Below are 72089 nucleotides of genomic sequence, written 5' to 3' on the forward strand. Positions count from 1 at the left end.
GCGTGCACATGATCAAATCAAACAAGCATTAAGGAACTTGTGAAGAAAAGTAAGAGAAGCAAACAGGAATACAATAGCCTACCAAAATTACAACATCGTATCAAAATTACAACATACAATCACATTTGTAAGAACAGAGTACAATAAAAAATGCATACATCTCTGACTTACACTAAAATGTCAGGATTTTGATCTGAATCCATACTATTACACCACTATTCTTAATAAATAAACTTGTATCACATACATCGGGTTTCAGCTGAAGAAAAAGGGTTTAGTGCGCAGTTATTCTTTAACTAAACCAATAAAACTATTGTGCCTATGGCTATTTGAGCAGCCCTGACTCAGAAATGTTTGTGTAACTAGTACAACTGCTGCAACCCCCCCCCCCCCCCCCCCCCCCCCCACGCACCTCTTCCAGTTCTGCGGGTGATGAAGCACTTGACGGAGCCATCCTGGAAGTCAGTTGTACAGACGGGCCTTCTGTCCGTACTCCATGGTGTGTTTGGACATCTCCAGGTTCTTCTCCAGCTGAGGCAAATAATTGATACTCTTTTTACATACTGTAGCTAGTTATGTCAATGAAACAGGATAGGTAGTTTGTTTATTTAGTATTAGTTTGTTTGTAGGGGTGTGACAATACATCGAGCTATTATCGATGTATCGCTACATCATCAATATCGTATCGTGTATTGATGCAAAGTGAGATATCTATCGTCATCTTGAAGATACGCCTTGTAAATCCAAGCATGGCATTGATTATGTTCATAATTGAAAGGTCATCAAGGGCTCTTTATGGCAGTGGTTCTCAAATGGGGGTCCGGGGACCCCCAGGGGTCCTTGACGGGGTTCCAGGGGGTCCCCAGCCAAACGGGGGGTAATTTATTTTCGCTAGGATTCCATTCATAAGTAACACAATGACTATTTTGGTCATGGGTTTTATACACTTTCTGTAACAAAACATCTAAAAGCATCAATCTTATTATCATATGGGGGACCATGGGACAACATCCTATTAAATGGGGGTCTGTGGTCTAATTTCTGGCAGTTTAGGGGTCCTTCACGTGAAAACATTTGAGAACCACTGCTTTATGTTAACAGATTAAAAAAATAATTTACACTTAAACTTTAGATTGAACAGATTGTTTTTCATATAAATGTCTGGAAGAGCTCAGAAATAAAATACATTTGTCAAATATTTTAGTTGCTTTTTGTGAGTTGATGGAAATGTAACCGATTGTGTTAAATGGGCATATGATATAATCTCATATCGATCGCAGGCCCCTGAATTGAATCGAAATCGTATCGTGGCAGACTGTGATATCAGCAAATATCGTATCGTTGTCCAACGAATCAATATAATATTGTATCGTATATAGATATTCATTCATTCATTGACTCAGTGACTTGCTGGTTCATTGATGCATTTATTGATTCATTTACTAAATCAGCTATGAGGTAAATACCACATTCACATTTGACAAGACAGAGTGCAGGCTGAGGGCTGAACAGTGTTAGTGGATGTGGGTGGAGTCTGCAGGCTGAGGGCTGAACAGTGTATTCTTATCTGGGCAGACAGGGATAGGGACTGGTCAGATGAGGTGTATTCTTATCTGGGCAGACAGGGATAGGGACTGGTCAGATGAGGTGTATTCTTATCTGGGCAGACAGGGATAGGGACTGGTCAGATGAGGTGTATTCTTATCTGGGCAGACAAGGAGAGGGACTGGTCAGATGAGGTGTATTCTTATCTGGGCAGACAAGGAGAGGGACTGGTCAGATGAGGTGTATTCTTATCTGGGCAGACAAGGAGAGGGACTGGTCAGATGAGGTGTATTCTTATCTGGGCAGACAAGGAGAGGGACTGGTCAGATGAGGTGTATTCTTATCTGGGCAGACAAGGAGAGGGACTGGTCAGATGAGGTGCGGATGCGTTCATAGTCAATGCGTTAATAAATAGCGATGTGGTTAAAGGAGCATTCTGTATTTTTACAACCTGGACCTTATTTCCAGCTTTATTTATCCTTTACAACTTACCCAGAACATAACTTTCTTAAAACGACTCGGTATAAAGATAACGCTCCGCGTAACGGCCTGGGATAGAGGCCATAGGCCTGGGGCAAGTGCAAAGCATGTATTTATGTCCTGTGAAAAGCTTATTTTCTGCCACGCAGCAGCTCATATCCTTATTATATCATAGAGACAATGAGAACATGAACGCTGTATTTAGCGTGTTTGTTCACACTGTCTCTGTCTGCTGTCCATCACATTGGTAGAGATAGAAGCCCCTCCCCCCCGCTCCTCACTTTGTAATCCATATGACGTTATTCTGGCTCAAATACATACGGGCGGCCATCCAATTCAAATGCATCGTCCATATTCTCGAAATCAGATAAATATCCAGGCATCTTATGGTGTTTCCTGTCATGGTGGCTTGCTCCACTGCAGCTGAACTCTCAACTCTCACCTGATGTGAGACTCTCGCGGGACTTGGTTACACAGTCCCCGGATGTGTCAGCTGGCTCAGAGAGGTAAATAGACTGGCTCACATTTATGCTAGTTATCATATAATAAGGATATGAGCCGCTGCGTGGCAGAAAATACGTAAGCTATTTGTAAATGCACGCATTGCACATGCCCCGATTTCCTTTCGAAGGCCATTGCTCGTTGCATTATAGCTTTACAGTGGACTGTGTGGCCTACAGTGGACCCAATGTTTTAGATACCAAGAATGGTACAAAGTAGGGATAAGGACTAAATACATGCAAAAATCAAAAAAGACATGTATTTTGGTGCTATTGTGATTTTAATCTACATTCCTACAAGTGAGTTTAATGTGTGTTGTTTTCCTTTAGTCACCTTCTACCTACCTTTGACATACTGCATACTCTGGATTTTTGTCTACTCAGTATTAGCCTGTCCAACCGAATCTTACCAATATCCTGAGGGGTAGCCCTCAGGGATGGGCGGAGCTTACAAATATCCTGAGTGGTAGCCCTCAGGGATGGGCGGAGCTTACAAATATCCTGAGGGGTAGCCCTCAGGGATGGGCGGAGCTTACAAATATCCTGAGTGGTAGCCCTCAGGGATGGGCGGAGCTTACAAATATCCTGAGTGGTAGCCCTCAGGGATGGGCGGAGCTTACCAATATCCTGAGTGGTAGCCCTCAGGGATGGGCGGAGCTTACAAATATCCTGAGTGGTAGCCCTCAGGGATGGGCGGAGCTTACAAATATCCTGAGTGGTAGCCCTCAGGGATGGGCGGAGCTTACAAATATCCTGAGTGGTAGCCCTCAGGGATGGGCGGAGCTTACAAATATCCTGAGTGGTAGCCCTCAGGGATGGGCGGAGCTTACAAATATCCTGAGTGGTAGCCCTCAGGGATGGGCGGAGCTTACAAATATCCTGAGTGGTAGCCCTCAGGGATGGGCGGAGCTTACAAATATCCTGAGTGGTAGCCCTCAGGGATGGGCGGGAGCCAGTTGAGGTCTGGCCAGCCCAGGGTCTCGTTCACATTCTGCTTTTCTAGCCATTTAATAATGGCTTCAAAGTATCTCATTAGTGCACCGGCGTCCATCTTGTTGGTGCCCAGGGCCTCCTGGAGCACTTCAGGCCAAGGTTTGGAAGAGCCAGCCCGAAGAATCTTCCTGGAAGAAGAAGATTGAAATGGTTGCATCCATAAACTGCATCCTTAAACATGACTTGCTCATATCTGTAAATGTGGTCAGCTCTGGAGGCCCTATGAGTACACATACTCCAAGATGGCCCCCGCCTCCTTGGAGCGGTAGATGTCACACGTGTGCAGAGGGCCTGTGTGCTTTGCTGCCTGACACAGTTTCTCGTGGAACTGGAACTGCAGGATGTAGCTGACAAAATACCTGCAATAATAATAATCACCACCATCACGTCATCATCTGTATTTACCATCATCTGACACTCTAGTCTCTTAGGTCTATCCAAATCGAGCCATTGCACACAAGCACACACACATGCAGACAGAGGGAGAGAGAGACAGGAAAATCCTGCATTTCTACACCACCTACTGTATCTAACCATCATTTTTCATCTTGGGGCCCGGAAGAAGAAGAAGAAGAAGAAGAAGAAGAAGAAGAAGGAGGAGGAGGAGGAGGAGGAGGAGGAGGAGGAGGAGGAGGAAGGAGGAGGAGGAGGAGGAGGAGGAGGAGGAGGAGGAAGGAGGAGGAGGAGGAGGAGGAGGAGGAGGAGGAGGAGGAAGAAGAAGAAGAAGAAGAAGAAGAAGAAGAAGAAGAAGAAGAAGACCTTTGGTGTGCCTTGTGTTAGTCAGTGGTGGCAGTTGGAGATGTTTGGACAAGATGCTACCTGATGTATGGTGTGTTTCCAGGAACGTGAAATTTTGCCCCCGGATCAAAGTGCTCCTCTGTGCGCTTGGTGGGCGGGCAGACGCCTTGGTATTTTGTCCTTTAAAGAGCAATGGCAGAAGGAATATATGGATTCAGTTTCCAGTGTGTTTGGGTCATTGAAAGGCACTACACAAATTGAATGAATTATTATTATTATTATTACGGTATTATTATTACTAGAAATATTGCACGCTTCGCACGCGCATCTCACATATTTGCATCTCTGGGAGCTGCCCACTAAAACCACAGTCATGTACTGCTGGCCACTGAGCAGCTCCACTAGAGCTGTCGGGGGTTGTGCCTTGCTCAAGAGCACCTCAGTAGGTGTTGAGGGACGGTACACACACACACACACACACCCCTTGTTCAATGTGTTATTATTAGTATTGTAATTTGCTACTGTTGTGTCAGCTAGAATTAGCTAGACAAATTTTCTGTGAAGCCCTCTGAGACATGCTTGTGAATTATACAAATAAATTGTCTAGAACCTTGGCGTGAGAGGTGTTTGTCTATGGCAGGGGCACTCAATTAAAATTCAAAGAGGTCCAGTTAGAGAAAATGTCCTCAAGCAAAGGTCCGGACCATTGTAACGTAGCTTACGCTATGATTTCAGTGCCATTGAACTCAATGATTGAAGTAGCCTAATGGTACAATGTCTGTATGTAGTCAACAACTGACTGTTAAATCTAAATAAACATCAATAATGCTTATTTACAGTTTTCATATTTAACTGGATTAATTATACATAACTACCCTACTATAATAAATAAATGATCTTTTCTCATTTCAAGTAAAATTATGCATTTAAAAATAACATACAACAGAGTGCTTTGGAAAAATGTGCATCTTAAAATGAAGTGCTTTAATTTAAGAGAAATAAGTTTCCCCTTTTCTTCACTCCATTTCACATTTAACACTCTGAGCCAACAAACAACCTTTTCTCTTGAGAGAAGTGAGCTCCCTATCTATCTATCTATCTATCTATCTATCTATCTATCTATCTTTCTATCTATCTATCTATCTATCTGTCTGTCTGTCTGTCTGTCTGTCTGTCTGTCTGTCTGTCTGTCGATCAACCTCGCATGCTGTTGCGTTGGGCAGTGAGTGTGCCCTGGTGTGTGTGTGTGTGTGTGTGTGTGTGTGTGTGTGTGTTTGCTGATGTGTGGCGCTTCCATACTACCGGTCAGGATCGCACCGCACTTCACACGAGACATACTGGTTTTGATCTGCCCGTAAGAACAATGAATGGACATGTTTAAGAGTGGTTTCTTTTGAGCACACCGTGTGAAATTACTATCTCTCGCCTCGCGTCACCTCCCCTCCGTCCGTGTGCTCTCGCAGCACCACTCGAAGCAACAGAGAGAAACGATTTGCTTATTTGATTGGCCGAGTAGCATCATGTGTGATGATTTACAGCGCGTGCATTGGTCTGTGAGCTTCCTGGCAGATAAACCAGTAGTACCGTAAATACTATAAAAGCATGTGCCGGTTAAAATAGAAACGCTCCGTGAAAATGTAAGTTATCAATGATTTGTAGGTTATAGGGCTCGGTCCGGATAGGACGGCGTCTCGGTCCGGATGCGGACCGGAGTCCGGACTTTGAGGATCGCCGGTCTATGGGATTCTTCTATGGCATTACTCCAATCATTTTTGCATCAATCATTCACTTTCCCAAACCACGTTTTCTCAGCTGGTCCAAAGATTCAAATGAGTAGGGGGGCACGGTGGCGCAGTGGTAGCGTTGTCGCCTCACAGCTAGAAGGTCCTGGGTTCGATTCCCACCCGGGATGCTATGAGCGCTGAAGGAGTGTGTGCCCGTCCGCATGTCCTCAAATGCCCACTGCCTGTGTCGGGTTGTCAAAAAGGGCCTTTCTGTGTGGAGTTTGCATGTTCTCCCCGTGCCCCCTGGGGGTTTCTTTCATATTCATAGCTTTCAAGGGGCGTTACGTGCTGCCGAGAACGCCCACCTGGCGGTCAAAAAAAAAACTTGCCAGCCGTGTCGACTAGTTTCTCACGCTGTGTTTGTTCAGCCAAAGTGCCGGATAGCCTACCTGTTGTGCTATCGGTCGGCACTAAACCGACGAGGAGACACGCCTGGCTTGTGTTTTTACAGAATCCCGTGGGAGAAAGAAAGGAGGAGGTTGTGGATTTGTGCGACGTGGTTCAGTTGCTGGGGAGGGCAAAAAAAATTGCTTTTTTTTCTACCATCAAAGTACACACGTCTTTGCTCTTTGCGGCCAACATTTCATCAAAGGTAAGCTCAAGTAACGTTAACGGGGTATTAATCATTATTGTAACGTTACTTGAGCTTACCTTTGATGAAATGTTGGCCGCAAAGAGCAAAGACATGTGTACTTTGATGGTAGAAAAAAAAGCAATTTTTTTTGCCCTCCCCAGCGACTGAACCACATCGCACAAATCCACAACCTCCTCCTTTCTTTCTCCGACGGGATTCTGTAAAAGCACAAGCCAGGCGTGTCTCCTCGTCGGTTAGTGCAACCGATAGCACAACAGGTATCCGGCATTTTGGCTGAACAAACACAGCGTGAGAAACTAGTCGACTTGGTTGGCAGCCTACCTAAGTTTTTTTTTGACCGCCAGGTGGGCGTTCCCGGCAGCACGTAACGCCCCTTGAAAGCTATGAATAGGAACCCCTCACCAAAAACATGCAATATCCTGGTTGCTGAAGTGGTGCCTCCTCTGATCGTTCGGGGCGCCTGTTCGGAGGGAGGGGAACTTGTTGGAATAGCGTGATCCTCCCACGTGCTATGTCCTACCGGTGAAGCTTCCCCTGTCAGGTGAAAAGAAGCGGCTGGCTATGTCTCGGGGGAAGCTGATCTCCCCAGATCAGCAGAGGGTGGAGCAGCAACCAGGATAAATACATTAGAATTAGCACTAATGGGGGATAAAAATGGGATGGGATGGGATGGGAGGGGGAGGGGGGTTTGTAAACAAATTAAAAAATCAAAATCAAATGAGTAATCTTAACTGCCAACCTGAGGTACCACCAGTCAGAGTTTAGGCGCTCTGGGGGCGTGCCTCCGCTGAACACGCCCCATCTCCATTGGTCGATTAGGTAGCCAAAGGGGAGGAACGCGATCTTGCTTAGAGCCGTCTTCAACAGGAAGTTAATGTCAGTCTCTGCAGGAAGTGATTACAAATAAAGCACTTAATAACTCGTGAATTTTATTGATTGTTTTTCGAAAAGGTTGTCACTATATTCTGAAAGGTGCTTTTTAAGTGAAGTTTATTATTATAATTACCATGGTCAGCGGTCAGAGTCTCCAGTAGGCCGTTTGGGTGTGGAGGCGGAGAGACCCAGGACATCGCCGATAGCCTCGTGGAAACCGGGGTTGGCTCCTCTCCGGAAGCCTACGGGCTGGTCCTTGTACTGCAGGTAGTACTCCACATGTCCCATCTCATGGTGCACGGTGGAGAGAGCCTCCATAGTCACTGTGGTGCACATCCTAATCCTGAAGAGGAGGAACTATCAATTCATTCCTTATCAGTTAGTATAATCAACGACAGTATTGTAGCCATCTCGATGGATAAAGTGAGCACGTTGGTCCTTGGCCAACCGGATTGTCCCTTTGGTCTGATGGTTAACATGTTGTGCTTGTGAATGACAGACCCGGGTTCGAAATCAGCCCTGCCTGTGTCGTTATATTGGTGTCAGAAGTGGGATCTGTCGGTAGTAGGGGTGCACCGATCACGTTTTTTGCCACGATCACCGATTGCCTATGGCAGTGGTTCCCAACCTACGGTACGCGTACCGTAGGTGGTACTTGCGCCCCCTGCTGGTGGTACTTGGAAGGCTATGTGAAAAAAAAAAAAAAGAAAAAAAAGTTTTTTTTTTTTTGCAAAATCCATGGTGGTCATTAGTAGTAGTTTTCAAACATGTGAAAGTGAAATAATAATAATAATTATTAATATTATTGGCAGTGTTTCTCAAGGTAGGTGGTACATGTACTTGCGCCCCCCCCTGCTGGTGGTACTTGATCCCTGGAATCCCAATGTTTAAATTATGAAATAAACCCAACTTTAAAATCAATTGTAAAACATGTTTATCTATCAAAATAATACTACGAATGAAAATAAACTTGTGATCATTGAAATTGAGGTTTATTTTGTTGTCTTGAGATTTAGAAACAAATATTTGTTTCTGACGGACACTATACCTGTTGCGCATGCACAATTACCTGCCCGCCCCGCATGGTTACACAAGTGGTGAACAAAGACGAGGAGGGATGCTAAAGTGGATCAAAACTGGAGGGAATCGTAAAAGAGCTGTAGTAGAGGAGAGCAGCAATGATGAAGCACAAGGAGGTGAAGACAGCAGTCAACCCAGCACAAGTGCAGCTGCTGCAGGTTGCACATAGGCTGCAGGTTGGAATAAATTTGCCTCCTGCGTGAACTGTGCATAGCTGAATAGACTGTATTTTAACATCGGTCATATGGTGGTACTTGGAGAGCCAACTACTTTCTCAGGTGGTACTTGGTGTAAAAAGGTTGGGAACCACTGGCCTATGGGAAATATCTGCCCAACCGATCATCGACTGATCACCGATTACCTTGTAGGATTAAAAAAGTTTGGAAACGTTAATTCGGTCGATTATTTCTCCCCTTTAATAATACCAATTGGTATTGTATTTTATATTGTTGGAAAGCCTGATTAGTGATAGGGCTTTTTTTATAAAAAAAATAAAAAAATAAAAGCTACATTCCTTACTTGTTTTATGTGTTTAACTGCTGTAATTGTTTAAATTGTATTAGTTCTGCAGAGAGGTTTTGCAGGGTTTACTCAGCTCAACAACTATCTTCAAACAGCAAAATCCAAGTGACAGAATTTAAATTGGCTGCAACTACTCTAATAACATACGGTACTTATTATTTATTTATTTTCAAGTTGAGCTCAGTTTGGTGTGAAAAGTATGTATATTGATATTGTTCTAGCAACTAAACCAGCGTATATGCTTTGATTTTCAATGGGCAGCATTTCAAGCAATTTTATATTGTATATTGTTTTTAAACTATTTTGGAACAGAAAATAACCTTTTTTTTGTAAATTTTTGTATGACAGCAGTTTTAATACAGTAACTTAATATAAAGAAATATCGGCAATCAGCCGATCGCATATATGAGGTCAAAATCGGCCGATACAGATTGCGTGCCGATCGATCTGTGCACCCCTAGTCGGTAGGGATCACGGTGCGGTCACCGGAGGCGCAGGGCGCCCCAGTTGCGTGAGGGAGCGGAAGGACGCCATAAACGGGATGATTGGCGGCAGAGTACGCGGAAGCGCAGGGGAGGGGAGGCAGTGTAGCGATCTGGTCTCTATGCATAAAGTGAGCATGTTGGTCCCTTTAATGGTTAATGTGTTGCGCTTACGAATGACAAACCCGGGTTCGATACCAGCCTCGCCTGTGCCGTTACAGTATTATCAACGGTAATGGCAGATCAATACAGTAGTACTAGTCAAAAGTTTTGACACCTGATTGAATGTATACATTTCTCATGAACTTGAAGCCATTCTGATCTAAAGGCTTTTGCTTAAATTTCTTTCCAAAGTTTTTGACTTTCCATCCAGGCAAAATGTTCTAAGCTGACTCCGCAGGACCTTGTCTGTTGTCTACCTGAAGTCTCTGCGGTTTAAGAAGTCCGAGGCACCCCCGTGGCACACCACCTCCCGATCAACAGGCTTCACCAGCATGGATTTGTCCCAGAACTCCTGGGGCATCTCCAACAAGCCCAGAGAGGTGAAGAAGTCCTCAGCAACATGGAACATGCGTGTGGCATTGTAACCCTGGAGAAAGAGAGGTAACAATGAAATGCTTCACCTCAGTGGGTTCTAGCAAAGCAACCTTCAACAGAAAAACAGAAAGGGTTTGATTTCATTGTCTGCAAGACCTAACAACTGAATTTCACTTTTTCCATAGTCATGTCAGCTTTCCCCTGACTTACTTGTTTGACCATTTCATCAGTCACGTCCACGTTGGGTTTGTCAGGGAAGGGGACCATCATGTCATAGATATTGTGCCAGGTCTGAGCCCACATGTTTCCTGAAGGAGAGGGAGAACAGACACTCGAGCATCAGCATCAACTTGCTGATCAAATTCCTTACGATAACCGCACCGTTTCAAATTTTCATTATCATTAAAACCGTGTTACCGTGATTACCGTGTTACCATGGTTACAGTGCTTTGAAAAACATGGTAAATACTGTCGATCATCAACCAAAGTTGGCAACCGTCTCCCAGACGCAGACGCGCAGCCTTGGAGAAATGATTTCAGTGAGTGTATCAATCCTTTTTGGGTCTGAGTTTTCAATATAAAACGTAACATGATTTCAGTGAGTCTCTCACTACTCTTTGAACATTTTCAGCAATTTTTTACGAATACCGTGATAATACGATAACCGTGATAATTTTGGTCACGATAATCGTGATGTGAAATTTTCATACCATTACATCTCTACTCACAAGCACCGTTTCTTTAAAGCAGTGAGACAAAATGACTGGCAGGCAATGGCGTGCCTCCCTCGATACTGTGGACTGTCACCAGGAGTTGGTGTGATTACATTTCACTTCCTCCTATGCATCTATAATAACTGTTGATGTATAGGCTAGTCTAGTGTGTAACACATTCATCCCTCCAGCCAGGTACTGGCAACATCAAAAGGTGCATCTGCCCTACCTAGCAGGTGAGCTGGGATGGGTCCTTGGAGGTTGATGTACTTGGGGCCGTACTGCTTGTAGAGCTTGCGGCGGACAAAAGCATGCAGTTGCTGGTAGAGGGGCTCGACGGTCTTGTAGATTTTCTCCAAATCCTCCTCAAACGTTGGAGTGTCATACCAGGAGCGCCAGTAATCTCCAGTGTCCTTAAAACCTAGACAGGACATAATGTTCATCTTGTCAGATGTTTGCCTGATGTATATATATTTTGAATGTACTGTACACACTACCAGTCAAAAGTTTGAACGCCCCTGATTGAATGTTTTTCATGATCTTAAGGTCATGTCAATCTAAAAGCTTATGCTTAAATGCTTGTTTCTTGCACAAGTATAAATAGTGAAGTTGATCCTATGTATGAAGTTCTTTCGATGCGCTACGCTCGCTCGATGCCTAGGCTCGGCCGCTACGCGCCCTCGCCCGTAGCTCGGCTGCTGCGTGGCCTCGCCTGCCCAATTGGCGAGTGCGGGTGTGTGTGTGTGTGTGTGTTGCTCACTAAATGTTATTGCATCAGTGATGTCAACAATGCCTCCGTGTGTGTGTGTGTGTGTGTGTGTGTATGTATGTGTCCCGTTATGATATCACTGATGACATCATCAGTGTGTGTGTTAGGATGACGTCATCATTCCTACTTTGACGTCGTCATTCCTACTATGATGTCATCGATCACTGATGATGTCATGATTCATAAGTGTCTTTCATGCCTTTCGCTGGTGATGTCATAACACAGGTGATGTCATATTCGGGTCTATAAGGGCCTGCTCCTGCAGGTCCTGGCCAGTGATTCATAAACTCACATCAAGGATCACCTCGGCAACCTGCAACTTCTGCAACCTGCAACTTCTGCAATCTCTGCAACCGTTCCCAAACCTCGAACAGTGCAGCCCCAGCCATCAAGTTCCACAACACCCCAGCTTCTCAAGACTTACCAAGTTTCCCGTGGCCCTCAACTACCCGCGAATAGATCCACATGTCTGACTCTGATCCTGACAGTGTGTGTGTATACCCCCCTATGATATCACTGATCAGTCTTGTCACAATGCCTCCTTGTGTGTGTGTGTGTGTGTGTGTGTGTGTGTGTGTGTGTGTGTGTGTGTGTGTGTGTGTGTGTGTGTGTGTGTGTGTGTGTGTGTGTGCGCGCGCCCTTATGACATCATCACTGATGATATCATTGCTGATGTCATCACATCATTAGCTAATTAACCTTAATTAAAAAATTTGGCTCAGTCAGGTCACCCGCAGGGGTGCCCTTTACACACCCGAAGGTTTCAGCCCGATCGCACGTAAAACGGCATAGCTGTGGCCGAACACAGAACTTGAAACAGACAAAGCCCGCATACTCAATTTTAATTTTATACATAGATATATAGAAGATAGATAGAAGATAGTGTTGTAAAAATAAAGAAAAATGTATCCAAACTTTTGACTTGTCATGTTCTTGCAACATGTCAGGTCATGGTGAAGTTCCTACCATCAGCTTGAGAGGCCTTGTTGCTGAGCTCCACAAATTGGGGGTAGTACTTCTGAAGAGGTACACCTGATGCATTGTGCCAGCCCTCCCAGGCGTACAGCAGCTTCTTGTAGCTCTTGGAGTTGGCCATGATAGATGTCAGCTCTGGTGAGAGAGAGACAACAAAATCAACACACCCTCAGTCACAGAGATGACAGCAAATAGAGGGACGCTGAGGCCTCGCCTCCAACAGAAAGAGGAGGCTAAAACAATAGATATGTGTCCACTTAGCAGTGATGGGCAAGTTACTCAGGAAATGTAATTAGTTACTTTTTTCCAGTTTTTTTTTTATCCCCCGTTAGTGCAAATTTTTTAATTTATTTATCCTGGTTGCTGCTCCACCCTCTGCCGATCTGAGGAGAGCCGAAACTGGCTCCATGCTTCCTCCGAGACATGGGCAGTTAACCAGCCGCTTCTTTTCACCTGACAGGGGAAGCTGCACCGGTAGGACATAGCACGTGGGAGGATCACGCTATTCCAACGAGTTCCCCTCCCTCGGAACAGGCGCCCCGAACGACTAGCGGAGGCACCACATCAGCAACCATGATATTGCATGTTTTGGTGTGGGGTTCCTATATGATGGAAACCCCCAGGGGGCACGGGGAGAACATGCATACTCCACACAGAAAGGCCCTTTTTGACGACCCCACCCGGGCGGCGGGCACTCGAGGACATGCGGACGGGCACGCACTCCTTCAGCGCTCACAGCGTCCCAGGTGGGAATCGAACCCAGTACCTTCTAGCTGTGAGGCGACAGCGCTTACCACTGCACCACCGTGCCCCCAGGAAATATAATTAGTTACTGATTACTCCTTTGAAAAAGTGAAAAGATTACTTTACTTATTACTTGGTATCAAAAGTAATTAGTTATGTTACTCGTTAATTTACTACATCACTTTCGCTGCCCCCCTTCTGAAAAAGTGGCGTACGTTTAGCCAACTCCTTTTAGAACTGAATCCCCTTTATTATTATTATTGATTATTAAAATTTAACCTTAGAGGAGGAGTCAACAACCAGCCAAACCATACTTTTTATTTGTCTTCTCTTTTCAGTTTTAGAGCTACAGGATATCGGACAGATTGGTCATTCCACCTACTGGAATGACCAACCTTTGATGCTCCTGATAGATGGAACAAACTTCAGGACTCATCAAAAAAGGTTCCAAGGCACTCTTCATTAAAAAGCTTTAATATAAGGCTAGTTCTTCATAGAACAGAATAAAACAGCCAACATGTTTCGGCCATAAGGCCTTCTTCAGGGCTAGTTGCAAAACCTCAGGACTCTCTTAAACTGGACAGACTGGTCTCCATAGAGACATTCAGGTCAGGGTCTCCATAGAGACGTTCAGGGTCTCCATAGAGACCTACAGGGTCTCCATAGAGACTTTCATGGTCTCCATAGAGACGTTCATGGTCTCCATAGAGACGTTCAGGGTCTCCATAGAGACATTCATGGTCTCCATAGAGACGTTCAGGGCGCTACTTGAGGATGCATTACATAGGAGATGCACCTGCTTTGGATAGCCCTTTTACTTGTCTGCATCTGTGATTTTTATGATGTACTGCAACTTTTGTCATTGTAATTGTATTATTGTAATCAGGACATCCTTGAGAGCTTGCTCTCAATGGTCCTCCCTGGAATGGATAAATAAAGGGTAAAAAATATATATATATATTTGCCTAACTACCTACCTAAAAAAGGAATTGCGTTGTGGCAACGCAGTAGTCTTGCATAGCCAGACCTATCTCCACACTTCGTTTTAGCGCTCATTTCCCATACCAAGCCCTTGTAAACATGCGAGAGCCTGTATCTTCCGGATGTGTAATTACAGGTTTCCACCCGTAGACACAACAGAGATTGTTCTGCAGATATTCGAAGAAATCGGTTTCAAATAATTCATGTGAAAATGTATTTATACCAACTTACCAGGATCCAGGCTCCAGCAAACGTTTGGCTTTGGACACACCTTGGCTGTTGAATAGATTTTGTCCATGGTGCTGAGAATTTCATTATACTGGAGACAAGAAAAGAGTGGAAGTCATGCTTTCATTTTAGAAAGAGTTCAGCATTTCTGCTAATATAGTAGTACATTACATAATATAAATATAACATATATATATAGTAGTACATTACATTATATATATTAGGGCTGTGGCGATTCACTTATCTCCCGATTCGATACTATCACGATTCTTGGGTGCCGATTCGATTTATATTGCGATTCTTAAGTATTGCGATTCTACGATTATTGCGATTCGATATTACGATTTATTGCGATTTTTGTTTATTTTTTTCTTTTCTTTTTTCAGTTTGTTTGCTTTTTTACACTAGATTAGAACATGGGAAAAGTTGAATCATACACTAGAGACTGTATATTATATATCATGAGTAGGGCTGGGCGATATAGTTAAAAACAGGGGCAGACTGGGATCATAATTCAGGCCGGGCATTAGATACCAAGCAGGCCAGGCCGATATGGGCCGACGCGCGTGAAATTTGGGCCGCTTGAAACCCAATTTGGGCCATTTGAAGCCAGATTTGGGCCGTTTGAAGTCCAATTTTACAATGAGATGCACCCACTTTAACCCTGAAGTGTAATTATTACTTCAGACTAACTAATAAAGTAATAAAACCACATGTAGTGCTCGAGTGACATCACTCAGCGCACAATTGCTCAACTTCATAGACATTGTGACATCATCAGTGAGATCACAATTGTTCTCGAGTGACCATCACTGATGACATCATCCAATGTGGGACAGAAATGGAAACAAACAGAACCCACTTCCTTGTATATGATGATGATGACAACAAACCTCCTTTCTGTCATTCTCCGGCAGGTTGGCGGCTCCCAGTCTGCTGATCTTGCCTATCAGCTTCTTGACGTCAGTGAATTGCACAGGAAACGTGTCCACCAACTCAGGAGGGAACACCTGCTTGGCCTTCTTCCCCCAGGCCTCGGTGAAGGCCTGCTTTTCTAGGTGTGCATTTACCTATAGAGCCATGGGGGGAATGAGTTTGAGTTTGTCATCTCTGCAAATATTAAGGTGTTGCATAAATTACCTTAAGTTTCAATCTTAAATTTGTCCCTTAGGCAATATCTTTGCCTAAGCTGAGGGATTCACTTAGGAGCGTTGCATAAAGGATCTTAGGTTTTCTCCTTGCTTGTGTTTAGACTGAGGTTTTTACGGTAGTTACTGTCAGAATACAGCACAGAGCACTTCAGTTAACATGGTTACGCACGCTTCACTCTGCTCACTTCACTCACAGCATCCTTCAACATTAACATGACTTGACAGCATGTTATAGCTGGCTTCTTCCAAATGGACAACAATGAGAATATATAGACATAAAAAGCCAAACTGGACCGAAGATGACAATGTTATTCTCCTTGTAGAATGTGGCAAGCGTAAGCAAATTATACAAAGTTATTGTTTCTATGATGCAGCAGCCGTAACAAATATGCACAAACAGAGGATGTGGCCAGAAATAATGGACAAAATCAATGCAAGAAATCTGTCAAAAGAACCGTGGAAGATCTCATGCCTTTTGGTTCTGTCCTTCACTAGCGGGATTCTGGGCCAGGATATTTGACTGGTACTCTTAAGGCCTCCAAAATAAACCTTCAGCCGGAGGCAGAACTGCTCGGAGACTTCTCTGAACTTCCCTGCAGCTGTGCAACAGTCTCTGACACAGGGGACAACTGTCGCCAAAAGACTAATTCTGAAGGAATGGAAGTCTCCCTCTTCCCCTTCATTTCAGTTGTGGTTAACAACGTCTGGGACCCGTTTCTGGCCTATCTTGACGAGGTCAGGGGTGACGGGTGACTCGCGGACCCTTTGCGTGGGGCCCCACGCACAGCATCTCCTAGAAGCACATAAGCACCGTATGTGGCTGGTAGCACTACGTACGTTGTAACACTGAACGTCCTTATATATGTTTTTTTTTCTTTTCCTTTTTTCTCTCTGTGTCTGAGCCTCTTCAACCACCATAAATTCAGCCATTCTGGTATGTTACTATGTTACACAAATAATTTAGTTACTAAGGACCTTGTTGCAACGCATAATTCATAAGGGAATAGGGATGTCACGATACTAGAATTTCTACTTCGATACCGATACCCAGGAAAATATCGATACTCGATACCATTTTCGATACCACGCGGCGGGATGACAACACATCAAGAGGCATAAAAAAGAAACAAACAGATGGACGGACAGATGCACGCTTCTCCATAATCTAGACCTGATAAAATTCACTAAAAACTTTGACCTTACACAGCAGATTACACCTGCTTCTAGTCATCAGCCTATCACAACACAGCAGATTATACCTGCTCTAGTCATCAGCCTATCAGAATACTTTGAATTTATTGAAGCAAAAGATACCCACCAATGACAGGGAGGGAGAAATCAGTGGTATGTTTGATTTTTCATTAAGAGAAAGCACTGCTGATATTGATACAGTTGCAAATGAGTATTGTATCCGTTTCAATTTTTTAGTATTGATACGTATCGATACTATCGATACCTGTTGCAAATGAGTATTGTATCCGTTTCAAATTTTTAGTATTGACTTTTATCGATACTATCGATACTTTTGACAAGCATATAAGGGAATACTTAAGTTAAGTAGCTAAGAGCAAACACTCTAGATCGAATGGTTTTCCCTTACTACATCCTAAGGTAATCTTTGGGTGATTTTATGCAACAATGTTTTTCCTAAAGGCATCCTTAGATAAAAGTTTAAGGGTAACCTTACAGCACAAACTAAAAATATCAAAAAGTCCGACAGTTGAACAAATAATCAGTTGACATATTAAAGTCCCTGGAAACCAAAATCCACAAAAACGTTCTAACTATGTTATTTAGGGTCTTATGTTAGTAATTTTGTGCCTCCGAAATTATTATACATTACTTTCAACCCAAAGCCTTAAAATCGCCACTTTTCTACAAGATTCTAAAAAGTACTTCCTCATTGAAGACAGCAGTGCGTGAGGTGCTAAAACGCAGGAGCTTATGACGTCATAAGCTCTATATAACCTTTGTACACGCGCGCAATCCGCACCCACCTATGGCAAGTCCGTTCTTTGCCCCCAGTGACAGCGCTCCCTTGCTGTCCGTCTCCTCTGTGTGCCGAGATTAGCAAGGTGTCGGGTTTCTCTGAGAGAGAGAGAGAGAGAGAGAGAGAGAGAGAGAGAGAGAGAGAGAGAGAGAGAGAGAGAGAGAGAGAGAGAGACAGAGCCGCGGAGCAATGCGCGAACACACACACTCACACACACACACACACACACGGTGTGTGCACTCATCTCTTTCTTTCTTTCTCCGTTTCCCTCCCCCCCTATCTCTCGCGCTCTCCGAGAGACAGAAATTTCCCTGCTGTAGATGGGACACGCCCACACATTCCGCGGGAGATAATACACTCTAAAAAATAATGAAATCTCATGAGTTTTGCCATGGCTGTCAAACCTAAATTTATATACTTTGCGACGTTCATCATCGTTCAAATTTGGCTGGTGGCTTATTAACATAGGGTCCTGTGATGTGATTAACTCAAAATGCTAAATAATAAAGAAATATTTCTGGTTTCCAGGGACTTTAAGCTCGCAAGACCCCCTGCACATTTATTCAGAACACGCGAGCAAAGTTGGCCACTTTGGGAGGAAACTGAGCCTGTCATTCTCCAAATCAACCAGGGCTCGAGTGGATTTTCACTCCTGTCCCTCCCAACCCAGTCCCACAAAGAAAACTCCTGCCCGTCTTAAGAACTGTAGCCGTTTTCCCACATGCGTACCGGAAAATTACCTGTAAGTCAATATCGGACATTTCCCTTCACACCTCTCCTCTGGCATGTGGGAATCTATCAGCGAAATTGCCTGTATGGGGGGGGGGGGGAGGGGGGGGCGGCACTGCAGAGCGGGTGGGGAGTGACGTGTCGGCAAAACTCCGAATGGTGAAATAAGTTTGCTTGTTTATCCGTTCACCTGCGTAGCGTTGAAGCACTTTTTACAGACTGGCTTCATTTGATGTGTCCGGGCTTGCCTTGGCTGTCGGCAACGTTGCTTAGTCCCTGTCGGACTGTGACTGAAGGAGGAGGACGGACTGTGGCCAGAGAGCGAGCAGAGAGGAAAATCAGCACAGCACACACATGAAGCTGACATAGGCTACTGCTCTTATTATCACAAGATCATTTCGCCAGTTTGCTTTAATGTGCGCTAATGATTAGATTATGCCCGCTGGAACATTAAGCAACGTGTGTACACCTCGCCCATGAGAGTGTCGCGCAGAATATGAAGATAGACTAAACCGGGGACAGATCATGACTGATGATTATGTACCTCTGCGCTGCTGCGTGAGACTAGAGCCGTCTGGAAGCGAGAGAGACCAGGAGGGAATTTATTTTGGGAAGATGCTCTGAACAATTTTGACGACGTGGAATGGAAGCGTCATTTTCGCATGTCCCGGTATTACGTGCTGAGTCTGGTCCGACCCGCACGCAAGATCACCCGGTGGCGAAAACCACTGGAAGCGCGTTTGCGACTGGCAATAGTCCTTTGGTGGTACGCAACACCAGGGGAATATCGAACAATCAGCTGTGTATTTGGTGTTGGACTGTCTACTGTGTGCATTGCAACCTGGTCCACGAAGTCACAGCCCACTGATAGCGGAAAATGCCTTCGGAAATCAGCAAGCTGACATACTGCTCTTATTAGGCTATCACAAGATCATTTCGCCAGTTTGCTTTAATGTGCGCGAATGATTAGATTATGCCCGCTGGAACATTAAGCAACGTGTGTAGGCTACTCCTCGCCCATGATTGAAGGACCGCTGTCGCGGAAAATTACCTGAACCGTTTCCACTTGCGTCCCCTTAAGACCATACCGCTCTTGTGACTGGCACGAAACTGGTGAAATGTCGGGGACGACGGGGTCGCGCTTATACCGGCACGGCGCCTTTCTCACATGCAGGCATTAGACCACGTACCGGTCATTTTGCGGTACAAAGCGCATGTGGGAAAAGGGCTAATGACTCCCATTCCGACTGTTTATTTAACTACATATTTATATCAACCTGATTTATTGTTACCGTAAATTTCGGACTATAATAAACTATATAAACTATATATAACTATATAAACTATATAAACTATATATAACGGCTTTTTCCCCGTTTTTCCCCGTGCGGCTTATCTATGGATTTTTCCGGGAAAAAAAAAAAAAAAAAAAAAATGAATTCTCTCTTCTTTAGCACTCTTTCTAACTATAAATCCACTTCTGTTTTAATTTCCTCTCTTGCCCTCTTTTCACCACACCGCGGACACTGTGTGCACTGTAAATAAAAACACAGGTGGTGTTGTGTTATGTTGTTTTGTTGAAATGTTAATAAATGGGAGCTTCCTCAAACAGCCATCTCTTTCCCGACAATCCCCTCTGTGCATGAACCCTTACATATGGTAATTAAACATTAAAACACAATTAAAAAAAAAAAAAAAAAAAAAAACATTAAAACACCTGCGGCTTATAGTCCGGTGCGGCTTATATATGTAACAAACAGGCAATTTTGCTGCTGCGGCTTATACTCCGGTGTGGCTTATAGTGCGGAAATTACGGTATTATGATTCCTGTCCCGCCGGCTCCCATTTACTTTGTTCCTGTGAAGTTTTCAAGTTTCTTGTCATACCGGCAACAATGCAAACATCTGTCACCTGCAATGAAACTCAGAGCCCACTCAACTTCACTGTAGTAAAAGAAATGTAAAAAGGAATATCAATAAGAAGCAAGTTTCAAGCAGAGTAATTAAAATCAGATATCAAAAACATACTTCGTAAAAACAAGTAGGTAAAAACCAAAACAAACCCCACAGGATTCCCGAAATAATGTCAGCCTCTACCGTGCATCCATTTGTGAGTGGGAGGTGCCAGTCCGGGCAGGGACCTCTCTATGGGAAAGGTTCAACTCACACCAGTTCAACATGCCTAATCTCTGTATAGACTGCCCAATGGTCACATGACACCGGCCTGGGCCCGAGGAATGGAGGGGAACTCAACTCAAAACGTGAGTTTTTTATTTATTTATTTATTTATTTTTATTAATTTTATTTTAAAATTTTATTTATTTTTTATCTAAACGGGCTTTCTCTCCAATGGGACATTTTTCAGACTTTTGGGGTGTGCGACCAATGACATGGAACCGTCGTCGTACCTACCTGCAGCTTGGAGTTGTGGTCTGTCAAGTTGGTGTTGTAGTTCCAGCTGGCGGTTTGACTCTGGAAGAACACCTCCTCGGCCGTGCTGTTGTAGTCACTGACGAACCTCGCTGCTTCAGCCGCGGTGCTGGAGTACTCCCCCGGCAGCCAGCGGGCAGGTAGAGCCTCACACAGTCCCAAGACCGGCAGCAGCAGCAGCGCTGCTGACACAAAGCTGTCCATCCTGCTCCACTTGGCTCTCAGGGAGGAAACACACTACAGTGCAACGTGTCAGAAGAGTTAGAAGAAGAGGCAAAAAAAACCTTTTCGTGAAGTGAGAGTGCGCCTCCTCCACCCTGGGGCTGTTGTATCATCCACTCCCTCACACGCCTCCACCCTGGGGCTGTTGTATCATCCACTCCCTCACACGCCTCCACCCTGGGGCTGTTGTATCATCCACTCCCTCACACGCCTCCACCCTGGGGCTGTTGTATCATCCACTCCCTCACACTCCTCCACCCTGGGGCTGTTGTCTCATCCACTCCCTCACACACCTCCTTCCTCACCCTTGTCTGCTGGTTGAAAGGCACAGAAGCCACAGCCAGCTCCTTGTTAAGGAGCCGTTTAAAGCAGCCCACACTTCTCTGCAGCCTTGCCTCTCTCAGCAGTCTAAAGTGGAGGATGACATGGGAGTGGTTTTTCACTCCTGTCCCGTGCCAATCCCAGGCCAGGGTAAAAAAAAAAATCCTGTCTCGTCCCACTCCTGGTAGAATGACTCCCGTCCCATCTCACTCCCATTTTTTTTATATATATATTTTAGTCTCTAGGCAATGCAATGATTTTGATTTGATGTTCTATCCTTCTTAGATTACTTTGTGTTCTATTGCACTTTTAATTCGCACCATTTGGCCATATCTAATCTATCTATCTATATATCCCCAACATAAATGGGAGCTCGGGCTCTGTGTGTCTGTCCCACTGTGACATCAAACGTGATGTCATAAATCCCACTGTGACATCATCAGTGATGTCATAAATCCCACTGTGACATCATCCGTGATGTCATAAATCCCACTGTGAAAGCATCAGGGATGTCATAAATCCCACTGATGACATCATCAGTGATGTCATAAATCTGACATCATCAGTGATGCTGGTCTCATTCGGTCTCATTGGCCACACAGCAGCCGAGTTGCGGGTGAAGCTGCATGGCCAGCTTGGTGAGCTGCAGGATGGGTGAGGTTTATGGCAAGAATCACTGCCATAAACCATAATATTATATTATCACCCAGCACTACTTGTACAATAATAACAATAACAATAATAATACTAACAATAATTTGTCTATTTGTCTGGTCTATTTGTGTGCCACAGTGTTTTCGTTCCCCCGGCCATAGAAATGCAGCAGTAGCTAGCAGCCAGAACCTCGCCAGAGCTAGAGAAAAAATAAGAAGCATGGACATACCAAACGAAGTATTCAAATAAGTACTTGAAGAAACTTGCCGGATCCATAACATCACATCTTTGAAGCTTTGGTTCCTGTGTTCCGCCCATAGCCGACGCAGGGAGTCATCATGGCGAACCCGAAGAGCACTGATGGCCGTGCCCACGGCTGAAAACAACAAACCCCACGGCTATTCTCGCTAGCTCTCTCCTAGCTTAGCCTAGCTCTCCACCTCTCCACACACAGCCATCTCTCCCAGGCTCTCACGCAGCTCCCCTCCCCCAGCCAATCCCAGGTGAGCCAGCCTCTCTCTCACCCTAACCTCGCGGCACCAGGCTCTTCTCAGCGAGAACTCTCACCCAACCATTGACAGTACAATACATAGATATGGTACAATACACCAACCCACTGGCTGTTGCCTTCACGGTCCCACAGAACCCCGTAAATCCCCACATACATGCCAAATCCCACAGGTAATTAGCCGGTGGTTTTCATGTAGTTATTGTGTAACAATGGTGGTTGCACATCAAAGTGGAGCATGTCAATACAGAGAAGATGTATTATGGGCACCCCTGCGCGGGTATGACGTGCAAAATCGTGAGAAGTGTTCCTAATTTTCAATTTTTTCATATAAAAATGTTTTTTGTTTTTGTTTGTGTTGAGGAACAGCGGCCACGCTGGCGGCGGCCCCCGCCACTGCACCGTTGCACTGAGGCTGCTGTACACATGAGTGGTGAAGAAGGGCTCGCAACTCGCTACTAGTGGTGATTAATAGCAAACATTCAACAGTTTCTCCTCTAAAGATATTGTAACAACACAGGCGAGGCCGTTCGCGAACCCGGGTCTCCAACTTACAAGCCCAACACGTTAACCATCAAGCTAGCTAAGGCTCACGTGTTGGCTTTTATCCTTACAGACCCAGGATCGCCACACTACCTCCACCTGTGGGAAGCGCAGCCATAGACATATATAAGGCTAGATGGCTTAAGGCGGAGTCACCAGCGTCGTTGAAGCGCTGCCATCTTGCTACGCAGGCTTTCTGGTACGTTCTATGGTAGCTGTTGGAGGGTGCACAGACAAAAATACTCATAACTCGCTGAAATCTTGACGGATTTACAAACGGTTTGGTTTATTACAAGCATATTCCGTTCCCGAGATATGGCAACAACAACAAAAAAAACACTAAAAACACTATTTTTTTGATGGGCTCCAAATTACACCAAAATTAAACCGAAGCATCTATGCCATGAGAGGGATTCAGGCACAAAGTTTCATGCAGTTTCATCCATTTCCCTAGGAGTTATGATCATCTGATGTGATAATACTAACCCAACAACAGATGCTCATAGCTCCTAGCAAAATGGATGAAACTGCATGAAACTAGGTGCGTGAATTCATCTCATGATGATGATGCTGCAGTTTAAGTTTGGTGTAATTTGGAGCCAAAAATAATAATAAAATGTTAGCGTTTTTTTAACCCATAAATATATATAAAGCTGTGGTGCCGTAGCAAGATGGCCACCATGCGACGACGTCGCTCTCCATTGACCGGCAGCGCGGGTAAGCCATCTAGCCTTTATATATGTCTATGAGCGCAGCCCCTGCGCCTCAGCTTGCCTTACCAGCGCTTTCGGCTCCCTCACGCATCCCATCCGGGGCTGCCTTCCGATGACCGCGCGGCCATCCTATCCCACTTCTGACACCAAATGTAGCGTTCCTGGTATTTAAGAGGCAGAGGCTTCTTGCTGGTACAGGGTTGTTTATTCACAGTTAGTCATATCACAACTCTAGGCGGTTGCTACGCCATAGCTAGCTAGCTGCTTCTCCTTTGGCCGTCACCGGAGACTGACTCCACGCATGCTCTTCCCCCGGAAGCGTTCCCACAAACCTAGTGTTCCCCCTCGGTAACACTCCCACACATCAGTTCCTAGCTGCAATCTAGACATGTAATACCTGGATTACCTGGATCGCTACAATATCTCAGGACGTCTGAAATCAGCCTCTCTAGCTAAGCTAACTGTCTCATATGGTCTCGGTGTGTCACTGTATCTGCTCATATAGCATAACGTTACTGCATGTAACCTGGGTTAGTCTCACTGGCTAGCCAAGGGTTCATCTGAAATCACGTCTCTGTGTGCGGGTGACTTGCCAATGCTATTGCTATGAGAAGCATAGCACTTTTCATGCTCTTCTGAGAAATCTGACGTTTAAGTTTATTTGTCGTTTGAATGTAATTTGATTATTATGCTGCTGACTCAACCCAGTTTCAGTAATGTGAAATACCAATCGTGCATTTGGAAACACTGGTATAGTGCCTTACTTTAGTGTTCTGATTGCTTTATTTTTATTTATTTTTTACTTTTTTTGGTGTGATGCTTTTAAATGTAGTGTTTTTGTTTGTGTGTCTTCTTATTGGACCTTATGTGTCTGTCAATAAAGAGTTGATGATGATGAATAGCATTACAGATGGACTCATATAGTATGAGTCCATATAATCACGGAATCACTGTCTCATAGCATGCTGACTGTTCACGGGATAACGTTACTGCCTGCCCGTCTGTTTAGATGTGTCTGTGTGTACTTTGATTTTGTAATCCAAACGGGTTTTGTGAGATCAGTTATTTTCACATCAATTATTCTGTGTGGACCATTGGTGTGGACCTGTTCCCTCCCGTGTCCTTGATTTTGAGGGAATTGGGCCTTTAAAGTCTTTGAACTTGATATTTAAGAAGGTGTGGGAGGAGATAGATGAATGAGGAGGGTAGCTACCTATGACAATTAATGGTGTGTGTGTGTGTGTGTGTGTGTGTGTGTGTGTGTGTGTGTGTGTGTGTGTGTGTGTGTGTGTGTGTGTGTGTGTGTGTGTGTGTGTGTGTGTGTGTGTGTGTGTGTGTGTGTGGGGCTAGTTATTACTACTACCTACTGTATAATTACTTTGACTAGTACATAGCCTACTAGAATGACTACTTTTAGTCCATGGGCCGGAGCTCAAAATTCCACTTGTCGGTACCATTCAAGGTGGCACAACTTGCTTATAAGTTTTGATAAGATACATGTCTGTAGATGATATTTTGGTATGATAGCCATTCCTGAGTGGTAGCTGACACACAGTTATCAGCTCTTGAAATTAACGAAGGAAGTTTATCCAAATATGTGGGTGGCCCTCAGAATCGCCGTCACTTACAGTGACAGTTGCTGCTGCAGAGAGGAGCTTCTCCAGATTGAAGCTGATTAAAACCTACCTGAGGTCTACAATGGGTCAAGAAAGAGCTCTAAATGGATTTGCATTAATGAGCATTAATCAGGTGGTTTCAAGGAAGATACCTTTTGATGACACGATAGATGACTTTGCAGCAAGGAAGTCCAGACGTGTCCACCCCTAAGGACATGCATGATGCACCATATCCTTGGAAGATTACATGCTAGTCTTCTGTTTTCTTTTTCGCACATTTTGCTTTTAACTAAGGACCATAGTTTTACAAAAGACTACTGAACATAGCACATTTTCAATGCATGTTGTTGAAGCAAATGTTTATTGTTTTATTATTTTATCATTATAAGTTTTATTTTATCATCCTTGTTTAAAGGAGTAAACCTGACTTTGATGTGATACAAAGAGTATTGAACAGCACCATTTCTATGCATACAAAAATGTTTACTGTCACTACTAGGACTGGCTGACTTTGTTAATCATTTTGTTAAAACTGCACTATATAACCTTTATAAATGTGAATGACACACATGAAAAACAATGCACAAAGTCGTCTTGTTTGAAGATTGTTTTATCGTTTTATTTTTTTCAAGGAGTAAAACTGATTTTACTACTCTATGTGAACCAAATATTTACAGTATTACCAAAGACTATTGAACTGCACCTTTCAGAATATGTTTACACATACAGGAAAAATAGTTGCTAAAGGTCTCTAGGAATGAGGAAGGACCTCCCTCTAGTGGGAGAAATAAGAACAGCAGCTACTGCATCTACCTCCAATGATGACCTGTTAACAATTGTGTTAAAAGTGCATTTTCTTGCCACTTTCTCATATCCTCTCGGTTTATTTGAGAAGTGATTTGTTTGTTTGAGAAGTGATTTTATTCAACAACAAAAAGAACAAGAAAATAAAAAAAACATGTTTGTATTTTTCTCTTGAATCCATGGTGATGTCTGAGTGATGTTTGTGAGGGGGGGGGCACTCATGAAAAAGAGAGCATTGCTCTCAGTGAGACTCCCCCTGTATAAATAAAGGTTAAAAAACACACACAAAAAAAACTAAAGTAAATTGCATAACCTTGTTTAGGCTCATGGTCAGGACTTTTTTCAGTGTGTTATAATGTGTTTGGTCCTATCTTCTTAAATCTCATTAGATATACCTTAAATTGTAAAAAAATATATATATTTGGAGCAAAAACCAGTTGGCATGGGAAACGATACACAGAAAATCATTGGATGTCCTTCTCTTTTAAAATAATAGCAACGTCAACATCAACATTTTAAATAAAATGAGTGAAATTGCAAAGGTCCAGTGTTTCAGAAAGTGCTTTATTTCTTTAGAGGCCTAATAGGCCTTGGTCCTCTCAACAGCTCACTTTTCTATCTTTCTTCTAACAAAAGTACAAAATTAAATATGAATACACTTAAATATCACTAGAAATACAGTACCTTAAATTGTAAAAAGGAAAAATGTAAAAAAATAAAACGGTTTGCATAGGAAATACTAAATACACAGACAATCTTCATTGGATGTCATCAACAATTTAAATAAAAAAACACAATTGCAAAGGTCCAGTGTTTCAGAAGTGCTTTGTTTCTTTAGAGAGTCGTAGCAGGTCTTGGTCCTCTCAACAGCTCATTTCTAGCTCTCCCCACTTTTTTTAGTCGTCAAAGGCTTTACCAAACAAATACCCGACACAATCATTCTGTATAGTGTCCAAATTCACATTAAAAAACAAAATCTATACCAAACAAATGCATCATACAATCCTTCTGTAGTGTCAAAATTCATATTATAAAGATACATAAAGTGTCCCACCATTTCATCTTTTTTTTTCTGAACAACATATGAACAAGACAAACAGGCTCAGACACAGGAAAACAAAAGAAAGAAAAACAAACAAAAACACATTATCAACATTCAGTGTGACGTCATGCTACCAGTCTTGTAAGGTGCTTATAAGCACTGCTTATATGCTTGCGTATTGTGCCCAGGATCCCACACAGGGGATCCATGGGGAACCAGTCTGGCGAATCACCCGTCGCCCCCAAACTCAACGAGGTACGTTAGAAACGGGTCCCAGATGGCAGAGAATTTCTTAAGTGAGTCAGTCCTCAGGAACCTAAGTCTCTCCATCCGTATAACAGAGGTCATATCCGTCAGTCACAGTTTAAAAGAGGGTGTGGAGGGGGACTTCCATTCCTTCAGGATTAGTTTATTGGCAACAGTTGTCCCTTGTGTCAAAGACTGTTGCACAGCTGTAGGGAGGTTCAGAGAAGACTCCGAGCAGCCAAAGATGGCGAGTTCTGCCTCCGGCTGAAGTGCGATTTTGTAGGCCTTAAGGTCCTTACACACCGAGCACGTTTTTTTCGTGCGATTAATTCGCACGTCAATAATATTTTCCGAACCTATATCAGTCAATGCAACCGTGCATACCGACGGCGAAGTTTCGCTGAGCGTTATTGCGGTGTTTATTTTTTCGAACCACGTTCGATTTTTCAGAAATTCACTTCCGACGTGTACACATCTGTGGCTGTGATTGACAGGTGGGTCAAAACTCGCATCGCAATTTCGTGCCGTATATTCGCATCGCTCTTGATGTGTAAGGACCTTTAGAGTACCAGTTACATACAGTATTTTGGCCCAGAATCCCGCCAGTGAAGGGCAGAACCAAAAGGCATGAGACAGCGTGCCCTCCGACACCTGACACCTTTCACACAGTGGTGATACAGTAGGATAAATCTTGTGTAATTTCTGCTTGGAGTAGTGGAGACGGTGAGCAACTTTAAATTGGATCAGCTGGTGTCTGCTATTAACTGAGCAGAGTTGCACAACCGACAAACTCCTTTCCCATATAATGTCAGATAAATCAGTACCAAGTTCCTCCTGCCATGCTTCTCTAATCCTCTCAGTAGAGGCCATGGTATGGTGCAGTTGTCAAACAGACATACAAATCTAGAGATGAGGTGCTTGGAGTGAGGAGGGCTCAGCAAACACCAAAAAAAGCATGTTCACTTGGGAGCGCTTCAAAGGCCCGAATCTTGGATCGAACAAAATCTCTGATTTGCAGGAGTCTGAGCCAGTTTGTGCTGCTGGGCAACTCAAACTTCCTTTTCAATAGATCAAAGGATGTAAAATGACCATCTATATATAGGTCTTTGATGGAAGTCAGACCCTTCTCACTCCAGGCATGGTAGTTTCTATCTGACCAAGGAGGCAAAAAAGAATGACTGAAACAAATAGGGGTGTGGATGGAAACATCTGGTAGACTCAAAGCTTTCCTAACTTGGTTTAGAATTCTGAGTGAGTTTCTCACAACAAACCCCAATTTATGAAAAGTCCCTGGCCTCTCCAGCTTGGAAAATAAGATGGCTGGCAGAGAGGAGTTGACAATAGAGCTGGCCTCCATTTTCAGCCACAGGGGGGCACCAAGAGCTAAATTGTCAGGGGTCCACCGTTTCATCTTGGTTGCCAAGGCTGACAGCCTTAACTCCAACAGGCCTGTCCAAGTGGAAATCTTTTTTTAATACCTCCCATCTAGCTAGTGGGGTCTTTTTCCCCTCCAAAGTCATTCATTTATTAGATGTTCATTTTGTTTTCCATCAGCGATGCGATGGGATCTCAGGGAGGTCATGTGTCCATCAGGGTTCATGCCATACCTCCTGTGCAGAGAACAGTCCTTTCTCAGGGCTTTGCTTGCTTCAGGCAAGTTGATGATGATGTCTGGTCCATACAGTGGCTCTCCCTGCAGAAGCAGTCCACTATGGTCAAGGCCGGGTCCTTCTATGGCCCGACTTGCAGAAGGGGCGAGGGCCGTGCGCTCGGCCCAAGGCTGCAGACTGGGAGCGGACGTCCGGGGGGATTTTTTACCGTGCCTGGGATGACGATGATGTCGTTTTGGGGGACAGCAACCTCTTCTCAGAGGCTGCTGATCTCCGCAGACCTCTGCGGAAAGCAACCACAGAGGGCCACCCTCACCCTGGCCACCAAACGCTGCAACTTGCTGTTGCCCGCCACAGTCGGCTCACAGCCACCACACAGCTGGGGAAGGAGGGGGAGAGGCAATCAGACACAATCCAGATACAAGCCAGGTTGCTACAGTAGCAAATGTAAACAGGGGCCATAGCTTTCAGTCCAGACAGAGCCATGCTTACCGGTACATAGGGATATTAATGATTAATCTGCGTCAACCATTTGATCGATCCAAACATATATTAACCGATTAATCGACAATGCTATGTGCCATTTTTTTTTAATTGCTGAAATGATTTAACAAGACAAGGGTGAAATTTAACATTCAGCGGTTATACAGAGGAAGAAGAAAGCCAAGCAGATAGGCAAAAAGTCCAGTGTGGGAGAATTACAGCCAAAAAGACAACAGTATTCATTGTAAACATTGTAATACAATGTTGAAATACAGCACGTCTACAAGCACAATGACAGCTAATGCAGGAAGTTTGGTTGGGTGATTAACTTGTTGAGTGGGCCTAAAGACACGTTTTCTCTTTTCTATGTTGTATGACAAAAAGCTGCTTTTTGATAATGATTGATTAATTGATCGTTAACATGACCAATTAATCAATTAAGGAAATTGATTACAATTTGCATCCCTACCGGTACATATGGCTCAGCCAATTCCACTCCAGTATGAAAATACCGTGTACAGAAGCTGTTTTGGTGAGTGTGTGTGTTGTGTGCGTTCTCACCTTGTCACTGTCCAGGGTGTTCTGTGAGGTGTGTGAGGCCAGAGAGACGGTGTCTGGCTGGCTGCTGCTGCCTTCACCGTGGCTGTCCAGCTCCCCCTGCTGGTGAATGGTGCGCTCCTGGATCAGGTCCCTGATGTGCTTAATCCAGGTCTGTTTGTTCTGGATGCTGGACGCCTGCCATTGGTCAGTGACGAGTGGGGGGAGTGAGGGTCAAAAGGTCAAAGGTTAGGGTCGGCCACAAATTGACTTCCTTATGCATTCTCATTTTATTCTCTGAGTGTTTTCGTGCAAGTCTAAAGCAACCTGTGCTCTTTATCTCTTCTCTCATTGGTTCCCAAACTGGGCTACGCGTACCCCTAGGGTTACGTGGAGGTACTAGAGGGGCTACTTGAGAGAATGGGCAAAATGGACTTAAGAATAAACCATGAAAATAAATGTGCTCAGGAATTGGAATTGCAACTCTTTCACTCTATTTTTTATTTTCTAAAGTTCTATTCTTCAAAAGGGGGGTTATGTAAGGGTTAATGCACGATGAGGTGTCCATTATCAGAAATGATTGGACGACGTGGAGGCGTGAACCGTCCGAGGCGAAGTCCAATAATTTCTGATAATGGACACCTGGAAGTGCATTAATCCGCTTATACCATGGTCACTTGCCAAAGAAACAAACAAGACCATTCATTTATATTTTCATGCATTTTGCAATCAAAATGTAGTTTTCATAACCTTGAATATGAGTTGAGAACCGGCGAGACAAAATAGTCCCCTCGGCTGCTCAAGATTAGGCTAACATTGGATAAAATGGCCGCTTAGTGACTGCACCTGGCACAATTCTAGAGTCAAGCTAACTAATAATTTGGCCAATTGTATGTAACAACATACAAAATAAAACGGCAATGTCTAAGAATGCAACGCCATGTAACTGGCTCGTTTATACTCGCATTCCAGGGAATTACGTTAACGTCTGCGGGTCTTATAAGACGTAAATGAGGCAGGAGTAGACTGAAAACCATCTGCTTTCTGTATGTTGGAGTCCAGGTATGTTTTGTACAAGGACGTCTCTCAGTGTGTTGCTGTTAACTGCCCATTTCGTTGTTTTCTTTTTGTTGATCTCGTCTTTTTCCTCTTCGACTTGATTTGTATCAGTGATAAGAGGCAGCAGCGTGCGCTCTGCGCCTGGCTGCTGGTTGCTGCAAGTTGTAAACAGAGGGTTTGACAGTTGACAGCTGAGAGCCCGGCTTCTGTCAGCTGACCAGAACGAAAATCAGGGCCCGTATTTATCAAGCGTCTCAGAGTGCCATTTTAGTCATAAGTGCTGAGAATTTGTGAAATTTAGTCCTACTCTCACACTTAACACATTGAATGCCAGCCATGTTTTCATTCCTGTAGGTAAGTTGTGCCAGGGGTGTTTTTGACGATTCTGGCTCATTTTAGAACAGCCGAGGATTCTTTTCTGTTAAGAATTCATGAACATCAATCATCTAAAAATAACTAATAGAATGTGTGCTTTCTCTGTCTAAAAGAGTTAGTTTGCAGAGTTAGTAGTTATGTAGATATTAGCCGTTGAGTACAGCATGGTTTCAGCGTCTGGAAATTTATTCAGAGATAAATGGCTTTTTGTGAAACAGTCACTTTAACCATTCATTTTTGGCATCAGTAAGACCGTCAGACATTCTAAACAATAGTTTTGAACAGTAATTTCCTCCATAACAACAGGAAACACCCCTCTCATTCAAACTCCTCCCTCCGTGTGTCTTCTCCTCCTTCCTCCTGGCTTCAGCGGGCGTGTCAGAAGCGCGTTGTGCTGCCTGCCTGTCTGTCTGCGTGCCTGCCTGCCTGCTTGCCTGTCGGGCAAGACGAGTCTGAAATGGATTACTGTAAAATCGCGTCGCCATTTCCTTGAATGGCTTGCTTCCGCGGTGTGTGTGTGTGTGTGTGTGTGTGTGTGTGTGTGTGTGTGTGTGTGTGTGTGTGTGTGTGTGTGTTCGCGCGTTGCTGCGCGGCTCTGGGGGGAAGGGATCTCTGTCCGTTCTGTGTGTGTGTGTCCGGGCTTCTGACTGGCGGCTGCTTTTGTGGCTTTTGGGTCCCGTGGCTGTGACTTCTCTCGGTCTCTGTCGCCACTTAGTGGTCGGTAAAATAGATTACACACATGCTCTTGCTCCAAATAGTTATCTCGAAGATGTAAAAGGGGTTGATTGATGTCCCACTGTCAAAAAAAAAAAATCTTTATGTAAGACGAGTTAGTCCGTCCTTGGCACTTAAGCGCTGGATTATGTAAGACGAGTTAGGTCGTCTATGGCACTTAATGAGTTAAGAATAAAAGCTTTTTATCAACCTTCTTAAGACTAGGAAACACTCCTACTCCCCCAGCTATTTAGGAGTCCTCAGGAGGTGTCCTAAGTGGTTAGGAGTTGCCAGCAGGGCAATGTTGACATCATGGCATTCAGGAGACAGAGACGTGCGCAAATCTTCTCCACTAAGCACAGCGTGTCATCCTCCCTCCAATTCGGCTTTCTTTTGGATTCCATGTTTGCTCATCATACAGCCTATAGAACCTGGCTATATAGGGTAGTCAATTGACAGCACACCAGTTTCGAGTCAGTTGTGGAATTAGGTAAATTGGGTGGATTAGGAAACATTTAGCCTATTCTTGAGTCATTTTCAATGTAGGCTATCTTGTATTATTTTGTTGATAATTTCTTCTGAAATTATTGGTGAATATATGCTACACTCCCATTGTGCATTTCACTGTTGAATCATCTCTATTTAGGATATTTCGTGCATAAGGGATTCCATTCAGCGATTGGCCATTCCTGTGTACTTGGAATTGCGTCATCAACATTTCCCTTTACGGCACACACACACACACACACACACCTGTCACACACACCTGTCGTAAATCAGCTCTGAGATTGACACTTAGGATTCAGTCCTACACCTCGCTGAAAGAGGGAGTGAGATGCATAATAACTGACTTTTAAGTGCAGCTTTTAGCTGGGAATTCTTTTGCTCATAAGTGTACTCTTAGCAGTGTTCTTAGGAGTAATTCTAGGAAGCTTGATAAATACGGGCCCAGATTTCTAAATAGCCGCTATTTTAATAAACTGAGAACTCAGGGGTAATCTAAATACCGTACTTACTTTGACCGACAATTTTTTTTTCCTAAACATATAAAAGTGCCATATTAAGCGTTAACGGTGGTATAGAGCTCAAGCGGCTCTGTCGTGATCCTGGCGCATTGATATGAACGGTGAACAGACCATTTAGCTAGGTGTACATTATCACTGTACATTATCACTAATTAATGGACACCTTGCAGCCAATCAGAATCGAGTATTCACCCAGACCATGGTATAACATTCATTAATGACATATGTTTCACTTGCAGTTTCCTAAGCACAATGTTGTAGTGGGGTAAAGGAGGTACTTGGATTCAGAAATCAGGGAAAAGTTGGCCTATCCCTTTAAATTGTACTAAACATCAGCTACTACTGACGGTTCCAATCAAACATGGCCTTTAAAAACCCATATCGGTCGAACCCTAAAAGAGAGCACAGAAGAAGAGTTTTACCTTGAGCACAATCTTCTTCTTGTTTTGGGGTGGGGTGCGTCCCACCCAAAGAGCAAACTTGCAGGGGTCTCCGGCGATATGCTCCGTCACACCCAGCTCTGATGTCTGTGCAGGGAGAGGGAGGAAGACGGGAAGGTCATGCGTGATGTCATCAAAAAGGGACAGTGTAAAAAAAGTACTTATTTTCTCATCTACTAGTCAACATTTTCAATATGAACACATCCAACATTCAGAATCAAATAAATGCCAGATTGGCGATGGGTGCTCTCTGTTCAGTCACTGGTGGGCAGAGGAGTATCTTATCATCTACTTACCAAGAGTTTGCTCCTGTAGCTGTATTTGCTGGTGCTCTTGGAGATCTTCACCTCTTTGCTGAAGACCAGCGACTTCGCAAAGAGGAACAGCTGCCGCTCTCGCCCCTTACGGATCACCTTCCTTTGATCCCAGACCTGGAAGGAGCCGCAGAGGATCATCTCCCCCTCTGACTCAACATCAACAGCTGGAGAAAAGTGGGGAAAGGAGCTGTTATTCCCTGGAGTCAAGCATAGATTTGTGCTGTTTTTGTTTTGTTTTGTTGTCAAATTTGACTTCAAGATGTGAGAGGGTTTTACAGAATGTAGGGAAACAGTTGATGGAGAAATCCAGAAGGAGACGGTAATGCAACATAAAGGATGCCAACTGCCATAAAACACCACAGAAGAAGACTTCCAGACATCTCACCTTCCAGGTTAGAGAGGTGCATGGCGTTGTTGGCACTCTCTGGAACACGGAGCATCACCTCCAGGCCGTCCTTGACGTTTCCTTTGCCCTGGCTGCACTTCAACAGCTCCTGAACACACACACACACACACACACACACACACAGAAACCATGACAACAGGAACCATGGAGACGGCAAACATCGCAACTGGATGATACTGCGGTAGCCTGGCATGGCAGGTTATTTACCTTTAGCAGGAGCTGATATTTGACAATCCTCTGCACGGGTTTTACAAGGAAAGAGTCGATGGTTTCGGCCTGTGAGTGCCTTTGTTGGATCGCCTGTAACACACACACACACACACACACGCACACGCACACGCACACGCACACACAGAGAAATGCAGTGCTGTGATTGGAGCAGAGTGATTTGGACATATCTTATTACCGGCCAATGGGAGAAGGAGATACTCACGTTGAAGTAGGATCCGGCATGCTGCAGGATGAGCTGGTTGGAGTCGGGCTTGTTCTTGCAGTAATCCACATACATCTGGAACTTTGTAGCCTACAGGAGAGAAACCAGTCACAATCTCAGCATCACTGCTGCTGCTGAGGGAAAATGCTTCAGATCATTCGATTTTATTACTTGAGAACTGTGTATAAACCTATATATTGTACCTATTGTAATCCTTAAGCAATTTCTATGAGCCTTTGTCCAGAAATCACATTCAAAGCCAAGTGTAATAAAAAAAAAAGTTGTGAATAGATTGTCTTTATTCCTACAAAATTAAGATTGGGATTTTTGGACAGTATCTATGTTATTTCAGCTAGACTAAAACATTTATGTTCTTATTCCTGAAAAGTTTACCATTTTGGAGGTGGGCTTTTATTGGATGACAGCTTTATGCAAACACAACAAACAGTGGTGAACAGACAGTACATACCCATTTGACGAAATATTGGCCCACGTCGTCGTCGTCCGCTGGCAGCTGCTCAAATTTCTCCAACTCTTTGAGGAAGATGCTGTGAAAGAAAAAAAATTGACACACACACACACACACAAAACATTATCATCATTCAATATCTCTAAAATAATGTTATAACAAAGTGATTGCACATTTCATTAGATTTTTATCTGATGGAGCAATCTGGTTAACTTTGTTCTAGCAAATTGATTGCAATTGCAATTTCTGTTTGATTTAAATGTATTATAAAAAAGAAAGCACAGATGTAGCAGTCGCAAGATTTTGTATAAAGTTGAAATGGAAGTTGTTTTTTATTTGGACAACATTACTGTTGGAAAGGAATGGTCATGCTCTTGATGTTATTTCAATAAAAGTCAAACAAGTTTGAGAACCACTGTGCTAGGGAAACCTAGTTATGGATTGTGGAAAAACTTTAGATTTTCAAAATCTACAAATGTTTTTATTTTATATAGTTGGCTAGCGACCATGGTATAAGTGGGATAATCAACTGCTGTTGATGATCTGTGTTCTCTTGGCTTACTTATGGTGAAATTCATAGATGTCCTGCATGTTCCCAAAGATGATGTGCTCCTTGTTGATGAGCCCTGGAGGAATCTCCTCAACTCCACCGGTCATCTCCCACAGGTACGTCTGCATGGAGAACATAAGAGAGATCACCCACCAAACATCTCCAACAGGGTTCTTCCTATACATTTCCAATTGAAAATGATCTACTGCTGCAGATTATTCTTCACAAACACGAAGAAAGATTTGTAGTGATACTGTACAGTATGTGTATGAGAGCTTTGGTACAACTGCCACTTTTGAAGGTTTGGAAATTATCAAATTCGTTTTGCATACTTTCCGAGACCCTCTGTTGTGCAGCTGAACTTACATCTAAGCACTGACGCAGGTCTCGTACGTAGGCCTTTTCTGTCTGAATCAGCTCTGCCATGATGAACCTAGGAGCACACACACACACACACACACACACACACACACACACACACACACACAATGAGCTATTGTCATAGGTACCCTCCTCATTCATCAATCTCCTCCCACACCTTCTTAAACATCAAGTTCAAAGACTTTAAAGGCCCAATTCCCTCAAAATCAAGGACACAGGAAAGGGGGACGTACTGCTTCTTCCTCGCCAACTTGAGCTTCTCCTCATTGACCTCTGACCCTGGAGCCATGGCGGGGATGATGTCCAGCTGCAAAAACATGGCAAAAAGGGATTTGTTATAATGGTTGACAGTTTTTTCTGCTTTATTCACCTTATGTAGCCCCGCCCACTTGACCTTATGTAGCCCCGCCCACTTGACCCAGTTGTGTTATGACTTCGTGTTCAAAACACCGTCTGTTTTACCTGCATCGCCAAATAACCTAGCATATCAGGTGCAGGGTTTAATAAAATCATTACATCCTTTTGCTTCCCCTGTTTGGAATTGAAATTGAATTGGAATTAAAATTGAATTAAATTAAAATAAATAAATAAATAAAGAAAGTTGGTAAATCACCTTGGTGACGAAGGAGGAGGTGGGAGAGAAGGACAACTCCTCAGCCGCTTGGCCCAGCTGCTCAAAGTGCTGCAGCTTCTCCTGGAAGGACATCTCAAAGGGATCGTCTGGAACCTCTTGGGGGCTGACTGGAGTGGGTAGGGCCGGTGTGGGAGAGGAGCGAGGCGAGGAGCGGTGGGGGGATTTGGGAGGAGAGGGTCGGCTCTGCTCAGCTTGAGGCTCGAGGTGGACCGCAGGAACAGGAGCAGAGTGAAGATTGAACCTGGAAATTAGGAAATCAGAAGGGGATTTAGATTTTTCACTGGTGCTTGAGACATTCTAACATAACTTTAGAAAAAGTGTGGTTTGTCTTAACCAATGATCAGTCATTTGTTCATTTCTACCTCCAAGAAATGTTTGCATTAACTACAAAACTATCTGCAGCAAGGACTTTCAAGTACTTTTGCCCCCTTTCAAATCAAAGGGGGCATCACATTTATTTTATATATATTTATTATATTTCATTATAGTGCGGATTGTGCCTTCAACAAGTCAATTTAAAGTCTACTTAAAGGAAGGGGGAAAACAGACAGACCTTGGTGTGAGGAAAGCATCTTCTGAGCGACGAGCGAGAGGCTGACGTTTCAAGGACAAGCCGACAGGAGCCTGCAACACAAAGCCCTGAGGGGCAAAGGAGGCTGCCGATTCAGACGAGTCCACAGGAGGGAGCCAGTCGGCCGGAGCTGGGTCCAGAGACAAGGAGAAAAAGGTATAACAGACAAAAAATGAAACAGCATGGATATGGGTTGTGGTAAGGATGTTGTGGAGACAGTCATGGTGAAAACAGTAGAAAATTGTGCATCCTTAATTGCGACTTCATGCTGCACTATCACATAAATGATAGCGAATGAAACCACCACAGATCGCTGAACAATCAAACATCAAATAAAACTGCCTTCCATTGGTTTAGACCAGGGGTTCCCAAACTTAAGAATACCGGGGCTCACTTTGAAATGTGAAAATCTTCCACCGAACCCTTTAATCACAACTCTGATCAGCACACGCAACTAAGATGATGTATTTCCCTATATATTTTTATTTCATTAACAGAGCATGTGAACATGGGCATATGGCAAATTAATAATCCATTAATTAATAATAAAAAAAAAAAAGCAAAATACCTAAAAGCCAGATTGCCAACATTTTCTCCCCCTTACTCATCAGAAATATTTGCCTGCACAGGGGTTAAAGTGGGATTTGACAGGTGATTTTGAAAAGAAAATGCACACGCATTTCACCTCCTACTCTCCAACCAATGCACATAAACAACCAGAGATGATATTTTTTGTCCTAGTAATCCAATTACAATTTACCTTTTTTCACAGCCATGCTTCGGACCTGTAGTTCCTTCTGAACTTCTGATCCTCTCTGTTGCTTCTCTTTCTCCGGTGCCTTGCATTCTTCCCAGCGCTCGACCAGTTTGTTTGCGTTTACGGCCACCTCTGTGGAGAAGTGGAAGAGTTGTGGGATATGACTGAATGAATGCATTAATTTATTTGGTGATAAAATAAAATAACACAACAGTACATATAGTAATGAAAGAACAGACAAAATCACAGAGGATAAAAACACAAAAAAGTCTCATTATTTTATCTTATTTCCATTGTGGTCCTCAAACCACAATGGCTGGATAGCCTGGTGGTATGAAATATGGGTAGCCTGGGTGATATTTGAGGACCATTGTGGTCCTCAAACCACAATGGCTGGGTAGCCTGGTGGTATGAAATATGGTTTTGATTCCTGCAACAGCCAATGCATCCTGTCAAAACATACTTGAGAGAGACCCTTATTCGTTCTTTAATTATTATTATCATTTCTGATTCCCTCCCCCCATTTTCTCCCCAATTGTACTTGGCCAATTTCCCCCTTGCTGACTTGAAGGCGGGTTGAAATTGAATGAGTGACAGGTCGTAGCACCGATGAGAGAGCGGTTTGAAAAATGGGCTGCGCCTCCCGTGTCGTCTGATCCCAAAGTCGTTACTGATTGGGGAAGACTGAATCCACCACTGGCCAAGTGAACGGTTCCCTCCCATAACCAGCTGGCTGAGGGAAATTGTCCCAGACCCAGAGAGAGCTCTGCAGCATGCAGTAACATAGCGTTGAGACTACTTTTCACCTGACAGCGGGGAGCTTCACCGGCAGGACATAGCACGTGGGAGGATCATGCTATTCCCACCAGTTCCTTTCCGCCCCCGAACAGGTGCCCCGACCGACCAGAGGAGGCCCTAGTGCAATGACCAGAACACTTAGCCCTAATCCGGCTTTCCACCCGCAGACACCAGCCAATCGTGCCTGTATGGACGCCCGACCAAGCCGGAGGCAACACGGGGCGCGAACCTGCAACCCTCGTGTTGGTAGGCAGCTACAGCTTCACTACCCGGTGAAGCTACAGTGGTACTTCCAGCTTGATCAGAGACGTTGTGAATATGACCCTGGTTTGTTGTACGTACTCTTTTGTAACCAAACACTACTGAAGTTACTCTTCTTTTTGGAATGAACTCCTGATGTGAAACAATAGGTGAGTGTAGCCTATTACCTTGAGCTGTTGCCTTGTCCTGAACGGTCTTGGTGTTGGCTGTCATGATGTCCAGGGTGGAGCTCTCGAGGTCAGGCATGGTACTGTGGAGATGAATGTGACATGAGCTGTGTCACTAACTTAGTTAGATATATTATTTTAGTTAGTTATATATTAAAACTATAACGGCAGTTGCACCCGAATTGGCCAATCTGTGTTTACAAACATGGTGATTGATTCATCCCAATGCAAAACCTCATCTCACGTTGAAGAGAGATGAGGACGTTATAACTACATTAACAGTGTAACGTTAACAGCGTAACGTTCCTACGATGAGGAAGGTTATAACTACGTTAACAGTCTAGCATAACGCTAGACAGCGTTATGCTAGACTGTTAACATAGTTATAACGTCCAGAACGTTATAACTGCACAGCCTAGCATAACGTTGTCCACTCAAACACACAACACGGAGCGGAGGCAAAACTCACTACACATTCACACAAACGCACACACACACACACACACACACACACACACACACACACACACACACACACACACACACACACACACTGCAGGCAGAGAAAGCCTTCGACAGAAACAATCTGTCTAACGGTGTTAAAGTCTGTCTCAAGAGATTAAACACAAACTAATGTTGCACTCCGAGTAGGTTACCTAACAACCAGTGAGGAGACGGGCTAGCTAACGTTACAACGTTTGCAAAAGACTTCAGGTGATGGTGTCGACTCGACACCGCCGGCCGCCGCCAGTAAAAGCATGATGTAAACTAAAGCTGATGCTGTGATAAATGCACGTTATCACTCAAATATTGACTTACTTGTAATTCCAGCCGAAGTAAAGTCACTTAATTCACCGGCTAAAACGTTTCGTTGTGCAGCTTCGATGTAGTCGACGGTGGGTGGGTCCTCCGTGATGAGACTAGCTTCCATGAGTTTGGCAACGGGCGGCTCTGACTTTTGAAGTTCGCCCCAGCGTCAACCAATCCACTCTCGCTATAGGTAGGTGACGTCACGCAACCCTAACCTCGCGTCACCAGGCTCTTCTCGGCGAGAAAGAGCCTGGCTCCCGCCCACAATTGATTTTGTCACCCTACTGGTTCCGGCCTAGAGCCCGCCCTAGACCGGATGGCCGAAGTTATTTTAGAAACATTGCGGATTCACAATCTCACATCTTTTAAGCCAATACAGAAGCTTTGCATCAGACAATTAATCGAGGGAAGAGACATCAAGCTAACAGCAACACAGATGTTAGCTTGAATTTTGTTTTTTTCTATTTTAGATCACATCCCTGGTTTCAGTGCACCTATTTAATAATGTATGCAAAAGAAAAATCACAAAAATCACATTTCTTTAGTTTTTCATACTTTTTCACAACAAAAATTCATTCTTCAGGATTTCATTCATAACTGTAATCTACACAGTATATGCTGATGTCAGTCAGTACCAGAGCACTTTCCTACTGCGGCTTCAATCACATTAAATCACAATGACAATAAATAAAACAAAGTAAAGCACATGTGAATGTGGGCTGATAAAGGTATGAGGAAAGCCACTCTGTCTACAGGATCATCACAAAACTCCTCGCCTCAGGCTGTCGCTCCCGTCCTCGGCCTGACATCCAGCTTTCCCACACATTTTCATGGATAACATTTCAAAACATTTCCAGGACTTTTCAAGGATCCATAATGTTAGCTGTGACTCTGAATCAATACCAGAAATGATTACTACACTGGACAAATAGCTCTTTATATTGGATTTCTTATACTGAGTCAATGGGTCACATTACATTTGGGGGGGGGGGGGATTGAGGAATAATTAATTTTCCATAAAACTATTTCTAAAAATAGAAAAAGCACTAGAATCCAAATTCATGTTCAACGCGCCACACGAACATGAAGCAACATACTGTACGTGATAGTAAACAAAACATCGTGCAATGACACACAGGGCTACGTCACGTTTGCTGTTATGTTGCTTTATGTAGAAGATTACTATTGTAACTTACTAAACTAAACTTTTCGTAAAAGTTTCAAGGATTTTACAAATTCCATGACTTTTCCAGGCCTGGGAAATGAGATTTTGAGGTTTTCCATGACTGTGGGAACACATCTGCACAAGTCCAAGTGTGTCTGGAGGTGAGGAGGGCTGCCGCGGGCCTTCTGCAGGTGTGAGGCCCTCTGTCTCCATTCTCTCCATGTACTTCAGGAAGTCCCTCCTCTTGGTGAAGTACTTCATCTGCAGGGAGAGATGAGAGGCAGTTAAACAAACTTCTCTGAGTACAATTGTATTTTCAGCCACTGGCGTAGCCGGCGATAACTTTGATGCCCGGGTATAAATTTCACTTTAGGCACACGACTAATTACTTGGGTGCATTGGCTCAAAGGTCTATGTCTGCAGGGGGAACAAGCCTCTCTCTCTCCAACCAAACATGTAATGAATCAAAGTTCAGTCACAGCAAAGTCTGTCTCTATGCATAATTATGTTTGTTTCTCAGCCATAAATCTTGACATTGCGTTGCTACAATGTAAACAAAAATGTAAATATCTCATCATAAAGTAAATAATATAGTTTGAATAGAGAGCTGTGATTGTTAAGGGTCTGATTTGTGATGTGATTACTACAGCAGAATACCATGGAGCTAATATCACCATGATTTTTTTCTGACCCACCAGAGCGTCATGTTCTGTATTGAGATATATTGAATTTAGTATTGTTCCTAAAGTTGACTCATATGAATGAAACATGAACAGTGACATCAACATAATGAATGTAAAGCCCAGCTCTTCAGTGTATTACTTCTAGCCTGCCATTAACTCAAGTGACTAAGTCACAACAAGCATCCCCTATGACATGAATCATCTGTCGCAGCATCTGAACAGTCCTCTAATGCAGCCTTATGCAGGGATACTCAACTTACTTTGCCTGGGGGCCACTTTTGCAAAATGACAGGAGACCAGGGGCCAGTTAATAAACATACAATAATATAAAATGTTCTGTAGTGGATTGTAGGTTTTTGCAGTGCCAGCCAGAGTTTAGTCTGATAATTTGGTCCACACAGGATAGTTAAGTTAAGTTAGTTAAGTACATTGATATAACTGCCTGGGTGGCGAGCAAGCATATTTGACAATTAAGTTGGAGCTCAGTCAAACATTATTTAATGTTACTTTTCATTGTGAATTATAAAATGGTCGGTGGGGGCTACTTGGCACCCTATCATGGGCCACATCTGGCCCCCGGGTTGCAAGTTGAGTATCACTGATCTAATGTTTAGCTGATAATTAAGTTTAACAAATTGTATTGTGATTTGGTTGTAGAGTTTGCTGGGTCAGATAGAGTCAATCACCCCCCCCCCCCCCCCCCCCCCCAATCAACTACATGGCGTTTACAGTGGTGTGTAAGTGCCATTCATCAATTTGTTAGCTTTGGTGTTTTATCTTTTTTGGTGTAATAAACTTGTTGAACCACTAGGTGGGAAGGGGGCGGGGTTCTACAGTTTTTGACCGTGGCCATGGCGTCTGCAGGTGTAGCAGTAGCTCAAGTTTAGTTAGACTACCTGTATGATTAGGGCTTTTCACACTACACTTAGCCAGGGTTAAGTCATTCTGTTAGCCTGGGGCTAAGAGAGCTGTTAGCCCAGGGCTAAGACAGCTTTCACACTTGCACAATCCTGGCCCACTCCAAAGTGGGCTAACCCTGACTTCAGCCCCGGCTAGCTGGCCCTGCTCTGGAGCAGGCTTAGCCCCGACTCTCCATCTAAACACAGCAGGGCTAAATGTTGCCAGTGTGAAACGGGGCCAAGGAAACAAACAAAAGCATAGGCCTGTGGGACGGCACGGTGGCTCAGTGGTTAACACTGTTGCCTCACAGCAAGAAGGTCCCGGGTTCGAACCCCGGTCCGTCCCAGGTCCTTTCTGTGTGGAGTTTGCATGTTCTCCCCGTGTCCGTGTGGGTTTTCTCCGGGTGCTCTGGTTTCCTCCCACCATCAAGAAAGACATGTATGTTAGGGTTAATGCTCCTGTCAACCAAGGCACTGGCAAAAGAACTGGAGTTGGTCCCCGGGCGCTGCACAGTGGCTGCCCACTGCTCCTAGTTCTAGGAAGGTTCCTAGTAGAGGATGGGTCAAATGCAGAGGATGAATTTCCCCATGGGGATAAATAAAGGATAACTTACTTACTTACTTACTTAGGTTAACCTGGGTTAACAATGCGTGTGTGAAAAGGCGCTAAGTTAGCCTGGAGCTATCTTAGCCCAGGGCTTAGATAGCTCCAGGCTAAGAGCATGTATTGTGAAAAGCCATTTTTTGATGTTTTACTCAACTGTTTTTGTCAATCTGCCTGAGTAATAATAAATGGAGCAGCAAAAGCAAAGCTAAACGTTTGGACATTGTAATTGGTTTGTGGGTTACACCGCCGATGTCTCCGGCACATGTCAATTACTTTCACCAACATGCAACAATATGGTGGCTTATTGGAAAGCCATTCTAATGTATACAGTGTTGCACTCTGAATCAGAATGCAGAGAGAGAGAGAGAGAGTCTCAGTCACATCTACTGCTGCTGTTTTACATGCAGCCCTTATATTCAGTTTTCATGCATATTTTGTACTGAACATGTTCTACTGTTGTAACTGACAGCTGTTTTGTTCAAACTGTTCTACTCCAGATGTGACTGTAATGAAACAGGTGGCTGCACTGCCTGTTGCTGTAATGACTATGTGAGTGAATATGTGCAGACACACCAGATTCAGCCAGCATGAGGTCATCACAGGTCAACCGTTAATTTATTACAATCACCTGGTATTGGGAACTGGGGATGTTACAGTATTTAGGGCCCCAACCCTATATTTTTGACAAAATGTTCCATATGTTTATGGACAAATAGAGGAATATTGTGCTTTTGGCTTTAATTGAGTGTACCTGCACTGTAAATCCTGTGTTAGGTACCCTACAAGTGAGTTTATTTCTTGTTATTGTGCTGTTGGCTTTGAGTGTTCAGGTGGCTGTGCTGTAAATCCTGTTGAGATGCAGGTGAGTTATTATTCTGGCCTTAATTGTGCATATGCGCTGTGAGGGGGGCCTTTATGCATCCAAGATAAGTGCATACATACAAGAGTACAGCTTTCCCAATGACAAATAGCACAAATCTAAATCTTCAAGTAGGCCAGCAATGTAGGCTATAGTCAAAATCATAGGAATGAGAATTCACAAAGGAGATAATGTACACAGTGCAAGAGCACTAACTACAAGAGCACCCCATAGTGAGGTAAACAACGCTAGTACAGCTCTAAATAGATACAAAATCACAGGATATTTACGACTCAACATCGGACCCCAAAGGGGCATCATAAATGGTGCAACCTAGTCGGCCTATGCAATGAGTGAAGATCTAGTGACGCCAATGCCCCTGCAAAGAAGACAAAGGATTATAAGAAACATTTAAGTTCAAAATGGACAGATTGATATCCCTGAAGTTTGACTGACTTGGTGTTATCAGTGGAATCCGCTTATAGTGATCAACCGCTTATATTGATCAAAAAGATTGGTCCTGAATCATTCCCATATACATGCTGTTGTGTGCTAAAATGCCTTAGGAAACCTGTTCTTGACACCTCACAGCCACTAGGGGGCACTCTGTGCAAGCCAAACATGTTCTTGTTAACTCAATTGTATGGTCTCCCCACAAAATGCAAATGGTTTATTCCATGAACTATTCCATGATACTGTTCTATTCTTTTTTTTCCCCCCTTTATTTATACAGGGTCTCACTGAGAGCAATGCTCTCTTTTTCAGGAGCGCCCTGTTCACATTCACTCACACCTGGAACCTGCCCAGTACAACCACAGTCTGATCTGCTGGCCACTGAGCAGCTCCACTGGAGCAGTTGGGGTTAAGGGCTTTGCTCGAGGGCACCTCGGTGGTGGTAATGAAGGAGGGGCAAGCGCTGCCTTTTCACTTTCCCCACCTAGATTGATCCTGCCGGTCCCGGGGATTGACCCGACGACCTTCCGGTCACAAGCTCACTTCTCTAACCATTAGGCCACCACTGCCCCATTGTTACATAGGCTATACACATTTAGTATTTAGCTGATGCGCCAATCCACAGTGACTTGCAATTAGTGAGCAGGTAGCCATGTTGAGAAGAGGATCTAATATGTTTTTGCTGGATATTGTTCAGGACACAATCTGTTGCTGGGGATCAACCCGGTGACCTTTGGCTGGGTGACAGAAATGAAACAGAATCTATTCACCTTATCTGTATCTCTTCTTCATGGCTCACACTGATGGCTCACGTCAGCTTTGCACAAGCTACTTCCCTCTAGCTGCAGCCAGTGTGTATATCATGCTGCCCCGACACACCTAGGCTATATAGATAGTCTACTGTGTGTGTGTAATGAATGACTATGAAATGCCACTTCATGTTCTGCACCAAATTAACCTGCAACCAATGAATATTTGAGGAAAAAAAATGTAATTTACCTGATAAGTCCATCATTCAATATCAACTAGTCATTAATTAATGTCCTTTAAAAAGTCAAATCATAGGTTTAAAGCACATTTATTTACAACAATAAAACAATATAAACATTACATTACAATAGAAACTATGTACATTATTTAACAGAATATTTATCAACAGAACAGTTTTAAAACTTCAGATTTTAAAACTTCATATTAAAATAACAATTTTTTAGGACAACTTAAATGAAAACAGTATAAAAAAGATAAGATAGACAAGTGAAATAAGAAAATGTACATCTACCTGTACTATTCCCTGGAACACAAAAAGCATGGGGGGGGGGGTGTGGATGGGTCACCACAACTGAGGGTTCAACAGAGGAGGTGGAGTAAGGGTGACTTGGGACGGGATGGATGAATAGGTTGAGGCCACGTCTCGTCATAGACGCTGGTTTAGCTGGCTCAGCCTGGCTGGGGGCGTGGTCAGGGTGGGGTAAAAACCCCTGTTCTATCCATTCAGCAAAGTTAGAATTTAGCTGATAGCCCAGCCCAGGCAGACACGATCGGGGATTTAACCACCGCAGTAAACGCACATCTGAGCCGACGTCTTGTGTTCTGCTCTAGAACCCCCAAACCTGTAGTTTAGAGCCGCAGCACCGTCTTTTGGTGAGTCAGCCCATGAGATATATGGGCGGTTTTACCCCACTCGCGCGCCAGCCGTTTAACATTTTGTGGGCGTTCCCAGACATGCTAGGACAGTCTCTATAGAATCAGGGAGGGAATGGGGAGGCAAGGAGGAGTGGAGGGGTCGTCCATGTTCAGAGCAAAGATGCGGCCATCTTCTCCATCACTGGACACTTCAGGTCAGGATGGAGGCTGATCTTCAGCAGCTTGCTGCTCTCATATTTCTCCTTCACAGCCTGGAGGGAAATACAAGGCGTTATTATTAGCTCATGCTAAAAACAACATTTCATCTTATTGAGACTTCACTGTTTTGGCAACCGACTCACCGTTAACTTTGTCTGCCCCTCGTTTGCAGTCACAACATTCTTGGCGATGTGTGCCATGATTGGCTGGAGGTGGGCCTCATTATAGGTTGTGTCGGCCTGCTGTTTAGGAGACTGCACAAGGGAGGAGAGATACATTCAGTCAAGTGTTGGTTGATGGACCCTTTTCACGGGGGCCATTTTGTGTCGGAAAGGCAGGGTAAACACAGGTGGAAGCAAAACACTAATGAGGGTTTCCAAATTCCACGAGTTTAGGTTGGAAACACTCATTACTGTCTTTCTTGCACCTGTGTTTACCCTGCCTTTGACACAAAATGGCCCCCGTGAAAAGGGTCTATTGTTTAAGTCCTGTAATTCAGCTTCAGACTTCAGTGAGTAAACTCACCCATGAGAACTCTTCAACCAGCAGCTGGGACAGGCAGAGGGAGGCAGCGGCCAGCTCGGAGGGCCGGTACTGCACCATGTCATAGTCCACCAGCGTCAGCTCCAGCAGGTATTTGGCCATCATGTACGTCTCTAGAGAAGACTAGACAGATAGAAGACAGTCACTTTAAGAGCACCGATCACATACATATACACATATACATATATATATATATATATATATATATATATATATATATATATATATAAATAAACATTAAAAAAGCATTCTGCCAACAGCCATAAATGCATGTAATGTAGTATTCATCCCCTAGGTGTTGGGAGCTATTTCGTAGACAAACTCACGTTTTCTTCCTTTATAGCCTTGGTCAGGAAGTGGAGTGGCCCAGGGCGTCCCAGTTGAAAATGGAGGCCCTTCAGCATGACCTCCTCCATCTCCAGGATCTCGGCCTCCGTGTAGGTATTGTTTGTTATGGCGGCGAGTCTGGCGACAGCGGGAGTGTTGCGTCGCTCCTCGTACTTGCTGGCCAGCAGCAAGGCCGTCACAGCGACAAGCTGCAGCTGTTCTGGAGACACTGGGTGGACCTGCGGCACATTAACAAGAGCGTTAGCTAGAAGAAGTGGCTGGCAACTGTGCATGTGTCAGAGGAAGCATGGTGCTAGTCTCTCCCCAGATCGGCAGAGGGGGTGGAGCAGCGACTGGGGCAGCGGTTTGTACCTGTAGAAAGCGGTCCATGATGGAAATCGTGAGGAATAACGTCTCCTGTAGCAGCCCGTAGAGGGAGTGGAGCTGGATCATCCAGTCAACTAGGATAGCTCGCATGTCTTCATCGATTTCCTCGTATGCCTGCATGTAGTCGGGTCGCACGGCGTGCTGCACCTGTGGAGACAGAACAACCTGTAATATAAAATACACACTGCAGACACACAGCAGATTAAGAGCCAAGTAGAGCATGAATTACCTCAAGGAGGCACAGATAGGCCTCAATCTCTTTCATGTCCTGCTCATCAATGTCCTCTAAAGAGAGGAGCACCTCAGAGAAGGCCTGGCAGGGTTCCTCCTCCTCCTCCATAGAGACATCAGCTGTCTCCTCCTCCATAGAGACATCAGCCGTCTCCTCCTCATCCGTGTTCAAACCGAGGCTCCTCAGCATCAGCGCCTCCATCTCCAGAATCTGGTCCCTTGGGAACACATTTTCTGTGATGTACCACCAGGCCTCCAGAGTGTTCTCCTCAAACTTTGAGGCCACCAGCATGGCCGTCACGCCCACGAGCACCAGCTCTGCACCCGGCAGTGGCTGGCTCTGCAGCACCACATGAAGAGAAGAGTGTGTTAGCAAGTTCACAGAAAAGATCATTGGTTGATCTGTAACAATGTTGCTACCACTGTGAACCAACGTATGTCCAATGCTCTACACTGCATGTATTAGAACCAATAAAAAAGATTTTGAAAAGGAAGATTTTTTTTTTTTACCTTTAGAAAACGATCCAAGATCGCAATGGTGAGCTCCCATGTCTCCTGACACAGCTGTAGGCGGGAGTGAACATCCTTCATCCACTCAAGCAGAACATCTTTGCGTTGAGCAAATTTTCTGGAACGGTGGATGTTGGCTGGCACAGCCTGCTGCACCTGTGGAGACAGAACATACTTGTATTATAAAATGCAAATGCCAAAGAAAGAACACAATGCGCAAATAAACAGCATGAATTACCTGGAGACAGGCATAGAAGTCTCTGAGGTATTCAGAGCGGAGCGCAGCCCGGTGCACCTGTGGAGACACAATATCTTGTTGTTATATAAAATACAAATGCCAAACGACAGAGCACAGCAGAGTGAGGGTAAATAAAACAGCCTGAGTTACCTCAAGACAGGCTTGGATGTCATTGAGCTGTGACTCAGAGACAGCCTGGGACAGCTGCTCCTCCCGCATCATGGCCAAATCAGCGGGCTCCTCCTCTGTAGACTCAGCCGAGACTACCTCCTCTGCCACGCCAATGTCCCCAGAGACAGCGTGGGACACGACCTCCTCTGCCCCATCAATGTCCTCATAGACAGCCTGGGACATTACCTCCTCAGAGACAGCCTGGGACAGTTGCTCCTCCTGCCTCATGGCCACATCAGCCGTCTCCAGCTCTGCCACGGGCGGGGGCAGGTGTGCAGCAGGTGCCAACCAAGTGCCAGCTTTCACTGGTCGGGTCTTCTGAAAGAACAAAGTATAATGTCACTCAGAGTCAGACATACTGTTAGCTAGCTGAACACAACGCATGTTGCTTCATAACCCTACCTTTGCTTCATAACTGTGTGTGTGTGTGTGTGTGTGTGTGTGTGTGTGTGTGTTCTCTACCTGGCGACATCCCATCCTCCCTTGGTGGATGTGGAGGCCTCGGACACTGGTGACCTTGCTCCACCCACATGACGGGCAGGTGTGCAGAGTGAATGCCGTGTCCACGTTGTGTCTCACTCGTCGACTCCTCGTCTGTCTCTGATGAGGAAAAACAGCACAAACAGAAATGAAATTCACTCAAAATAAAGTGCATGCAAGTACAATAAACACATAGCCGACATTTACATAATGTAGGCTGATAGAGGTGTAGTAGGTCATGTAGATACAGAGAGGTGTATGGTCATGTAGGCTGATACAGAGAGGTGTAGGTCAGGCTGTGCAATTGTCTGTCAGTGATTCTCAACCTTTTTCATATCAAATCATATTTATCTATTTTTAGATTGGCAGAAAACTACCTCTATTTAGAGATAACAAAATAGCCTATTGTCATTCTTCGACGTTGTGTTAAAATCTTGTAAAAAAAATCATTGTGAAGTTTAATAGTCAATTTGCTGGGGACCCCCTAGAACTCCCTGGAGGATGCCTGGTGGTCCCCGGACCCCAGGTTGAGAAACACTGTTGTATATGACATCATCATGCTGTGCTGTGAGGCTGTGACAGACAGTAAAGCTCATGACACACAAATCAAACATTCCACAACGAACAGACACAGATGTGTGTTTGGTGTGTCGTCATATCATAGCTGTCTGTCCTTGTTTGGTCAGATCATATTCCATGTTCAGTCTGTGTTTAGCCTCTATGGCAGACCAATCAAACAATGCTCCAACAACTGACAACATGAATGAATGGTGTCAGTTGAGTTGTTGACAATTGTCGACCGACACTGCGGACAGGACAGCCGCTATCATTTAAAAAAATTAAATTTTTCATCCCCCGACCGTTTTATGCCCATTTTCAATTGGGCATACAAACGGTGCAAAACCTCCGAGTGTTGCAACGTTTTTACGCTGCTTGAGGGAGGTGGTAAAGTTGCACATTTAGCTAATCTTCCGTGGTCTAGTCAAAAACCATGCAGTTTACACGGAAAAACAACGTGGCGTGTTTCAACAGAACAAGACTAACGTAACGTTAGACAGTAGTCATTTTGAAAATAACATTTCCATCTCCGACCGTTTTATGCCCATTTTCAATTGGCGCATAGGAAGGCTGCAAAACCTCCGAGTGTCGCAACGTTTTTAGCTTTAGGAAGGTGGGAAAGTTGCAGATTTAGTGAATCTTCCGTGGTCTAGTCAAAAACCATGCAGTTTACACGGCAAAACACCATGGCGTGTTTCAACAGAACAAGACTAACGTAAGTTACGGAGGTAACTATGGTTCTGTGAATTCCTTCCTGACTGCCAGTGGCAGTTTAACTGTGAATAATGATCTCGCGCTCCGCGACAGACGAGTGTTTTTATACCAACGTAGTCACGTACGTGACGTGGGGCACCTGCGTGTCTATAAAGGTGCGCCGTGACCCACCATACGTCATCTCAGAATCTTCTCGCACCGAAGGTTCCGAGTGACCGGCATGACTGGCAGTCATCCAGGAATTCACAGAACCATAGTTACCTCCGTAACTTACGTTCTGTTTCATTCCTTCCTGACTTCCTGACGGCAGGTCCCATGCTGCCGCCCGGTGTTCTCTGGGGGGCCGCAGCCTCCTGGCACCCCGCAGGAACTGCGTCACCCAATAGTGCCGCCCCACTGGCACGCCCTCCACATAGGCGTGACTGAGGGAGATGGCTGCCACGTACACCTTCAAGGTCGAGGCCGCCCGGCCTGCGTCAAACAGCTCCTGCAAATACTGCAGGATCTCCTGTACAGGGCAGGAGACCGGGTCCAATGCCCCGTCCCTGCACCACGAGGAGAATGCAGCCCAACAGTTGGCATATACCGCCCTGGTGGAAGGGGCCCTCGCATTACGCAATGTCTCGCATACCGAGGGTCCGAGGCCCGTCAGGAGCGCCCGGTCCCCTTCAACGGCCACACCCAGAGCTGCAGGTGGGCCGGACACGGATGCCAAACCTCCCCGTCCAGCTGGGACAGGAGGTCCACCCTCGCCGGGAGCTGCCATGGTTCCCCGTCCAACAGCCCGAGGAGTGCCGGGAACCACAGCCTGGCTGGCCACTTGGGGGCCACCAGGAGAACCCTGTGACCCGACGCCCTCACCCTGTGAAGCGTGAGCCCTATCAGGAGGATCGGAGGGAACGCATACAGCAGACCGCTCGGCCAAGCGTTGGCGAGAGCGTCTATCCCCAGTGGGGCGCTGGTCTCCGCTAGGGAGAACCACCGCGGACAGTGAGTTGTGGATTCTGAAGCGAACAGGTCCACCCGGGCCTCTCCGTATCGATCCCACACCCGCTGCACCACCTGAGGGTGCAACCTCCATTCGCCCGGAGGCAGCTTCTGGCGTGACAGGTAGTCCGCCACCGAGTTTGCACTGCCTGGGAGGTGCATCGCTCTCAGGGAGGCCAATCACGGATGGGCCCATGTCCACAGGCTCTGGGCTTCCCTCAAGGAGGCCAGAGACCTGGTCCCCCCGTACCGGTTGACATGGAACACCGCCGAGGTGTTGTCCGTGCGCACCAACACATGCTTGCCCCTGAGAGAAGGCAAGAAGTGCCTCAGCGCCAAGCCAATCGTCCGCAGTTCTAGGACATTGATGTGCTGCCCCCTCCACCGAGGGCACCACACCCCCTGGACTGACCTCCTCTGCCATACCGCCCCCCACCCCTGGGGCGAGGCATCCGTTGTCACGACCTCCCGCCGCGCTGGGACCGAGCCAAGAGGCACCCCGTGCAGCAGGAACGTGCTGTCCCGCCAGCGGCGGAGATGGACCAGAGGTTCGTTTGTGACCCTGACTTTGACCCACCTGTGCAGTCGAGGATCCATCTGGAGGCTGCTGAACCATCTCTGTAGAGGGCGCAGATGCAGCAGCCCCAGGGGCGTGATTGCTGCGGCCGCCGTCAACATCCCCAGCAGCCTGAGCCACGTCCGGACCGTCATGCTTGCGCCTAGGACGAAATACTGGAGCAGGCCCTGAATCCTCTCCACGCGTCCACATGGAAGTACGCATCCTTTAGATCTATGGAGGTGAACCACTCTCCGGGAGTAATGGCCTGGAGGACGTCTGCCGTCCGCAGCATCCGGAACGGGAGGACCTTCAGATGTACGTTCAGCCCCCTTAGGTCTAGGATGGGCCTGAGCGTACTGTCCTTTTTTGGTATCAGGAAATAATTGGAGTAGAACCCATCGTTCTGTGTACGTGGGTTCAATGGTGTGATCGCCCCTTTGTCCAGGAGTTTGACTATCTCCTGTGACAAAGCTTGCACCTTCGCGGGGTCCGTGACGAAAGTCATCCTGACCCCGGAAGGTGGTGGGGGCCGGCGGTGGAACTGCAGCCTGTAGCCTTTGGACATGGTGTCCAGGACCCATGGGTCCTGTGAATGGGCCGCCCAATAGGCCAGGTGCTGATGTGTGAATCTGCCCACCGCCGGCCCCGACCTCTCAGGCCGTGCTGGAGGACCTCCCGCGGCTCTGGGGGGGCGCCGGTCGTAGCCGCGCCCCCGCCCACGCCCCCGGGGCGGAGGGCGCACCCCCCTGGGCTGACGCCCACTGCCAGTCGCCTCCTGGGCATGCCCTCTTGCCTGCCCAGGCGAGTCCCAGTATCGTGAGCGCCGTGGCTCCCGCCTCTCGCTCCGTCTCCCCGAGACGTAGGCCGAGGCCGCCCCTGCGCCTCTGCTGCGCCGACCCCAGCCCTCTGAGGCCTGGTTCGACAGCTTTCTCCGTTCCAGGGCCCTTTCTGCCTCTGGCCCGAACAGCTGACCGGGCACCACCGGGAGCGTCCTCAACGTCCGCCTGCAGTCATCAGACATAGCCGCCTGCGCGAGCCACACCTGCCGACGTGCCACGACCAAGGTGGACATCACACGGCCCAGCTCCCTCGACATGAACCCGAAGGCCTGCAGGGCCGCCTCATGTGTGTGTCCCAACTCTGCCCCCTGATGCGTCGCCTGCATCATCTGGGACTGGGCGAGGAGGAGCACGGAGAGGGAGTTGCCCATCCGAGCCACCCGAGCAGCCGCCTCATATGCCTTCACCAGCAGGTCATCTGTGACCCGGCATTGTGCGCTAGGACACTTGGCCTTGTCCCTCAGCGCGGAGTCGGGCGAGAGGACCAGCGACGCTATACAATGGTCCACCGGGGGCATGCGGGCCAGGCCGTGTACCGCTGCATCCCGCATGGAGGCCAGGGTCCTGCCATCCTTCGCGTGGCGCCCCCGCGTCTCCGTGTCTGCCCAGCAGCTCTTTAGTGCCTCCAGAAAGGCGGGAGAGGGCGGGACCTCAAAGGGCGGCTCCGACGGAGCCCGCCTAAAGAGTGGGTTGCTCGGCTGAACCGCCGGCACGTCGTCCAGGCCGACCCTAGCCAGGGCTGCCCGCAGTATTACCTGGAGCGGCTGGGCACCGTGCTCGGTGCCCGCCGAACTCCTGAGGGAAGTCTCTGAGCCGTCCCTGGCCTCCGTGCTTCCCCGTCTGCCCGCCAAGACTGACCGCTCCGGGGAATGATCCTCCCCGGGGTCCTCATATTCGTCCTCGCGGTCCTCTCCGCGGTCCTGGAACATGGTGTTTGACGCCGCCATTGACAGCGCGTCTTCCCTGGCCGCGCCTGCCCAGGAACCTGGGTGCGCAGGCGGCACCATCAGAGCCTTGAGTTGCTCCAACTCAGCTCGCAAGGCCTCCATGTCCTGGCGAGAGGAGGTCTCCTTCCTCGCCTTCTTCCGCGGCTTCACCTGCGTCCTGCTCTTGCGCTTCTTAGCAGCAGCAGCGGACCTAGTGCAGACCCCCGATGGTGGGAGGGTCTCCTCCGCCAAGGCCGGTAGGACCCTCTCCACGCCGCGGTCCTCCCCCTCGCGCTCCTCCTGGTGCCGCTTACGGGGAGACCGCCTCGGGCTGCTGCCCACGGGTGGGCGGTGCCCAAACAACCAGCCTTCCACCTCTCGCAACCGCTCCTCCCTTACGCGGAGGGGCAGGATGTCACAATTAATGCAGGGGTCAGACAGGGCCTCCCGGAGGTGACCCACCCCGAGGCAGCTGGGGCACATCTCATGGCCATCCTCCACGTGCAGCTCCACGCCACAGGAGGAACAGGCCAGCATTGTCAACGAGCACAGGGGGTCAAGCCCGTAACTTGGAGCGGGACCTGGGACACAGTCCAGGACACGTCCGCACTGTTGTGATGAGGGCCAGGCTGGGAGATCGGAGCGGGACCTGGGACACAGTCCAGGACACGTCCGCAATGCAGCGACGAGGGCCGGGCTGGGAGATCGGAGCGGGCCCTGGGACACAGTCCAGGACACGTCCGCGCCCCACAAGGTAACTTTACAATTATAATATACTACAGTATGATATAATACAATATTATATATAATACTCTACAATTATACAATCTAATTGTACAAAAGGCTATAGGCTATAGCTTAGAATATCGTAATATAATATAGTATAATATAGTATAGTATAATACAATATTATCTATAATAATATATACACAATTATGCAATATAATTGCTACCACAATAGGCAATATACAAGCCCGACCAGGCAACCTAGACGGGGGTAGCGTCCCACGCACACCCACGGCTAGGGCCGGCCGCCTAGGCCGGAGATAGCCCTGCTAACGGAGCTACCTCCCGGCGAGGGGAGAGGTGGTAGGCAGCCACCCACAGCCTTAGAGGACAACCCCGTTGCACTCTGACTCAAGTCCCAGGCTGAGCGGAATGGCTGACTAAACACACCTTCAGGCCGTGTACCTACCTCTCCTTTGACTGTCTCCGATCCAAAAATGGAGAATCCGAATGACGGAGCTCCGGAGCCGCACACCTGTCGAAATACGCCAGGTTGCGAGAAGATCAAAGATGACGTATGGTGGGTCACGGCGCACCTTTATAGACACGCAGGTGCCCCACGTCACGTACGTGACTACGTTGGTATAAAAACACTCGTCTGTCGCGGAGCGCGAGATCATTATTCACAGTTAAACTGCAACAGACTGCAACTGCTGTTGCAGTCTGTTGTGACTATGTTCAAGTCACTTTACTGTGGGTCTTGTGCATGTTCAAATCATTTTAGCTGCTGCTGTTCTTGCTGTCTGATGTTGCCTGTAAGTAACTACTACAACTACTACAGTGCAGATGTACATTACTTAGTGAATAAATTGTTTATATAAATATCCAAGTAAGCTATTTTTCTCTTTATTGTATTTTTGGCCTGTAAGTAGTCACATGTTATGAGTCACTCAGAGAATCACTCCACAAAATACATTTTTGGTTTTGCCATTAACCCTGACCAAGGCACAGCCAGTGTGTATCCTACCACGTGTTTTAATAACACACTTACCATTTTTTTAAACTTCCTAACAACAGATCACATTGGAAACTGCCATGGTTCCGATCGTGATGAGGTCGACATCTTGTACCTGTGCTGCAGGGAGAGCCCTTTGCAATCATCTGGTCGGGCTGCTTTATCAAAGCGCCCATTACAGCACCTTAAACTACAAGATGGTGCCATTACATGTGTCGTGCACGGACACACTGCAGACCTGGCATAGGCCTCGGACCCAGGTCAGAAATCAAAACTAGGTTCTGATTATTTTAAGATTATTATGAAGAGAAAGCAAGTACACAACTTCAGTCTTTGGTGTTTTTTAACAGGGGATCCAGCCAGAGTCCATTGACGAGGTGGTGGTTTGCAAACCAAAACTGAAGGGCAAACTTGGTTTGAAATCGGGTGTCAAGTCCACCTTATATGCAGCATATTCAGGTAAATAAAACTTATACATGTTTTTGCAAACATATTACTGTCTTTCAGAGGCTGTGGTGGGCTCATCTTTAAAGCTAGCTTGATGATACTTTAACCATATGCAACTAGAAGACATTCTTTACATTTAAAATGTAAATTGTCTACAAAATAATATAATTTCATGTAATTTCACATAACATCAACATTTATTTTTGGCCCATGGGCATCCATCTAGATTAATTTTGGCCCTTCATAAAAACAAAGCGTGGCACAAGAAAAGCTCAGCAGGCCAACAATATAGAAAATAGGAAAAATGAGCTTACTTGGATGCTTAGAGAAAGGTTTTAATTACGAAGTATAGTACAAGACAGTTGAAACAATGTACATCTTCAATAGAACCGGGGCACACAAAATGTGGGCACCTCTGGTTTAGACCATTTGTCATATTGTCTATCAACACTAGAATGTACTGTACATGGGTTTATTTTCAATCTGTGTGCCCTACAAATCACGTTTTTAAATCCTGTTATTTTCTTGTGTGATAGGGCCCCTTCCGGTGTGATGTCTCTTGGGGAGAAATTGAGACACATTCAGCCACAGCTAGGGATCTGCAAGATTCTTCATGGACTTGAGGAACTCACCATGGTGGAGTCCAAATTCGGTCCTGTTCCCTTTGGATCTGTTTTATCATACCAGTGCTTCCTAGAGGCTACTAGGGAAGTTGTGAAACATCCAAATGCCCCAGATTTCCCTCAGCTGCATGTTGAAGGTTACAGGTTTCTAGCTGACTTTGAGTTTACACCTGACTACCAGCAGAATTACCACCTTGAGAGCCTACAGGTGTCCCATGCACTCTCTGCTGCCATAGAGGCTGAGACCAGGGAGCAGTCTGACAGTCCCCTGTGGGTCCAGGTACGACAGCCACGAGTGACTGCCAGCAGGTTCAGGGAGGCATGTCATGTCCGCGGTGAGTCCTCAGCAAAAGCGCTGACAGCCCGCATGCTTAAAGGAACACCCCAGACCCTTGCAATGAAAAGAGGTCTGGAACAGGAGCCAGAGATATTGAAACGGTTTTCTGAAGAGCATAATGTGTCTGTTTACCCTTGTGGGTTCATAGTGCACCCTGATGCACCTCACCTTGGTGCAAGCCCAGATGGCAAAGTTTATGACCCAACTGAAAGTCCACCATTCGGACTGGTGGAAGTGAAATGCTGCGATAGTCACTCTGTTGCTGAGGTTAAGCACCTAACACAGGTCAAAGGTCAGGCCACACTTAAGAAGAGTCACAAATACTACTGGCAGGTTCAGGGCCAACTTGCCATCAGTGGGCTGGAGTGGTGTGATTTTGTAACCGACACACACAGATTTCACACTGCAGAGGGCCTGGAGGGATGAGGACACCATTCGTGCAATGAGGCAGCAGCTTGACTTGTTCTATTACAGCATTTATATGGATGTGTTTCTCAAGTTCAAACATTGAGTACTGTGTGTGCTATCCAGAGGTGGTATGATACACTGTAGAAATACATGTTGAGCATCAGGCGGCTCCATCCTATGCAGGTCAGAAAAGTGATTTTAGAATTCTGTAGGATGGAATTATTTTTGTATGAGGTAATCGGTCTGGTTAGCCTGAAGGGTCTTCTGTATTCTATGAATTTTCTTAATTGCTTTAAATAACTAAATTAGACTGTAAAACCCAAATAGTGACTAGTTGAATTATAACACATTTAATTGTATATAATGAAATGAAAATAAGTGTGAATGACCTTACATTTGTTTGTTTCTATGCTGAACTAAATAGTTGTTGTACTTGACACATGCTGGTTAATTGATCCTGTTGTCAATAAAAATGAATGTAATGCGAAGGTCTGTTCGATTTTTTATTAATCTTGTCATTTCAATGACTGCATACAATGTAGAAAAACAATTGTGTGTCTTTTGGAACAAACGGCAGCAAAGTGCTCTTTGGTACAGGGTCATACATTACATATACACATATGTACATGACAAGTCTTTTGACAAGACTTTTTAAGTCTTTTGTCAACAGAAGAGAAGTCCACTATGCAACACAATCTATGACAACTTTTTTAAGGAATAAAGTAGCATTAGTAGAAGGTCGTAGTAGGATTTATTTTTTTACTGGTAGATGTTCAAGAAGGGACACCCATGCTCTGTACACTGATGAATATAGTAAAAAAAAAAAAAAAACATTGTTATTATCAAATAGTACTTTTTAAAGAAGGCGTGGCTATTTCCAGAGGAGGTTGGCTGCAGGGGTTTCCCCGCGCAGTCTGTGTGGAAGATGCTCACAGCTCTGGGAATAGCTGGAAGGGAGAGGAAGACAGCTGCTCGCAGGTTGGGAGTGGTGTGGGTTGTCCCCTTTGATGTCCAGAGGGCCTTGGTAGTAGGTCAACAGGCAGCAAACTGCCCATAGCTGGTTGATGGATCCTGCCAAGGAGAGAGGAATAACCCCATCCAAGATATGATATTCCTTGACACGCCGTATTGCCCTCTCCACCAACACTCTTAGACGGGCAATGGCTTGAGTTGTTTGAGTGTCTGTTGTGCTGAGCTGAGGGGCGGTTTTGAATGGGGGAATGATGAGCGTTGCCCCGACCTCTGCCAGAATATCCTCAATCACAAACCCTTTGTCAGCCATAACTCCATCTCCAGGCAACAGGAACTGTGTTATACATGATTTTATTGTTATTTCTTTGTCAGAGATGGAGCCAGTGTACAGCTTGGATATGAATGTAATTATCCCATTAGGAGCAATGCCAATTAATCCTTTTAAGGTGGTGTGGTTCTTGTAGCTGGAGAAGGTCTCAGACTGCAAGGTGAGGGAAGATGGTGTCTCACAGCAAAGCTCAGTACAGTCAATGATCACTCTCACATTGGGACAGTAATGTCGGAACTTGTCAGGCATGGTGGCCTGTACCTGCTCCCGAGTCATCCAGGAAGGCTGTGATCCAAGGATTTGGTACATGTAGTTTGTCCATGTGAGGATGGTTCGACTGACTGTCGATACACTGACGTTGAATATTGATGCCAGTACCTTTTCTTTAAGTCCGGCTGCGATACGGCAGAAGAACATAAAGCACTCGTCAATGAGAAGCAGCTTGCGGTGTGGGCTTGGGCTTCGTGTTCCAAATGCTATCTTCTGCGCCTTTGACCAGTAGACTAGCCTGGATGCAGATGGAGAAACTGATTCCCAGAATATCATAAAGACCTCCTCTGAAGGGAATCTGGTGTAGAAGCGGAAATCGTCGTCTGAGGCACAGAAGCGGTACATTTTGGGCTGCTGTTGTTGCATCTTCAGCTGCTCAAGTGCAAGGTGTAGTTCCTGCACTTTCAATTCGAGTTTGTTGATTTTCTCAGCTGTTTCATCAGCTGTCCCTAAAAAACAGGCAAACAAAATGCAGCTACATGATTATCCATGAAATGCAGATTAACATTTCTATGCATTACATCAGATTCTCTTTCAACTTTCATATAAGAGAGAATGCATGTCTAATACTCTCTCACGCACCCCCCCCCCCCCCCCCCCCCGCCACACACGCGCACGCACACACACACACACACACACACACATCAGTACCTAATAATATTTACCAAGCTAACGTTGGTTTCATGCTAGTTTGACTAGCATCTGACTAGCTGATAGCAGCACTGAGCACACAGTCACGTTTTCATTCCATTTAGAATTTTAGTATAATATCACTGACTCTCACGGGGAGGCACTGAAGCTTACCAGGTGGAGGGGGGGAAGCATAGTCGTGATCTGAAGGAGCAGCAGTCACAGCTTCATCAGCCGAGGTAACGCTATCTGCGCCGCCGTTATCATCCTCATGACACCCAGCGTCCCTGACATCAACAACGCCAAGTCGCTCACCGGCCCTCTCATATGGCGACCTTCGTCCTCTTCCCCAGTCGTTCCAGTCAAACCTCGAGGGAACAGCTCCAAATTTAAGACGTCTGTAGCCTTTCAGGGTCGAGTAGATGGCATCCTCATCAAAATGACGACTGCAAACATAGCTGTAGATTTTGAACATGGCAGCCTCGTCTCTTCTCATCGCTATAACCCATGCAGCTCGCAATCTAACATCCTTTGGAAACTCGTGGAAACTTAGATAAGGCTGCCGTTGCTTGTTGTTGGAACAAAACGGGACACTACAGCGAGCTTTACTGCGAGATTGCGCCATATTGGTTGTTTACATGGCAACGCACCGGAAGTGAAACTGCCCCGTCTCTATTTACTTCCGCGTTCAACTTGGGCGTGAAAAGAGCCTATTCTAACAAATGGTAGCAGCAAGTCTCCTAAAACTGGGAGCGAAGGATTTCACGGTTGAGTGACGTCACACCCGAGTTGTCGACGACGTAACGTTCCAAAAAAGTCGGGAAATTAGCCAGGCAAATGTAAGAACTTCCGGTATGTTTCTTTTAAAAATAAAAGAACACAAAAGCCAATAACTTGATTAATTTTACACATTTAAACAATAAATTAAGCATTTAAGAAGAGATACAATACACATTATGTTTATGTATAACAATAACTGTTTTATTAACGTTATTCTCAGTATATTAACGGACAAATGCTGTTCACTGGAAGTGGCAGCTTGTCAAACCATAGCCTGTAAAAATAAGTGTCAAACACACACACACACACACACACACACACTATACTATGGAACTAGCAATTGACGAACTTCCGGTCGGAGTTTTTCAAAATAAAAGAACACACAAGCCATTGAAAATGATTAATTTGCACATTAAAAGTATAAATCAAGCATTTAAACGAAGCTATGCATTACTAATTATGTTTCTGTATAACTGTTTTAATAACATTGAGGACATTCTTTTCAGTATCAAATGGAATATGCTGTTGACTGGAGTGCATAGTTTTACAAATTGGACAAGATTAAAGATTTCAAGATTCAAGATTCAAGATTTCAAGATTCAAGATTCTAGATTCAAGATTTTTATTGTCACTCCGTAGTACAAGTATCATGTGTGAAATTCTTGTGCTGTAGACTCCGTTACAACATAGTGCAAAAAATAAAAACTAAAAACAAGAGGCAACAAGCAATAAAGCAGTAAGACACGCCACAGACAGTGGCGTATTCACTGCACATATGTGCAAATGGCATGAACATACTTCAAACATAACTAAACATAATAACATTCTGTTAGGTGCAAATAGCATATACCGGTACCCAATTAACATACTATTGAACATTAGTCATACGTGATGGTAGCAGCTGCAGTGCGGTACAGTACGGCTACTACACTATTTGTATATGTTAAGGAGTCTCGTGGCCTGCGAGAAGAAACTGTCCCTCAAGCGATTTGTGCGTGCTCTTGGGACCCTGTATCTCCTCCCTGAGGGTAGCAGGGAGAACAGACTGTTGTGGGGGTGGTTTGTGTCTTTGATGATCTTCATGGACCTCCTGAGGCACCGCTGGTTGTACAGATCTTGCAGTTCTGGCAGCTCACATCCTGTTACGTGCTGGGCCGCGCGCCTCACCCTTCTTAGCGCCCTGCGGTCGATGGTGGTGCAGTTCCCATACCAGGTGGTGAAGCAGCCAGTCAGCAGGCTTTCAATGGTGCCTCTGTAGAAGTCCCTGAGAATTTTTGGCCTTAGCCCGAATTTCTTCAGGCGCCTGAGTCCGTGTAGTCGCTGTTGGGCAGAGGGGTTGAACCTAACGTAGAACGCGTTGAGTTCGTCCGGCAGGGTGGGTGACGTGCTGGGGACACTGTACAAAGTGGCAGCTTGCCAAATATATAGTGATCTGATCTTCTTTTGATAACTAATGTAATAATAACTAATCTAATGTAATATTTTTCACTTTAATTCAATGAGCCTATAGCTCCCTTGAAACTGTTTGGAGCCCCCGTCCACATCCCACTTTGAAAACCTCTGGCCTAGGCTATTTTGATGTTTCCTCTTTTACTGAGGTGTGCTGTGTGCATACAATGCATTGCTCAAGACAAGTGTACATGATGGATTATATGAAAATGCAATGTCAGCGTTATGCGCATTATGACTTGTTTAGGACTTGGAACTCAAAGTTTAGGACCTGGGACTTCTCAGGACTTGCCTGTCTTCACTTTGGATTTGAGTGCAAAGACTTGATAGTCCATGGGCCAAACCCCAAAATTTCACATATCGGTACCACTCAAGTGGGCAAATTCTAATCAGGATTTTTGAACATGTATAGATGATATTTTAGTATGATAGCTGTTAGAGAATGGAATTTATCCACTCCTCATCTGCAATATAATATACGTAACAGCTATAAACCAAATAAACTGAAGCCAGGAGTCCAGAAAGATGTCTTATGAAAGTATATTTATTACCATACATTCTCCTATAAACTGGATTTATAGAAGTGACTGAATCTCAATGTATACATCTGATTGTTATACAGAGTCCCAATATTCAGTGATGACTGAGCGTTTGACATATGCTTTATACTCAGAGAGGAGGAAAGGCAGAGAGGAGGGGGGATGAACTTTGGAAATGTGTGTGCGTCGTGCCGTCTGACAGGGAAACTGTTATCAATTGTTATGGGTCGCGATGCACTGTCCAAGGTTTCAGCAAAAGGAGAGAAGTCCTCAATGCCACAGGTGAATCTATATGTGTGAGATGTCATGTCATGTTAACTTATAGCATTAATTATGCATATGCAATTATTAGCATATTGATTAGGAAATACCCATGGAACTTATATTTTCTCCAACAATAGCCTTTGCAGAATGGTAGCTTTGTCACAGTTATCAGCTCATGAAGTTAGCCAGCCCCTACAATAATTTGGACTCTAGGTGCTGATGCATATCCTATTCTAGGCTCGTTTTGAGGACCTTTCCTCATGTTTGATGAGAACATGTTTGATAGAATTTTAAAGGGTAGCTTCCTAGCTTTCATTTAAGCTCAGTTGTATGTCTGTCTGACAAATACAGAGGTCACAGGAGCTCCTCGAACTGTCAGTGACATTCGTTTTTCCACAATTTTCGTCTAAACTATAGTCTTTATTTCAGCACTGTGGCATAGGAACATCAGAGATACAAACAACAAACAGTGGAATACTCACAGGACTATAAGGATTCAGAAAAGGTATAATGTACCCATACTGTCCCATCATGGTAGAAGAATGACTTCTCGAGGGAATGGGACACAGCTCAAAATTGTACATATCGGTACCATCTGGGTGGGCAAATTCTATTTGTGATTTGATTTTTTATAATTTTTTATTTTCTATAATACAAACAGGACATGACAAAGACAATAGAAAAAGGGGGGGGGGGTGTACAGAATATAAACAAAGATTCAGCAATTCAAAGTCTCTTTAAGAAATTCCAGTGAGGATTGTGACAAAGCTCCAGGGTCCATAAAGATCCTGAGTCTGTCTTGGAGGAGTAGAGCTGCCTGTTCCATTGACAACAAGTCCATGAAGTCTTTACGCCAGGTCTCCATATTGAAACAGTTTGGCTTCCGTTGTTTCCAATTCATTAGAATGATCCGTTTAGCTGCAGTGAAAGGCCGATGTTATAACATCATGGACCATTTTTGGTTGCTCAATAGACAGTTTCACCCCCAATATGCAGGTTACAGGACCAGGTTTAATATCAAAGCCAAGGAGACCAGACAAGATTACAGTAATGTCAGACCAGTACAAGAGGGCAGTTCCACAACAAGTGCATGAGCGTCCCCTCTACTCCACATCCATGCCAGCACCGTTTAGATCATGTATGATCGATTTTCTTTAATGTACAGGGTGTAATATAAGCCCTGTGTATTATCTTTATTTGTATGATCTTATATCTAACACAGTTTGATATTTTTGTACTATTTTTGAGTGCTGCAATGAATTATTTTTTTAATTCATATACATCCCTAGATTATGTTTTTATATGATAGATAGACCATGATGACGGGTAGCTTATTAGTGGTTACCCCCTCTTAAATTATGGACTGCTGTCATTCAAAACCAAAAAAGAGCCTTCCCTGGAATCGTCTTTCTTTCATTATATCCTCTCCCCGGGGTGTGTATGGACTACTGACTGTTAATATTATATGTCTAGATATAGACATACTATGATACTATACATACCATACTATACTAGATAGATATACTATACCTAATTGTCTACTAAATTGGCACATTTCTCAGTCAAAAAGGGAGTAAACTGGCATGCTTCAGTCAAAAATAGTTTTATTTGTGTTACTGTATATCAGTGGTGGCCAAACTACGGCCCGCGGGCCAACTGCGGCCCGCTGCCTGTTTTTATGTGGCCCGCCATGAATTTAGAAAAAAAAAAAAGTAAAAATTTTTTTTTTTTTTTTTTTTTGCTAAAAACGTTTTTCCGTTTTTCTGTTTCAAAGTTTAAAACGGAAAACGAAAACGAAAACGGGGGAAAAAACGGAAAAACAAAAACATTAAGAAAAAGAAACTGAAAAACAATAACAAAAAAACGGATTCCCCCCATTTCATTTTTTCAATTTAAATCTATTGAAAATGGGTTATACTTGGGCACTCTGACCTGGTCTATTTATACAAAAAAAAAACTGAATTAATGTTTAATACTAATGTTCTGTTAAATGATCTCTGTCTTAACCTGTTGGCACAGGAAAAGAAAATTTGATAACATACAGAAATACCCATTGTAATAGGTGAGCGCATCAATGTGTCATATATTTATTTAGGTAGAAATTAAATTTTTGATGGCACAAGGGTTTTCTGGTCCAATTTTTTTGCCGCGAAAACTGACGCGCTTAATATTGTTTGGCCCGCGACTCCTTATATTTTTCTGTATGCGGCCCACAACCAAAAAAGTTTGGCCACCCCTGCTGTATATAAACAGCTACATTCAAAATGTTTACAGTAGTGCTGCACGATTTGGGGGAAAGGTGCGATTTGTGCTTATGGTGGACAATATTGCGATTGCGATATAATAAACCAGACCTGGGCAACTCGCGGCCTGTGGGCCACATGCGGCCCGCGAGCGCCAACTGTGTGGCCCGCACTGGAATTGCAAAAAAAAAAAAAAAAAAAAAGTTTACAGTGCACCTGAACGCAACATGCAAGATACCCGCTGAATAAGTGTCATTCATGTCATTCATGTCATTCTGGCCAATACTCCACTTCTGTTATAACATTTGAGTCTGGAATATGGAATATCTTTCAATAATCCTTATGACTAAAAGGATAAAAGTGATCTCATGTGTAAGAAATGGCTGTTCTACATTGAAGTAAAAATAATTAACATGTTGGTTTTGGATTTTTTTTTAGCTTCAAGAGTGCATTTTTGTTCGTATGACCCTCAACACAGGCTTTGAGAATCCCGGGCCACTTATTGATACTTATGCTTAAATTAACCCACTCATATTCTGGTTTATTTCAAGAAAAACATTTTGGATAGTGGAAATTCTAATTGGCTGGTAACTTCTAGCAACCATATTGGCAGGTGGTCAAAAAAGTTAATTTCAAGCCCTGCAGGGAGAGCAGGTGGTGACATAGGAGTCAGTGAGAAAAGGATCAAATATTGGTGTTTAAGACTGAATAATGACATCACAACTGTTCATTTAAAATGAGTTATTCCTCTAAACCTGACTTCAAATGCCCCAAAATGTTTCGCGCCGGTGCCATTCGGTCCCCAACCCTGAGCTAAATCTGGCCCTCTGGTAGCGAGAACATTTTTTTGTGGTCCTCTCTATCTTCAAAGTTCCTGGGTTGCGGCATGACAATATTTGTTCGGCCCCCGATCAACCCGGTGATCTTTGTCTGGGTGACAGAAATGAAACAGAATCTATTCACCTTATCTGTATCTCTTCTTCATGGCTCACATTGATGGCTCACGTCAGCTTTGCACAAGCTACTTCCCTCTAGCTGCAGATGGTGTGTATATCATGCTGCCCCAACACACCTAGACTATAGTCTACTGTGTGTGTGTGTGTGTGTGTGTGTGTGTGTGTGTGTGTGTGTGTGTGCGTGCGTGCGTGCGTGCGTGTATATAATGACTATGAAATGCCACGTCATGTGCTGCACCAAATTAACCTGCAACCAATGAATATTTGAGAAGAAAAAATTATTTACCTGATGAGTCCATCATTCAATATCAACTAGTCATTCATTACTGTCCTTTAAAAAGTCAAATCACAGGTTTAAAGCACATTTATTACAACAATATAACACAACAATAGAACAAGAAACATTAAATTACAATATAAACTACAACATTATTTACAACAGAATGAAAATATTTAAAACTTTAACATTTTAACAACACTTTAACAATCTTAAAATGAGATGAAAACAGTATAATAAAGATAGATAATGATAGAAGGGTGAAATAGGAAAATAGGGTGACTTGGGGGGACGGGGTGGAGGGATGGATGAATAGAATCAGGGAGGGAATGGGGAGGCAAGGAGGAGTGGAGGGGTTGTCTGGGTCAGAGTTCAGAGAAGACTTGCAGCCATCTTCTCGATCACTGAAGACTTCAGGGCAGGATGGAGTCTGATATTTGACAGCTTGCTGCTCTCATATTTGACCTTGACAGCCTGGAGGGAAACATAAGGTGTTATTAGGTCATGCTAAAAACATTTAATCTTATTGAGACTTCACTGTTTTGGCAACCAACTCACCATTAACGGTGTCTGCCCCTCATTTGCAGTCACAACGTTCCTGGAGATGTGTGCTCACGACCTCACTCACCCCCCTGGCTCACGACCTCACTCACCCCCCTGGTTCACGACCTCACTCACCCCCCTGGTTCACGACCTCACTCACCCCCCTGGCACATGACCTCACTCACCCCCCTGGCTCACCACCTCACTCACCCCTGTCTCACCACCTCACTCACCCCCCTGGCACACCACCTCACTCACCCCTGGCACACGACCTCACTCACCCCCCTGGCACACCACCTCACTCACCCCTGGCACACCACCTCACTCACCCCCCTGGCTCACCACCTCACTCACCCCTGGCACACAACCTCACTCACCCCCCTGGCACACAACCTCACTCACCCCTGGCACACGACCTCACTCACCCCCCTGGCACACCACCTCACTCACCCCTGGCACACGACCTCACTCACCCCCCTGGCTCACCACCTCACTCACCCCTGGCACACAACCTCACTCACCCCCCTGGCACACAACCTCACTCACCCCCCTGGCACACCACCTCACTCACCCCTGGCACACCACCTCACTCACCCCCCTGGCACACAACCTCACTCACCCCCCTGGCTCACGACCTCACTCACCCCTGGCTCACGACCTCACTCACCCCCCTGGCTCACGACCTCACTCACCACACTACTCCCTGACCTTGCCCATGGACTCGCCCACCTCCCCTACCTACTCACCAACTAGTTCTAAAGACTCCACTTACAGCCCTACCTCGCCGGGATACAGCCTGGCCATCAGTCCCGATCACAGCGACGAGGAGAACTAATGCGCTACGAAGATGTGGGAGGCAGCTGAGGAGAGGCCCCTACAGCAGAAAATACAACCCCCACTAGCCCCCTGTGGTGCCGGGCCTGACGCATGCACACACACACACACACACACACACACACATACACAAATTCACAATGGCAGCACAAGAATCCAGGGAGTTTCTCTATATTTCTGAATTAAGTCTGTGCTATTACCATAAGCTAACTATTGTGTGTGATGATAGCCTTGAACTGTTTAGCCAGAAGGGGGGAAAAGGTTAGCTTGGGTAAACCCAGCCTCCACGTGACCTCTATGTGCTATGAGTCACGAAGAAACTTACGCTACAGGCATAGCCTGTGACGTCACGTTGAAGGCTGGGTTTACCCAGGCTAGGAAAAGGTTGCCTTTTGAAATTTACAATCATAATTTTCACATGGGGTGTTGAAGCAGAATTGCAAAGAGTAAAACCTGAGAGGAACGAAAAGTAAAAAGAAAGTTAACTACCATTCTGTATGGAAAGAATAGGAGAAATTTTGATTTTTGTTTTTTTTTGTTTTTTGCTTTTCTCATTGTTTGCTTTTGGTAACTTTGTAAACCTTTGTAAACTTCTTGCTTAAAGGCCCAATTATACTCCATTTTCTTACGAAAATAAATGTCTCCAATGTAGAGTATAGGCCTCTCCCTACTCCCACCACTTATATCCTCAGCCAGGAAGGATTTATTACATCACGGATGACATCACAATTGCTCAAGTGACATCATGACATCACTGACTGATGACATAACTTGTCATAAATTGTGACTGACACTGCTCGGACAGCCAATTTTAACTAAGATTCATGTTAAAAGCTGAAGCTCAGACCACGTCTGGGTCATTAATATACTTGTTTGCAGAATTCACGTCCGCGCTCATTGTTTTGACTTGCTTTTTTTAAATCCTTCTTAATTGTATATAAGCTCATTATATATATATATATATATATATATATATATATATATATATATATATTTATATATAAAAGGGAGCTTGGGCTCTGTCTGTCCAATGATGACAAGTCAGGTGCTTTCATCATTTCATCATTCTTTATGTTATGTTTATGTTATTTTCCTTAAGGGGGGGGGGGGGTGACGGCCATAGGGACTATCGTCATTTACTTTGGCCTGCATACTGTTCCAGCTTTGCATTACAGGTTGCTTGCTGTTGAGCTGGGAGCTGGAGATGGGCAGCACCTGATCACTGCTGCCAGGTCTTCTACTTAGGGCTCCCTGCCCTGCCAGTCAGCAGAGCTACAGCCAGAGCCATGCTTGCCTCCTGACACCACGCTGCTCTCACCTTTTTGTCTTTTGTTTTACACTGACAACACACACCACACATTTCCCACTGCACCCACCATACACTTCCAGACAATACTGATACTGACTACCACACTCCATTGTACTTTTTGTAGTTTATTCGTTACTTTTTCTTGGGTTTGATAATAAATTCAGATTATTGTTTAAAGTTCTGAGTACATCTCCCTCTCTATGGGATTTAGATTGCATAGAGATAGGCACTGTGCCTATCTCTAGTGCCTATCTCTATGGGATTTAGATTGCATAGAGATGAACGCATGGTTACGATTTAACCCAGATTTTCTGAGGAAGACTTCTCTCCCTCATTAATTCCATTCATGATGAGATTACCTTATCCAGCGCAGCTGTCGTGGATTACCACGATTGTTGTGATTGTTCAGGTGTGGCTGGTTTGACTGAGGCTAAAGACACTTAACAAAAACCTTTTTCTAGTGGCAAACAAATAAGAAGTTACCCTGTTCCGGTAGTCAAACCACCTGGCCTAATGGACAACAAGGTGTCTGATGTTGGATCAGAAGACTGAGGCTTTGAGTCGCTTTGTGGTAAACTTTCTAGTTCAGCAATTCCAGAAGTTTATATTAGAGCAGCAGGCATGATGACTGTGATTGGTAGTGGTTGTCAGTTTCTAACCACATGTAATCTGTCAACATGCATTTGAACTCATTTTACACGGTATCGATAAACAGGTGGGAAAAGTACACACATTCCTTTTAGTTAAGTAGAAGTACAGTTACTTACTAGGCTCGAACCCACGACCTCAAAAGTGACCGAGGCCTCAATACTGCAGGGCAGGAAGCACCCTCTCTGCACCACCAGGTCAGCCTTCTTAAAGCGGGTTTTCACTCTTTCCTCTGGCTAGTTGTTTATATACAACTAGCCAGAAGACTAGTATAACCCAAACTGTTGTACTTGCCTAAACCTAATGTTTTATAAAGATGTGTATGGTTTGACTGGGAATCGAACCCCAGTTCTCAGATTGGAAGGCAAGCACCTTAACCATTATGCCACAAGACCAAGGACACCCAAAAACTGCACTAATTTCACACCCTAAACCCTAATCTTAACCACATTTTATTTACCTGCCGCATGTTTTCAGGAAGAAGCAGTTGCAGTGACCAATCAAATGAGTTCAGGGTGTGTTCCTCAATAAACTATAGAGACAGTCCGCATGTCTGGGAACGCCCACAAAATGTTAAACGGCTGGCGCGCGAGTGGGGTAAAACCGCAGATATATCTCATGGGCTGACTCACCAAAAGACGGTGCTGCGGCTCTAAACTACAGGTTTGGGGGTTCTAGAGCAGAACACAAGACGTCTGCTCAGATGTGCGTTTTCTGCGGTGGTTAAATCCCCGATCGTGTCTGCCTGGGCTGGACTAGCAGCTAAATTCTAACTTTGCTGAATGGATAGAACGGGGGTTTTTACCCCACCCTGACCACGCCCCCAGCCAGGCTGAGCCAGCTAACCAGCGTCTATTGTGGGCGTTCCTAGAGCCTGTATGGGCGTTCCCAGACATGCGGACTGTCTCTATACTGCAAAGGAGGGTTCCCATCTAAAACAATCTCAATAAGATTGTATGATTTTCAGTTTCTAAATTCAAAGCTACCAATCATTTGGACCTTGATTTATCTTACATTGTTTTATGTAGGCTAATGGTAACAGAATCCATGGCCATTTTTCCATGTGTTTGCATCCCATCAAGGTCCAACAGAGTGTCAAAAGTTATGCCTCAAAGCTTTCTGGGAAATTCTACCTGTGGAAGAGGAAAGTGGACGGAGTTCCCAGCATGCCCTGGGGTAGTGTGTTCTGTTTGTAGATTTGTTTGTCAATTGTTTGTTTGTCAATGTGTTTTGGAGGTTAAAATGATTTCTTGTTCTATATGCATGATGTTAGTTATCTGCAAAGTTATAAGTTGAAATGTTGGCACCATGGGTGATTCTGGTGTGCAGTTCAGTGACCTGTCTGATGGGGCACAGGATCTGCTATTAAGCAGCTCTTTTTTGGTTTCTGTGTCAACAAGGAGACAAGGCTGTGAGGACGGAGGAAAGGATACATTCTCACCAAATGGGATACACCCAACTGTCTCATCGGTTAGACTCATCAAACTGGTTGAACTTATCAGCTGATCAGTGGCCAGCAGATCAGACTATGGTTGTACTGGTCAGTTTCCAGGTATGAATGTGTGTGTGAATGTGAACAGGGTGCTCCTGAAAAACAGAGCATTGCTCTCAGTGAGACTCCCTGTATAAATAAAGGTAAAATAAAAAAATAAAAAAAAGTATATATATTACTTCCAAGAGGTTATTTTCATTCAAGTCAATAGCTGAGGGGTTAAGACAGAGGACTCTGAAGCAGGTGTGCTGAGATTGAACCCTGATCAGGGATGTCTTTTTTCTCTCTGAACATAGCCCTTGTGGGAGTGGCATATTTCGACGAAGGTGCAGGGAACATCATAGACCCTTTTCACGGGGCCCATTTTGTGTCGAAAAGGCAGAATAAACACAGGTGCAAGCAAAACAACACTTTTTCACACCTCTCTCTCTGTTCTATGTCTCTTACCCAGAGGACACCCACGTTGCATTCAGGTACAGTCAGTTAGATTCAGCTTGGTGGTGGTGGTTGCTTAAACCTGCGCTAAACCTCTGGTGTCACTCCACATTTACTCTTTAGGCTTTAGGCAAGGCAAGGTAATGTTGTTTCTTATGAACTTTTATGATTGAAATGTCATATTTGATATTTATGCCTAGTGGATGAAATTCAACTTGGTTGCTAAAACCCCTTTTAGCAACCAAGTTGAATTTCATCCACTAGGCATAAATATGACAT

The 72089-nt window shown here is 45.0% G+C and overlaps 1 protein-coding gene and 1 pseudogene across 2 annotated transcripts in view; both read right to left on the minus strand.

Annotated features, from left to right (window-relative positions):
* Nucleotides 1–3435: 3435 nt before the first annotated feature.
* LOC310792488 (angiotensin-converting enzyme-like) lies at nucleotides 3436–22466 on the minus strand (annotated as a pseudogene). The gene is made up of 13 exons: nucleotides 22265–22466; nucleotides 20821–21075; nucleotides 15433–15609; nucleotides 14543–14630; nucleotides 12578–12721; nucleotides 11072–11263; nucleotides 10340–10437; nucleotides 10012–10181; nucleotides 7642–7851; nucleotides 7375–7519; nucleotides 4338–4436; nucleotides 3755–3877; nucleotides 3436–3646 (listed from the first exon to the last, which is right to left on the minus strand). The product of its transcript is annotated as an angiotensin-converting enzyme-like (transcript).
* Nucleotides 22467–66900: 44434 nt separating this feature from the next.
* LOC310793136 (ribonuclease P protein subunit p29-like) overlaps nucleotides 66901–72089 on the minus strand; it is a 15470-nt gene continuing 10281 nt past the window's right edge. Inside the window, exon 7 of the mRNA XM_083654898.1 lies at nucleotides 66901–67023. Within this exon, the coding sequence (XP_083511024.1) occupies nucleotides 67004–67023 (20 nt within the window). The 3' untranslated portion in view covers nucleotides 66901–67003. The remainder of the gene's footprint in view (nucleotides 67024–72089) is intronic.

This window comes from Poromitra crassiceps (assembly GCF_964638095.1).
Source record: "Poromitra crassiceps genome assembly, chromosome: 18".
Lineage (NCBI taxonomy): Eukaryota > Metazoa > Chordata > Actinopteri > Beryciformes > Melamphaidae > Poromitra > Poromitra crassiceps.